We start from the raw sequence: 71,016 nt of genomic DNA on the forward strand, positions 1-71,016 counted from the left end.
GCCGGAGATGGTGCAGGTGCACCCGCAGGACGCGACTGCCTTACAAGATACAACGACCGTGTAAAGTCATTATACCTCGCAAGAAGAACCTTCCCCACCCCTCACCGCAAGTTAAACAGAGCACAGGCAACCACCCTTCACCTGTTACAGACCAATACATACCCCTCCCTCACACGCTATCACACCATATACCCCGACATCTACCCGAGCCAGACGTGCAAGGTCTGTAAAACTCGATCAGCAGCACTCTGCCACATGCTGTGGGAGTGCAAACATCAATACCCAAACCTTAATCCTGTGACCCTCTCATCGAGATGGCACGCCGCCCTGCACAGCTCCCATCTTGACGACCAACTCTGGGCTACCCAGCAGGCCTACAAAGTGGCGAAGAGGCAAGACCTCGACGTCCCATCGTGGGAGGTCTAGACCCAACCAACTGAACTGCTGGTTCTCATTAAGGTTCACTCTCTCTCTCCCTCTTGAAAAGCAGGGTGAAATCTGTGTAAGATTGTGCCACTCCACTGAATGCACCAGAATGTATCTTACCCAATGTCAAAGTGAAAATATTTGCAGTGCCCAGCACCAATCCACATTTGATGGTTGTGTAGTAAGTGGTGTGTGTGATGTTCATAATTCACATGTGATGGCTCTCAAACACTTGGAGAGCAGTGTCCTTGTAGCCAGAGTGACAGAAATTTATAGTAGTAGACGATACTCGGAAATCTCCCATGACACCTCTGCTATCTTTTTTTATTTATTTATTTTATATATAATGCAGACCAACACTTTGATCCGAGTGGAAGGGGAAAATGAAACAATTAATCAATCAAAACATAAGAACGGTGTGATACCTTTAAAACATCAGAGATTAAATCTAAACATTTTCAGCGATGCCAAGAAAAGAAAGTATCCAATTCAATGACAATATAAAAAACAGTAAAATAGATTACAAGACTAAACACTGATGAAGTAATCCTCTAGGTTTTCTGCAAAGCTACTGGAAGTGAATAATGAATTCTATTCTGATGCTGTCGTGAGAAAAAAACTGTACTTATAGGTATCAGTTTGTGCAAACACAGGTGCTAATGGGTCATCTTGTTTATTTTGCATTCTTGCTGTATCTGGTTTAACACAATGTGATACACTTAGTATTATTTTCAATGAATGTGACCATCAAATGCAATAAATGTCACAATCAAAGTGACCCTATGTGTACTGGAAATGCAAGTTCGAGTTGAAGTTGTTCAAAAAAAGTTCAGTCAGCATGTACTAGGTCTTCTTTGACCTCTTGAAGGAGAGCACATCATGTACCAAGCTTTTTTTAATCCTTAGTAGTAAGCAGGCAAAGCTGAAAGGAATGTTCAGTGTTAATTAAACTCCAGATTTTTCTAGAGAACTTATTGTGAGTTGGGCACAGTTGAGTATTTTATCTTTTTAGATGCATGAAACCTTAATTTCTATGTTCATAATCACATTTTATGTAATAACTTGGCAAAACATGGTCCCTGAAGGTTTAGAGTCTGGTCCTTGAAATTCCTTGGAAACTGTTTCATATACATATTCGTCCTTCAAGGCAGCCTGAGCCCTGGACTCTTCGAGTAGTACTTGTATAAAATTGCATTTTGATTGAAGCACGCAAAGGTGTCTATACTGCACAAAACGTTACTTTACCAGCAGCTAGAGTAACCTATCAGCCCTGTTTTTGAATTGTCGGAAAGGTTCCCAAATTGCACTTGTGCCATTCTGTGATAGCAAACTTCGTAAACAGCACTATCAGATGACAGCATGTTTTATGTCAATAAATTTAGAACACTAGCTGTGCATTGCTCACTGTGCTGTACCACGGCAGTAATAAACTTGTTTGTATGAAATTGAACATGTGAACCCTTGAGCACTGTATGCCCAGTGACCAATTTAGACATTGCAAAAAGAACTAATCAAATAGCTCATCCTGTCATGAATTTCAGCATTCTAGAGACTGGCAGGACATGAAATGAACATGATTGAAAAACTTCTTTAATAGGAAATGAGTAAGGTCAAACAACACAGGAATACTGTGTACTTTTTAATGATAAAGCAGCTAGCCCAGCTATCTGTCGTTCTAGAATACTATAAAGACAGTTTACATTCATGCAAAATATCTATTCTGTCTACATAAACACAGGATACAACACTTGAAGTATGTCTCAGTTAACACAGTTAAACCTCGATATAACGAAGTATTTAACTTTTCAGATCCTTTTGGCTATAGAACACCATGTAATTAGAACCTCAATATAAGGAAGTGTCTTTGTGTGTGATTTCAATATAAACAAATTAAAGAAAGTTCGCTTCCGCAGCAAAGGAATGCCAAGACAATAAATGGAAACTTGCAAGGACGCAGAGGGTCAAATGATTGAATTACAAGCGGCTCCTTGCAAACGCACCTTCCAAATCGCACACGGTGCGACAAGAGCGACTACCAAAGGGGAGCCACATCATGTTTCGTATAAAGTCCAAGTGTGATAAGATCCTATTGCACCCCGGGCACTTTATGCTTTAGGTGCGAGTGAAAGTGTGCACGGGTCAGAAAGAAAGATGGTGGCTTCATGAGTGCTGTCTTCCCACGCAAGCAACACGTTTTTGTAGGCACTTAACTGCTCGCCAATGCCTTTTATACTTCCTCGACGAATGAAGCTAGCTGTCATTGATGATGCCATCGGAAATTAAATTATCGGGTTTTACGTTCCAAATCCACTTTCTGATTATGAGGCACGCCGTAGTGGGGGACTCTGGAAATTTCGACCACCTGGGGTGCGATCGGAGATGGTTGTTCGGCGCGTTCGTTCGGTTACCGGCGCGCGCGATTGGCCTACTCCGTGCCGACATCGCCAGCCGCGGGGCGCTGCCCCGTTTTTGGTGACGTCAAAATGACGACACGCTCCTGTCAATCATCCGCCCACCGAGCATTTCGTCCGAACGGGACAGGAGTTGAGAAGTTTAGAGCGATCATACGGCTTCGCATGGCGCGTCTGGTGGATTGGATTGGATCCAACAGGCGGCCTTTTCGGCTGCGGTATGGCACGTTTGAATCCAATTCATAGTTTAATTCTAGAAAATGGCGCTTCCGTTGGAAACTTCGGTTGTTGCGCTGGCGTTTCTAGAGGAAGGAGGAGAGCGGGTGGCGGTGCGAAACCCGTTTGAAGAAATGGCAGAAAGTGAATTCCGGCGTCGTTTTTGTTTCTCGAAACAAATAATTCGTTGATTGTACAGAGAAATCGACAACATCATCGGTGCCAGCGAGCCACTGGGATGTTGTCGCTGCCTCTTGAAAAGTGCGCCACTCTTCCCGTCGTTTTTTTTTTCTTTTTCCTTTTCGCTCTGCGCGACACCACCTAGGGACGACGCAAAGAACCTAATAGTTATAAATTGCAGTAGTCACACGTGCTACTATTTGAAAACGTGTTTGGGTTGAGAAGAAAAAATACATTTTTTTAGATAAAGATTTCATTCAATTGAAAGACGAGAAATATTTGGCTTTGTAGTATACTGTTTGCAAGCAGACGACAATCGACGGAGGTAAACTTCTGGGGAGGTCACCGCTTCCTGATTGGCTGCTCTCTCCGCCCCGCTGTCACATATTTTACATACTGCAACTTTGTGACGTTGCAATAACTGAACAGAATGCGTATCGAACAAAATATCTCCGATCGCGCCCCTGGGGTTCTTTAACGTGCACCTAAATCTAAGTACACGGGTGTTTTCGCATTTCGCCCCATCGAAATGCGGCTGCCGTGGCCGGGATTCGATCCCGCGACCTCGTGCTCAGCAGCCCAATACCATGGCCACTGAGCAACCTTGGCGAGTCATCGAAAATTCTATTGCGGCCATTAACATAGAAAAAGCTCAAAACACTTGACCTTTTGGGAATGCAGTTGTTCCTACGAGTCGCAGAGTCTGAGCATGGTTAGTAAGAACCTACGGTAACACGAGCAATAAAAATTGTTTTAGCTATTGGAAAGACACGCTTCTTTGTTTGACTTGTGCGGAAAGGAGAAGCAACCATCTTTACCCTGTTCTCGAGCTCAGCACAGGATCGATACAAACTCTGCTCATCTGGCCCGGCAAAAACCCTACCAAGTGTCAGCATAGGAGCGGAAAGTTATTGCTGAACAAGTTCAGGATATGCTGAAGAAGGGCACTATTGAAGAATTGTGCAGCTCTCAGGCAGCACCTGTCATTTTGGTTCAGAAGAATGTTTGTTCTTGGAGGTTTTGTGTTAATTATAGACGATTAAACACCCTCACCAAAAGAAAGATGTATATCCATTGCCTCGGACAGATGATGTCATTGACTGCCTGCATTCGGCTTCCTACTTCACTAAATCTACGATCTGGGTATTTGGCAGATCCCCATGCACCCTGCTGACAAGGAGAAGACTGCATTCGTGACGCCCGATGGACTGTGCCAATTTAATGTTACGCCGTTTGGGCTCCGCAATGCTCGCGCTACTTTCGAAAGATTTATGGATTCGATTATTGGTGGTCTGAAATAGGAGCTATGTTTGTGCTATCTAGATTAAGTAAAAGCTCGTTAATTCGAACTTCAGTAATTCGAATTTCGGGATAATTCGAACCGTACTACTTGGTCCGGCCTAGCTCCATAGAAGTCCATGTATAAAAAAGCCCGTTAATTCGAACGTGAGTTGGTTCTGCCACGGTTAATTCGAACTACGCGCCGCCGCGCCTGGGCGGCGTGCCGCCTGGCACATGGCCAGGCCAGAGCAGGCCTTGTCGCGAGGCTGCAGCGGCTGAGTTGCCTCCAAAATGGGGAGAGAAGGAAAAAGCGGGTAAAACCGGTGCCAGCACCCGGCGCAGAGGCTGGAGGGCAAGGGGTGACAGCTGTGGCAACAGCTACGCCCTCTCTCTACCTCCGAGAACTGCGGTTTCCGGTTTTGAGCCGCCGATCTCAGAGGCCTAAGAATCTTGTCGTATAGCTGCAGTTGTTAACCGATGGATGGCGCAACCAGCACAAAAAATACAGCGAATCCAGTACATCGCAGCGCCGCTAGCGCTCGAGAATTGAACGAATAGGAGGAGCCTTCGTCAACGTCTTTGTCCTGAACTCGCGGTGGTCTCGGTCGCTTTCGGCAGCCTCGAGTTTTCTGGTTTTCGGCGCGCTTACGACCTTTGTTGTGCGGATCGCTTGAAAAGTTAGGCCTCGGTGGTGTGCTTCGCCGTGCTGACGTGCGGTTTCAGAATGGCGTGCGCCCGCGGTAAATACTACTGCGCCAAAACACTGAAGGATAAATGCGACATCTTACGGGAAGTGGACGCCGGAGTCTTGTCGAAACAAGAAATCGCCAAGAAGCATGGGATAACGAAGAGCACGCTGTCCACTTATATAAAAAATAAGAGGGCGATTGAAGACGCCTTAGAGGCAGAAGTTGCCAGGGAAAGGAAGAGGATGCGGCTGGCAAAGTACCCCGACCTCGAAAAAGCGCTTCTCCTCTGGATTAAGGAGATGCGTGCTCAGGACATACCGCTGAGTGGCCCCGTCATATTGGCGAAGGCAGCGGACTTCGCCCTGCGGCTGGGCTACGACGACTTCGCAGCTTCAGATGGGTGGCTGCACCGCTTCCGTGAAAGGTACGACCTTGTGTTTCGTGCGGTGTCAGGGGAGATGAAGGCTGTTAACTTGGAAACATGTGAAAGTTGGCGCTCCGAGGTCCTACAAGGCTACCTACGGAAGTACTCTTCCTTTGCCGACTACGTAGACGTGGATGCGAGCGCAGTTGTCTGTGGTGTGACCACAGACGAGGACATCATTTCCCAAGTTAAAAACATAGAGCTTGTCGCTGCCAGTGACGACGACGAGGAAGACGACGAGGCACCGGTGCGGCCCTCCGCTGCGGAAGTCATGGCCGGACTTAAAGGGACACTAAAGGTTACCAGAAACTCAAGTTAAAGTGGTAGAGCAATGTTCTAGAACGTCTAAGGCGTCAATATAATCGCGAACAGAGCTTTAGTAACCGAGAAATTGAGGTAAATGCATGACACGATTTGAGACCCCCCAGAGACATTCCGGTACTAGCCCGATGACGAAAGGTCTCCTCATAATTTGTGTTACTAATACTCAACTACTCGTATTAAAAATATCATTTCATTCGATTATAAGCCGGAAAAAATGCTACTTGTCTACGTCTATTCGATTCTAGGAAAAAATAACATTTTGACGTTACCCTTCAGTAATATGGGTGTTCGAAAGGTTTCGTTTTCGCTCGACTCTGCGCCGCGCACGCTTTGGAGTTTCAGTAGTTTCGTTATCGCGTCGTGCTGTGAGGGTTCTGCTCGCGAAACTTTCATTTGGAACAAGCAGCGAGAATGCCACGTCCATGTGATGTCGTGGGAAGCCCTCGTTGCTTTCCCGCTCCGGAGAGCCGGTGTCGAGGCCGCCGTCGTAGTACGCAACGACGCCGGCAGTGCGAGCCCTCAGAAGCAGGTCGCGCTCGTCGGTGCTCAAATCGCTTAAGTTGAGCCCACCATCGCGAGCCAATCTGTCGGTGTCAGGGTCCATTGCGACGAGCGTCGAAGTTAGCGTCATAGAATGAAGTACCAGCTTATGGGCGTCTTGCGCTGGAGTGTGAGGTATAGTAGCGGCGCCTGGTGGCGGTGCGGGAAACGACATCTGGCTCGTGCCAGCTTGGGTCGTATTGAGCCCTGGCTGTGGCGAAGCACGTTTCTAGGCCGAGTTTTGCGTCGATTCGCACATTTTTATGCCCTGTTGCGAGTGCGAAAAGGCTCGTCGCTTCTCATAGACCACGCCGACCACGCTGCGAGCTCGCTGCAGCCTATAGTTTAACGAAAACGGACTCTCCGTGTGCCGTGGGACGTAACGTGGGACGTAATTCGTTTCTCCTTCGGCTAGCCACCATACCCCCGCTTTCGCTCTGCTGTCGGCTCTGTTTCTGGCCGCGCGTTCGCGTTTTGCGCAGAAAAGCCGTAGCGCCGTCTGCGGACGCCGTTCTACTCACCGATGGCGAAACGTCACTATGAGACTATGATGTCAGTTCTCGATCGGAGGGCGGGCGATTTGAACTGCGCTAGAGGTACGCGGACGCTTCAGAACGCATTTTCTCTTAAAATAAGTCTCTCCTTGGCACGAAACAAGCGTTTCGAGGTTTCTGGGATGGTATTTCAACAGTCCACGTTGACTTAATAGTAACCTTTAGTGTCCCTTTAATGCCGCCCGCCTGTTCTTCAGTTTTGAAGAAAGCGAAGAGGAAGCCTTCCGCAACATTCGCTCTTTAGAGCAGAAAGTGCTTGCTGTTGCCTTAAAAAAAAAAAGCAGACCACAATTACGGATTTTTTCAAACATTAAATTCATTTTTCAAACTGGCGCCATGCCCTGCTGCTTCCTGGTCGCGGTGTCCTGTTTTTCTTCATTGCTTTCGTTAGTTCGAACTTCGTTTAATTCGAACTGAGATGGCGTCCCCTTGCGGTTCGAATTAACGAGCTTTTACTGTAATGTTCCCTTTGTACTTTAATATATCATGATTTATACCATGCAGTTAATGACACACACTTCTAATTGCCGTGAATACCAGGATACACAAATTTTTATTGAGGAGGCTCTACATTATTTGCAAACTATTCGAAAAGATATTTGATTTGATTCACTTCTGGCACTATTCAATTCATATTTAATTCAGTCTAAAGAACTGCTATTTGCACACCCATGTTCATGCGTTTTCTTCATTCCTACATTCATTCAACTTTTGTACTAATAGTTTTTGAGCCGTTGGCTTGACAGTTCTCTCAAACATTGGTCTCTGCAGGTTCTTGAGTGCCTTGAACACCCTTTAATTTGAAAACCACATATTCAAAGTCTTGAAAGTCTTGGGAGTTTTTATGGTTCCTAGAAGAATGTTACATTTTCATTTTATGAAGTACAGCTGCTAACTGAATATTCAGGCTTGAATAATGTCGATAAAACGTAATCGAAGAGGCCAAATGAAGAATTCAATAATTAACAAGTGGCTACCCTTATTCTGTAAGCAGTGGGAAAAACTTGTCAGTGCATTGCTGTGTGCAACTATTCTTGTGCACTACCAGTAGCCATGTATTTAGGCTGATGTCGTGATGAATTTACTGTCAGTGGCTCTGCAAAAGCCAAATTTTACAGCTTTGGTGGGGACAGCATGATGTGCTCACAATCCACATGCACCAGCTTTCAAGCACCTGGCAAATGGTCTCCTTGTTATATGACGAATTGAAATTTGTAACAGCAGAATATGCACAAAAGTGTCCCATAACTGCCTCATTTTAATGCATCAGAAATGACTACAAAGGACCTTGGGCTTGCAGAATGCATAGAGCTGCGTCGAAAATGCAAGTTTAAGGTGAAATTATTTATTTAAAAGGAGTTCAGACAACTTGGACCAATGTTTCTGTTACCTCTTGAAGAACAACACGTAACACACTGAGCTTTCATTGGTTCTTAATCATGAGCAGGCAAGTGTGAAAGGAGTATTCATTGCTACTCTATTTACTCGTGTAAGGCCCATACCCTCACTTTGGAGTTCAAAAATTTGGAGAAAAAGTTTCACTAACTGTCACATGCATGCTCGTGAGCTGGTTAACCTCCGCAAGCTGCTACTAGATGGCACTAGTTGTCCTTTCAACGATAGCATTATGATCACCACATCTCACACTCTGCACCAAACTGCAACTTTGATGGTCACCAACTCCAATGTTAGGCCTAGCGGGCAGATGTGGTGACTGGCAAGCCATTGCGGCAAGTACGCTTTTAAAATATTTGTACCATTTGACCAGATTGGCAATTGTACATGAGCTTGCATGTATGGGCTAGACATACAGCCACATGGATGAGGTTGGAGTTTGGGAAAATCAAGTGTGGGTACTTGCTGGACAGAAAGCTCATGTGTCTGTATAAAGGCCATGAAATTACAAGCTGATCTTGTACATCACAACCTAAACTGACGTGATGTTAAGGTTGTGTGTGTGGCATCTTCAAGTCATGAAAACCTGCAAAGCACATCATGTGTGCAGTAGGTGAATGTGAAATGTGCCCCCGAGCTCTGCCGTCACGGAATTTTAAGTGCATTTAATTTTAATAAAGAACAACACCGAAAAACTCTGTAAACAAATTTTACTCTGTGCTGGCATTCTAAGAAAAAATGAAATCTAACATCACAGTTAGATTTTTCGGACTGCCCCATTATTCTGACATTTTCATGACATTGTCCATGTCTGATAAAACTACAAAAAATGTAAATGTGTGCATAGTCAGTCACCACTGGTGGCCTTATTCTATACTATTCTATGCTATAGTTTTTAAGGCTATTATTCACTCAGGTTGGCTATAGTAGTTATGAAAGGTCAAGTGGGCAACATTATATAAACAACTGCAACAGAAGTAGTAAGATTACGTTGACATGAATCCCTCATTGTTGACGCATATTTGTTGGTATGTTACAAAGCAGCAACATTTAAGTTGAAGAAGCAGAAGAAAAAATGGAGATGCAAGTTATCCTGGCATTTGTTAACACTGTTAATCACAACATTAGTGTGAACAGCCCAAGTTAAGTTAGTTGTAATAGAACCACCACTATATATGTAATAGTTTACACATTTTAAGGTCCTGTTATTTATATACTATACGGCACTGTGAGACAATTGCACTTTGAATGTGTTCTATATTTGTTAGCCACACTTTTTACAGTTTGAAATATTAGTGAGATCAATCTGCCAGTTTAGATTCCCGAGAGCAGTTATGGCCATTAGCATTACCAGACTGAGTTATACTCAAAAAACACTCAACAGGTTTTAAGAGGTTAGGGTCACTGTTAAGTTGGATTAGTTTGTTTTGCTTAATTTCTTTAATTATTGCTTTATAGCCTGTGGTGAAGGGCGTGAAATTGTATCAAAGCATTGACACTGTCGTGATGCATAGCACTTGCTAAGATGGCTTACAAAAATCTGTTGTATCCAGTTTTCTACAGAAGTTCTAGCACTACTGTTTTTAGGAGCTCCAAGCAAGATGTTTCAACCAGCTTGGGAATGGTGGACAGTATTTACCTAAACTTCATCCTTCTGGGTTCAAATAATTTACGACTCTTCAAATTGAACAGTTTCAAGAAAATATTGCTTCATATGTACACTGTGGTATAAAGTTTGTAAACAGGGATAAGGTGCCTCAGAAAGGCTGGCCAATGTTTCAATAGGAGGACCTATCTTCGTCAAAGGCGGCCTCGTCATCCTCGGCATGTTAGTTTGAAAGGGTTAGTGCAGTGACGTCACGTGCGGGTGTTGTCACTGGCGGCTGGTTTTAAAGGGAGAGATTTCAGAGGAAACGAGCGCTGTCGTCCGACGTCTGGGAGTTTCGTTCCCAAGACGAGGGGACAAGAGCGGGAGAGTGGGAACACGGGGGAAAAAGAAAAGAAAGAAAAGCAGAAAAAAAATAAGAGAGAAAGAACAAGAAAGAGAAAAAAATTTTAAGAAAGACGGGGGCGTGGGAGCGTGTTGGGGAGGCAAGAGGTTAGGAAGCATTCAGAGGTGTCGTTGGCGGCATGTGCTTGTGGCATTAGAAGAGCTGGTTAGGCGGTCAGTACGCGAGTAACACAAAAGACAATAAAAAAAATAACCATGAGTTGAAAGAGTGAGTTGAGTAGCATAGCAGCAATACGTCGAGTAATTTTAAAGTAGTTAAGATGGTGAGGAGGAGTCTGCGGTGCAATGTATGGGGTGACTGAAAGGCAGCGGCATGGTTTTTCAACGGGCATTACCCCAGTCGCTCAACGTATGTGTCGTTACGGTGGCATCCAGAAATGGCGATACCTTGGGTTGAGGTGCCAACAAAGGGCATATTGAGTTCGGAATGTGTTGGTGAGGGTGTTTCAAAATATATTAAAAGAAAAAAAAGGGGGAAAGAGAGGGGGGGGGACCAAAACCAGAATAACAAACAGGAGGGTGACGTGCAGAAGCGGGCGGAGCAAGTGTACATGGGAGAAGGGGGTCGTACAGTTGATATAGACGTAAAAACCTGAAAGAGTATATTAAATTGAGTAGTAGGCAGGAAAAAATTTTCGAAATGGAAGAGTAGGTGAGGTTAAAAATTAAGGTTAGCTGGTGGCATAATGTGTTTTGTGTCTTGGTTGATATGAGAATTTCAGATTTAAGTTACCGCTTTTAAAGATTCTAAGTCGCCACGTGCCAAATTAATTTCCGCCGGGTGTATTTGCGGAACGTAGCTCACAGACGTCGAGCAACAGCGCTCATTTCCTCTGAAGTCTCTCCCTTTAAAATCAGCCACCAGCAGCAACACCTGCACATGACGTCACTGCACTAACCCTTTAAAACTAACATGCCAAGGATGACGAGGCCGCCTTTGACGAAGATGGGTCCTCCTATCGAAACGTTGGCCAGCCTTTCTGAGGCACCTTATCCCTGTTTACAAACTTTATACCACAGTGTGCTATTCAATCTGTCAGCCCCTTTCCTTCTTGATTTTGGACTTCATATATACAGCAACTCTCAACGATTATACATATGTACTGAGACTTACTGCTGTGTGATGTTTAGAAAACATATTGCTGGAAAATTTAGATATAGCATAAAGCACAGGTAATGCAACAAAAACTTGTGAAGCTACAAGCCCAAACGTTAGACAAATCCATGTTCTACTTATAGTTCCCTTAGTATCTAATGACCGCAGTGCCGAAGTTCCCTCTAGTAAATATTGTAGGAAACTCTATGGTAGTTGGACCTAGTTTAATGTAAAATTAATAATCTGGCTCACAGTAACACAGATGTTTGTCTTGCAGTCTATTACATCTGTGGTTCTCAGATGAAATATATTGAGGATCTCGTAAAAACATTACTAATGGTATAGCTATCAGACTTGGCTCTAGTGGCAGCAAGAGATAGCACAACACTTCACTTCCTCTGACTTTAATTCTTACACAATTAAGAGGAAGCTTTAGCTCGGGCCCAACTCCAACGCGGCCTATTCAAATACATGTAAAACGCAAAAACGTTTTTATGAGATAACCCCTGGACCGATTTTCATAAAATTTGTTGCACTTTTGCGAGAAAGTCAAATTCTAGTGACTCTTGGAAGCAAAATTTTGATTTAGGTCCTGGATTTTGTTAAAAGAATTTTCAAAAATTCTGATGCTCGAAAAGAATAGAAGAACGAAGTTTACAAATTCATAACTCTGCATCAAAAACAGATATCGCAGTTCTGTAAACGGCATCCATTAGACCGTTGAAAGCGGACAAATTTGATTTGTCATTTTATATCTTACGTGAATTTGTTACGCTGTTTACAAAGGTTATGCAAAAGCTGTATTTACATATTACTAAATTTTTTTAGATTCATGTATAGCATATCAATTTTGTCCGCTTTAAATTTACTATTATATGCAATTCACAGAATTGTATTATCGTTTTTCGTTTCTGAGTTACAGAGTTGTAAACTTGATAGTTCCTTTTTTTGAAAATTTGCGATTTTTGCCAGTTTTTAATAAAAAATTAGAGACCTAACTCAAAAATTGGAAACCAACAGTCACTAGGTTTTAAGTTTTTCTTTTAAAGGCAACAAACCTCGTCAAATTTGTTGCTGTGGTTGCCGAGAAAAACAAATTCTCCTTTTACATGTATTTAGATAGGAGCACCCGAGCTAAAGCTTCCTCTTAAATGTTTTTTACATGAGGAAAATATGAGAATTTCCTGAAACCTGTCATTGTACTTGCATTTATGAAAATAAGCAAATCAAAAACATCGGATCACCCTTGTATTACTCAATATCATATGAAGTCGCCATCAAAACCTCCATGAATGTATAAAAACCTCATCATTAGCACAATCATCTGCATTCCTTCATTTCATTGGTATTTCATAATGAGCATTGTTTTAAAATTAAAGATTACATTCGGGTAAACCATTTTGTTTTCTGTGTGCAGCATTGAGGCATTCCAGCTGTCCAGCAACGCTCGAGGGTGAAAAGTCAGCGCAGGGACGCCTCCACTGCTGTCAGTTCTGCGACTACGAGACTGAAAGACTGTCTGATCTGAAAGTACACAACATGGTCCACACAGGCGAGCGACCTTTTCAATGCCAGTTATGTTCTCAGAGCTTCTCGCGAAGCTTCCAACTTAAAGAACATCAGCGTATCCACACAGGCGAGCGGCCATATCAATGCCCGTCATGCCGTTACAGCTTCTCGCACAAGTCCACGCTGTCCAAACACCTGCGCACCCACACAGGTGAGAAGCCATTTCAATGCCCCTCGTGCCCTCAGAGCTTCTCACGGACTACGAACCTACACACACACATGCGTGTACACACAGGCGAGCGGCCATTTCAGTGTCCCTCATGCTTTCAGAGCTTTTCCCAAATGGCCAACCTAAATGCTCACCTGCGCACTCATACAGGTGAGCGACCGTACCACTGCACTGTTTGCTCCAAGTCATTTGGACGAAACCCCGACTTGACGAGACACATGAAAACGCACCAGCGAGATTCCACAGATTAGCTTACCATTTACTTTCAGTAGGAATTTGCATGATAAATTTTAGACTGCTGTATATGTAAATGTGTTTAATGAATGTGTTGTTAGTTCTTGTTTATATTTGGGTGCTTTCACTTGTAGCATGGGATCTTTGTAATTTTGTGTAAATAAACTTGATCTCTATCATTCCTTCTGTTGATGTTATTGGCATTGTATTCTTGCAAGACATGTTCAGTAGTGCACTTGGAAGTTTTTTTGTTGTTGCCATTCGGTGGATTTCTTGTGACATTTATTCATTGGCAATATAAATTTTGGCCAAGGGTTAAGCTCCATTTGCTTATTTCACTACTACATTGGCTTAGCTGCAACTCTGGCAGTACTGTGGGCACTGGTGGGCTGTACATATCTCTTTCTAAAATATGCGCAAAATTTCATTTGGAGTGAAGCCTGCAATTATATCTGCACTGCACAAAATTTTATTGTACAAGCAGCTGGCGAACCTGGTAATCTGGTTTTTTAGTTGTCAAAATAGTTATCGAATTGCACTTGTACCATGCTCCAATAGCAAACTTCCTGAAAAGCAAAATTAACCCTTTATGGTCATGCACAATTACCCAATTTGTGGCTGTTCAAGTCGCAAGCCTTTTTGCTCATTTACATGCTATACAGGAAAAGTGCTCAGGTAGATGAACTCATGTGCGTTAAGTGATTTATTTATGAAAATTTACTTTTTCTCGAGGCTCTCAACAGTACTTGAGCAATGTGTGGTAGTGCTCGAATCACTGTCCTGGGTGGAGGTCAAGATTTGCACTACAGGTATGTAGGGTCCTCATAGTCAGTGTCTTCTGAAGTGCTCTCATTGAAGGACATTTGCTGGCCATCTGAAGGGGAAATAGATTCATAACAGCTCTAAAATTATCAGCTGATTCACTGAACTTATGTGAATTTCATCCATAAAATGTATGCACAGTAAACACTATCATTCTGTCGGCACTTCACACCATGAATCGTGCGAAATCCGTTCACACATTAAGGAAAGGAAAAGGTTCCTGCCTTCATCTTGAGACATTGCGAAGGGGACTTATTACTTGAATAAGTTATCGAAAGCTGGTCCTACCAACCCAACTAATCCAAGAATGCGAACAAGCGAGTCAGGCACTACCCGACATCTGACTGGAACGGATGTTTTCGCATCCCTGGTGGGACTCGGCACATGACTGCTAAGGGTTAATAAAAAACGTGTTTTGTGTTCGTAACCTCCAGGAACTAGATGTAGATTGCTCGCTGTCCTTATGCCAGGGCAGTAATAAAGAAGTTTGTACGAAGTTTGGAACATTTGGAACACCATTATCCCAGTGACACATTTCGACATTGTAGAGGGAACTAAAATAGCATTTAGAACAGTGATGAATTGGGTTAATTGGTGAGCATTCATTTTCCTAGTGCTATGTACTAGAAGATGCCAACAGGGATGAAATGAACGCTGGTTGCAAAGAGGAGTGACGTAGGGGAGCACAAAACTACAGTTTGTGCTCTTCATAGCCAGTGTTCGTTTTGTCCCTGTTAGCATCTTCCAGTACATAGCACTAGGAAAATGAACTAAATAACTTGCGAGTGATTTACTTTATGTCAATGTCATTCATTTCAATCTTTTCTGTGGTAATAGCATTACTGCATTACGATGTTGCTTGCTTCTTTTCATTAAGGGCATAGTGCACTGCTTCTATACACAGTTAAGCCTCAATGTAACAAAGTGGTAAAATTTGGAATTTGCTTCGTTATGTCAAAATTTCATTGTATTGAAATTAGACCTTTTATGCAAATAAGTACAATCGCCAATTGATTTTTCTTACATGGGAAGGATCCGCAGAATTTTACGAATTATCGGGTAATTGAAAAAAGCAAATTTGAATGAGAAAACAATTTCTTTTGTTGAATTTGGGAGTCAGCCACGAATGATTCGGTTTCGTGGCATGCCAGCGATATCTTCACATAGGCGGTACGAATTAAGCGAAGCCAGCCATGCTTTCGTGTGCACTCTGCCCCCGCGGCTAACAGCATCGCCCGCACTGGGACGACACAATCATGAAAAGTGCCGACAGCAGGAAGCAAATGCTTTGTCTGCCTCTCGCTCCAACAGGTCACTGAAACTCGAGATTATGCAACCTTCAATACTAAACGTGTGGGAAGACAGCTTACATGATGCTATCCCTTCTCGGCACGCCGACTGTTTGCACACACGGCAGATAGCCTCTAAAGCAGGGTTCGTGGCTGCGTATGTGCCCAGCCACACGTACAGCCATACGCAGCCACAGCCGAGGCGTGCACCAGGAATCACAATGTGCGTCAACTAACCACCTCCCCGACCCTCGCACGCACATTTAATTAATTTAATTTATTATACCCTCAAGACCACAAGGTATTACAGAGGGGAGTGGGGTAAAAAAAAAAGTTACATAACAAAGAAAACAAAGAAGGCAGCAAGTGATGTAGTCATAGACATGTGAAGCCCGAAGCAATGGTGTTGATTATGGCCGTACGAAATTGTGCCTGGTCTTCAATAGCAATCAACGTGGCGGTAAGGTGGTTCCATTCTTGACACATTCTAGGAAGAAAAGACTCATGACAAGCTCTAGTGCGACACTTCTTTGTAAGACACTTCTTCTTTGATCGCTTGCTTGCTTTCCCACCCCCTCTTTTCCTTTGCTCGTGCGGGGAGGCGGCACTCGTGCCTGAAGCCACCATTTTTCTTTCTCACCCTCGCGCACTTTCACTCGCACCTAAAGCTCGATGTGCTATGGGCACGATAGGATCTTATCGCACTTTGACTTTATACTATGGAAAGAAGAATTATAGGTCTAACATTAAGGGATAAGAAAAGAGCAGATTGGGTGAGGGAACAAATGCGAGTTAATGACATCTTGGTTGAAATCAGGAAAAATAAATGGGCATGGGCAGGACATGTAATGAGGAGGGAAGATAACTGATGGTCATTAAGGGTTACGGACTGGATTACAAGGGAAGGGAAGCTTAGCAGGAGGCAGCAGAAAGTTAGGTGGGCAGATGAGATTAAGAAGTTTACAGGGACAACATGGCCAGAATTAGTACATGAGCGGGGTAGTTGGAGAAGTATGGGAGAGGCCTTTGCCCTGCAATGGGCGTAACCAGGCTGATGATGATGATGGTGGTGATGATGATGATGATGACGACGATGATAAAACTAGCTGTGACACTGCAGGGCATCATATCTGAGCTAGCTGCTTTGTGATGTAAGCATCACCTTTTTCTTCATTGTGCAAGTATTGGTTCAGTTTTTCTACTTTGTTTATGCATACTGTCATTTTGTGACTCAGTAAAACAGCTCAAAGGATGAAAGTGAAAACAGTGCTGTAGCAACATTTGACCATAGTTACTGGCCATGGAGAATTGCTTGGTGTTCTAGATGCTACGCACAAATGTCTGTCACAAACTGTACAACCCACTTAATGACAGTGAGTGTGTAACAAGCTCAATCAGGGTTTGTAACTTGGCTGTGGTGGCGCTTTCTTTAATGTAGACCTCTTGTAACTCGTACCTCACCTTTAGCAAACATCCCATACAATATTTGGTCTCATGGTCAGTTTTCAGTAGACTTCCATTAATTTGAGTCCGGTTAACGCAATCCTGATCGAAAGTTTCAGACAGTGCCCATGCATTTCTATGGGCCCCAAGTTTCATTACATCGATCCTAAATTAGCCTTCACCAGATAATTCAGGTCTTGGCCAGTCAGCATACATGCACCTTATCCCTATGGTGACCCCTTTACTGGTAGTGCCTGTTTTGGCAGAGCTTAGGGGACAGTGAATGCGTTAGACACGCGTCACCTTGCATTGAAAATGCCAATTGTCGGCCTGCTGTAGGAAGATTTTCAAGCAATAACAGTAGCTCACAATGTCCGATTACAGTATTGACGAGATTCTAACACGAGCGATTTTTTTTACCCCAGAAAAACTGTGTGCGGTTTGTACTCTGTTCAGGAACATTAATGTTACCTCCACTTTAGTTTACGCATTTGGACACATGAGAAGCAGGCATGTATTACTGTGGAGCCGCGTTATAATCTGAAAAATACAAATTCATCCGGTGTGTTTTGATGTTTTTTCTGCGTTTTGTTTCATTTGAACCACCACATAATTCGATCAATTTTGTTGCCCCCATCAAGGTTGAATTAATGGAAGTCGGCTGTGCAACGTATTTACTTGCATAATGCTTGCACCCCCACTTTCGAGGGCAAACATTTGGGGAAAAGAAGTTACACTATTTGTCACGTACATATCCGCATGCTTTCTCATTTCTACAAGCCACTACTAGATGGCCCTGGTTCTCCTGCTAACAATGGCATCATCACTGTATCTCGCACTCAGCGCCAAACCACAACTTTGGTTGCCAACTCTGACGATGTGGCGCTGGTTAGCTTATTCAGCAGTCAGCAAGCCATTGTAGAAAGATTGCTCTTGAAATGTTTGTACTACCAGTAGACCACACCAAGGACTAGGCATGTGATCATATGCATGGGCTGGACTGACATGCACGTGCATGAAGCGGAGTTTGGGTCTGTGGGCAGTCAGCCGGCAACCTCGAACACCGACTAAGTTCATGTGTGCACATACTGGACAGAATGGCATATACTCTCATTTGGGCTTAACTGCTTTTGTTCCTTGGACTAGCAGGGTTCATCTGTACGTTTCTGATAAAAATGGCCAGGTAAGAGCTCAGCTCATCAGTGGTACTTCGCATTTTCTAGCAATGCCATCAACAAGTCTAGTTTTTTGTCAGTGCTTAGTTCTTTTGGTAGGCAGCAGCACATAATACATGGAACAGAACAAGCATAAGCAAATTTATTGTTTCTGAGCGCATAAAACTTGGTGGCAACTGTGTTCTTTAAAGATAGCTTGGCCATTTTTGGTTGGAACTTGGGGTAATAGTGGCCAATAAAAATCGAGACTGATTTCTTGCAGCACAGCCTAATCTGACCATGGTGGGAAGCAAGATCATGTTTGCAGTATCTGCATTTTGTGACAACCCGTGACACGCATCGGGCTGCGTGATGGGTGAACACAACAGGCACCTGCAACTTCATCCATCACAAAATTTCAGGTGAAGTTTATTTTAGCGAAGCATAACACAGCAAAAGCCTGTAAACAAATTTTCTGCTGAACTGACACTCTAAAAAAAAAGATAATGAAATCAATTTTACTGCCACAATTCAATTCTCAGACTGCCCGATTAATTCAAATATATTTGTGGCCTTGTCCATGACCAAAACATCAATCGGTGACTGTTAACGTGTTCAGATGGGCCACCAGTGGTTGCATTATTTTGTATAGTAGTCTGAGCTCAGTTCGAGGCTTCAGTGGCTTAGCAACAAAATCCTACAGATGAGAATTATATACATCATCAACTTGAAAGAAACTCGTGTTTCTCTTAGCGGTGCCACAGCTAGCAATCATGTTTGTGTTGCAGTATGACACAGTTCTCTCTTGTTTATCACTGTGTGGTCCTTAACTTCTTCTCTACTGAGGATGAGCCACGCTAGTCGTTCAAATACGTACCGCTCCTTCCAAGGACAAGCTGGGCTTGTCCATACTAAAACCTACAAACACAAGTTTGGTTTCACCACACATAAGTTAGTTCGGGCATAAGTTATACAGGCATTCATCATAGCGATAGCACCGCTCTATTTTAATGCAAAGAACATGCCTTCTCAGCGAGCCTTAGATTTTTGAAGCTCTGTAGTGATTTTTCTATTAATACTGGGGTTAAACAAACTCGCAGTGTACAGGGTCTGTCCTGAAAGTAATGTCAGTAAGGCCATTAAGAATCATTTATTGAATTTATCGTTACAAGTGTTTAAAAATCTTCAAAATACTGACCTTTTACATCGAAACATCGGCTTCAGCGAGACTTCCAGGTCTCGAATGTGTTACGGTAGGCCTCCTCCGGAATGGTCTTTAATGCTGCGGCACACGCTGCTTTGACCCCGTCCACTGTCCCAAAATGCTTGCCCTCCAGGGGCGTCTTGAGGCGTGGAAACAGAAAAAAGTCGGGGGGAGCCAAGTACGGGCTGTACAGAGGCTGGGGGATCATTGGCACCCCTGCTTTAACTAGGTAGTCGGTGACGACGAAGGCACTGTAGGCCAGCGCGTTATCGTGGTGCAACTTCCAGTTGTCTGCGATGTCCGGTCGGATGCGTTGAACCCTGCGTTTCAGTCTTTTGAAGACTTCCACATAAAATTTGGAGTTCGCAGTGGTTCCAGGTTCTACAAACTCGTGATGAACCAGTTCCTGGATGTAAAAAAAAAACGATGAGCATTATCTTGATCTTTGATTTGCTCATCCTGGCTTTCTTCCGGCGGGGGAATGAGTGCGTGTGCCACTCCGATGATTGCCTTTTGGTCTTCGGGTCAAATACCCAAGTCTTCACATACCCAAGTCTCGTCACCTGTAATGACGTTGTCCAAAAATTCTCGATCACGTTTGCACATGTCGAGGTTTTCTTGGCACGTTTTGACACAGCGTGACTTTTCGTCGCCAGTGAGCACTTTTGGGACCATTTTTGCGCACACCTTCCGCATGCCGATATCGTTTGTAACGATTTTATGAACTTGAGTTTTCTGAATGTTTAACATGTCGGCCATTAATTAAACACTTAATCGTTGGTCTGAGTTCAGCAGTTCCCTCACTCACTTCACATTGTCCGCCGTGGTGGTCGTGTTTGGCCGTGCAGTGCGGTCCTCGTTGTCGACCTCTTCTCAGCCTTCCAAAAAAACCTTGTGCGACCGAAACACTTGCGGATCTGACAGGGCATGTTTTTTGTAAGCAGTCTTGAGCATAGTGACAGTTTCCGCAGCAGTCTTGCCATTTGCAGCTTTACAGTTTTGCGCAAAGCTTGATCGCAAATCTTTGTTCTAGCGAGCGCTGCATTTTCACTTGCACAAGAATAAAAAACAACTCTCATAGACAGGCCCGTCTTACACTCTCCGGTGCTTGCAGCACACTGAGCGACAGAGCGCTGCTTAGCTGGGTTCCCCCACTACAAGGTTCAACCGGTTAGACCATGCTCCGACGTACAGTCGCGTCGCAATAAATTTACTGACATTACTTTCAGGACAGACCCTGTATTATTTCCTTTAGTATATCTTTTAAAGCCCTGTTCTGAAATAAAGATATTCAATCGTATTTCTTTTACTCTTTCTCTGCATGTACATTTGCTCGAACCAATAACAACACTCAGCAAATTTGGGTCGTTCTTGCAGAAAATGTTTGGTAGCAAAAGGCTTAGCCCCACACGGAATGGCTGTGCCTCATAAGAACCCACAAGTTTGATTGTGCAAGAGTTCAGCAAAATGCAGAGTAAAAGGGCAGCTCACAAGGTCATGACACTTGGTATCAGGCGTCCTAAACTATAAGTATGCTATTCCTAAAATAATTTAATGCACTTCTTTTTATTTATTGTCTTTGTATTCCTTCACAGCTGCAATGAAATTTCATTATGCATTTAAGCCTCAATATAACGAAGTTGGTAAAATCAGTATTTGATTACTGAAATACAGTACTGAAATCAGTATTTGAAGCGCTATGACTTCAATTGATCAGTATTTTAGTTTGTTATATCGAAAATTGACCTTTAGTGTAGATATGCAGTCGCTGATGTAATTTTCTTAAATGGAGAGGCCGTAAAATTTTCCGAGTCATACAATCGGAAAAAATCTATTTTAATGAGAAAAATTATCATTTTGCTTAATTTAAGAGTCTGCAACCAAAGATATGGTTTATTCCATGTCGCTTATATGTTCACATCGACCGTAAGAAGCAAAGCCTACAACACATTTACATTTACTCCATGTGCCACCGCTGTGGGTTGCGCTCTCATGAAGAATGCGGGCAAAAGGGAGGGAACACTTCATCTGCGTCTCGCTTGGCGTCGTGACACATCATATTGGAAGCAACAACAATTCGTCCTCTGCGTTAACTTCTAGCGGAGTTGTCACTTGTATGCTGCAGGAATGCCCTGCACAGCCACACAGGGAGAATAACTGCCATGACCCACCCTTGACCCACGCCACAGCGAATATGTTAACACGTTCAATGCAGCGATTACATTTATGTGAGTGCAAAACAAAAGTACTCATCCATCTACCATGCCTGCAACAGACTTGTGTGCGCTGTAAAATTCTGGGTCATGATAAATTCTGACCATTAGATGTTTCACTAGGACATGTTGGTATACTCCAAATACACTGTTGCCTATTTGAACATTCTGACAGTTAAGCAAAGTGTATGCATTCACAATTAAAGCTGATGGCACATTGCTTTTCTAGCCTGTCAATGCCCTGAAAAGCAGAAAAGTCGCATTTGTTGACTTACAGTGAGTATAGGGATGCCCTGTTGCGTTTGAGCTAGAGTATTTTAAACCCATCCACTACTGCCTGCTGCACATACGTGTGTGAGCTTTCCATATCACAAATCCTTTAACCAAAAGCAGCAGTATGCTATATATGCACTTTTTGTTCCTCCTTGAGCACCTAGAACAAACAGTTACTAGGAAAATTATGAAAAATACTTTTATTTACTTTCTAATATTTTTCACATATCTCTCTACAGTTTTTCAAGCCATGAGTTCTTTGTGCAAAAAAAAAAGTTTTGGCATTCCAGCATGTGCAGAGCCGCACCACACTTTCTTCAATTTCCATGAGCTCTTGCTCTCCTTCTTTTTAATTTTACACACTTGGCATCTCCTTGAGGGGTTCCATTTCAAAAGATTTGGAGGGATCTGGTGGATTCTTTCGCAAGAAATGAGCCCATTCTGCCAGCTCAAGGCACATTGGTGATGAACCAAAGTCATGCGTACCTCATCTTTGGCACCCCAGAAATGCTGTCTCTTCAATTATTCCTTCTGCATTTGGGGCCTCCAGAGGTGAGCTATTCCCAGCCGGGATTGCACTAATTTATCTTTTCAATCCCAGTGACCCAGGAAACAAATTTCTGCTCACTTTTTCAATAGCATCACCTGCATTTTGTGTCCATTTATCCGTTTTCAATCTCTTTGACGTGGGAATGCATGGGTCATCCTGTGGTGATTCTAAATCAGAGCTGCCATCAGATTCACTTTTGTCTTCAGATGAAGGCTCCAAGAAACTGCTGTTATACTGCTGTCGTCATGACGCTTCTCATTGCTGTCACTATTGGAGAATATAGAGAGCTTTAGTTTAGGGGACTCAAGCGGCTTGCATACACAAGAACTAGGGGCCACTGTACTGCGCATGTGCAAACCCAGATGTAGGGGTCCGCGCGTGCGCAGTACTGTGGCTTGTAGTTCTTGCGTATGCAAGCAGCTTGCGTCCCCTAAACTAAAACTCTCTATTGTCAAATATCTCATGCTCAGAAAGGCAGTGCTGGTCACCGGACGTGGCCATTTTTTCAACTAATCGAGACCATCAAAAAACAAACAGTAAAAACATACAAAAGTCGGTTCAAGTAAGACATGTCATTATTTCCATCTATCATTAACATATCTCGCCATACTGAAATGAACTGTCAAGTGCTGCCATCTATGGATAGCTTTGCTAAGTACAAAAAAAATGACTGCCTGGTAATGAAAAACAACTGCCTGATAATGAAAAACAGCTGCCTGGCGGCTTCAGCAATATTACCACTGCAGATACACCCGGCGATTTACCGTCTTTGGCACTCAATGGGTTAACTAGCCATGAACATGAATGGGGTAGGTGTACTCACAAAAGAACCTATTTCATTGTCAATTTCATTGCCTTGTTGGCAAATTGTTTATCTTGATCATTCTTTTTCTACCCAATGTTTTGGAAGCATACAGTGACTTCCAATTCTGTTCGTGTTTACATCATTTTGACCTTTATGAATGCTCTGTTCATTTTAAGACTTATTGGAACACTGAGTATCACTTCTGATCCACTTAGGATTTGGAATTTGGGTCCCTCTTGTAAGAAAAGTTCATTATCTAGGTATGTTTGCATCACTTTATTGAAAAAAATCTGGTTAAGCATGACTCTTATGAAAACTTGAGTACGAATTGCCATCAGAATTAATACCATTTTGCGCCTTGTTCATAAAAATGCTTATTTGCTGATTGATTATTTAATAACAATGATACCAGAGCTTTCATCCAAGCCTTTAGCCATAAGCTTGTGTTTTCTTGACAACTTGGAGGCATTTTTAGGCACTCCTTCACTTTTATGAATGTCAGACATGAGATTAACTTTTTATGTCTTAAGATGTGACTGTTTCTGCACTTGGTTCTATTGCTTCTTTAAGTGCCTTTGTTCTTTAGAACGAGTGTACCCTAATCCATTTAGCTATTCTATCCTACTGTATTTATTTGCTAATTGATTATTTAATAACAATGATACCAGAGCTTTCATCCAAGCCTTTAGCCATGAGCTTGTGTTTTCTTGACAACTTGGAGGCATTTTTAGGCGCTCATTCACTTTTATGAATGTCAGACATGAAATTAACTTTTTACGTCTTAAAATGTGACTGTTTCTGCACTTGGTTCTGTTGCTTCTTTAAGTGCCTCTGTTCTTTAGAACGAGTGTACCCTAATCCATTCAGCTATTCTATCCTACTGTATTTTTCTCTATTTCCTTTCTTGTGGTAAAACAGGTCAGAGCATTGTGGTAGCACGTAGAACTTTACTGGATTAAAATATGCACAATTAGGTACAGTGTGCATGGCATTAGTCAAAAGAAACAAGGCCGGCAATAGCACACTCCGCAGGGGCGTCTGCAGTCTGCAGGCGTTTGGTGCGTTGCGACACCACGTACCTGAGCACTTATAGTCAAACTTTTCCATGCCTATATGTGCGTGGCTGAGCATTGTCCGAGTCAAAGGAATACTAATGGTTGAGTCAAAGCCTGTAGTCTTGTTGTAGTTTTTTGTGTTAAGCGAATTAGGGTGGCAAATTGTTACTTCTTTTCCCACAATCTCATTGCTCTGCTTGTATTGAGTTAAGCTACCTTTTGTGCTCTGAGACGACACATCTGCAGTGGACAGAATGCTGCACCACTTACGCCAATCTGTGCAATTCTGTTAAAGTAGCTGCATCCATGCTACAAATTGCGTAATCTGTGCCCGTCAATGTCAAATGTGTGGTGCCTACCAGCCTGTGCAAAGTATGCTGTCTTTGCATCTTTTGCCATTCATAAGCTATAGAATCCTATGTGAAATGTTTTTGAATGCACTTCTTGTCCATCCCGCTTTGTATTTGGTTGTTTATTTGTTACTTCAGTGATTATGGGGTCATATCATTTGTTGCTTATTATGCCTGCATCACAATTTGTAGTTTTTTACTACTGCAGCTACCAACTGATCCTTAAAACATCCTATTTTCTGGACCTGAGAGATTGTTTAGTGCAACGGTGATATAAATTTCTAATGCTATAGGGTGTTTCACTGAAGATTTAGAACATAATTCGTACTTGTGACATTGAAAAAATGGCATTCATGAACAAAGTTTGCACTATCCTTACCATCATTCTGGTGCAGCAATTTCTCATCCTTTCACATGCCATTTAGGTGCTGCAAAGAGATATTCGTCAACTCGGCAACAAACCTTTTTTTTTTTTTTTCACAGACTTCCCACGAAACAGCAGTGCTTAGGCATAGTGAAATGGGGGCCATCACAAAAATATACTGTCGGACATTGTGGTGCCAAGCGGCAAGGATTTGTGGGAAGCTGGTTGCTAATATATTTGCACTAGCTGTATTGATGGGCCAGTCAGTAACCAAGTCTGCCTTTGGACTTACTGAACAGAACAGCAAAAAATGATGAGCTGTGCAGAAAGCTTTAAATTGAATTCGTGCAGCTCTGGCAGGCTAAACTGCTAGAGTCACACAGGTAATGCTGAATATGGGACCTCTGCATTCGCAACAATGTGTTGTGTACAACAGGCTGCCACCTAATGAATGCAACTACTCATATGGCTTACCTGCAGTCATCACACACGCGCGTCACAAGCACAACTGCTCACAATGTATTTTGAACGTGGTGCTAGATCACTGGCTACTGTCAAAATACATTGCATAACATCAATTCCCACAATGCACAGGATTTGCATAACTTTTTTTTTTCCCAAACTGCCCGATTTTAGGACATTTTCACAGTGGCCATCATGTGTCATAAATTGTGCTTGTCAGTTTTTTTATTCTGCATTTGTCTGCCTTTATCTTCATTTCCTTGCTTCCCCTAAAATAAGTGTATTCATGTACTTTCAGTCACAGTGTTGAAGAAGTTGGAGTTCTTACGTTGGAGCATTTTTATTCCGATTTCTGTTCTGTTCTGTTCAGCATTACATGTATTTTGGTATTCTGCTTGTTTTATCAGACTTTTATTGTTTTTAACACTTGCTATGACAGCAAAATATTGTTCGATAACCAATTTACTTTTTGTATTACCTTTCGAGTGCTCAAGTTGCAATTGTGAGTTCTCTACCTATGCTGGTGCAAGAGACGGTCAATGTGGCAAAATTTTTGTAATCTTATTTTGTTGTTGTTTTGTGTTTCTTGTGTGGTGATTTCTTTTACTCTATGGTGGTTTGCTGCTCATCAAGAAGCATTTAATACCTGCCCATTTTCATTTTAACACATCTCAGATATTAATCTGGCATTTATTCATTCTGGGCAGCATTTAATGTTTTGTTTTTGTTATGCAGGTTGTTAAGGTTGCCCTCTCAGTGGCAATTTAAAAGGTTGAAATTTGTAATTATGATAGAGTAGGTGGCTCTTACTTCATAATCTTTTTTCGACCAGCTGCTATAAAAGAGGAAGCCGCTGCTACAAATTGCCAGTTTTTCCGCTACAATATAAGCTCGAAAACGCTTTTGGTCAGATCCACTATTCTATCTAGTTTGGCCCCTTCTCAAAGGTGCTGTTGCCTCTTTCTTCATAGTGCACTATTTATCTGTGTATTTGTTATACTTATCAACTTCTCTTATGCATGGCAAAACAAATAATGATGCATGAAAACGGTTTAGAGGAAGATCTGCAATAATGCTGCAGTAGCGCCTGACCACAGTGCATAGACATACTTGACCATTGAACATTGCTGTGTTTTCTAGATTTGATGCTCAAATGTGTACCATCTACTGCAGTACATCAGGGTGCAAATAATGCCCCCTAATGTTTTACTTCACGGACTGTTATGCAGTAAATACCTGTGACCATAAATAAGCAACATAACGGCACGAAATATGTATTAATGTAGCATGCTCGATCAAAACTAGGCAGTCTCACTTCAAAACTGCACAATAGTACAAGCATGCTTCCTGTCACCTCGGGAACAATATAACGTTGCATGTTGTAGGAGAAAATTGTTCATTCTTGTATGATCCACGTAGAAGGGAGAGCTCATGTTTGTATATCTATGGTGCCAACGACTTTGTGATTAAGGGGCTTGAGCTTGTGCTCCACAGTGCTTGTATTGATATTGTACTGAGAACACCACATATTTTGTGTCCATACTATTTAGATAATGTAAGCTGCACTTGGGTTGCTTTCATCACTGCTGCATAGGCTTTGCTGAAGGGCGTGAAACTTAATGAAACTGTCGACAGGGTCAGAGTGGATGACATTTTTTATAACGAGATACAAACGTTTGCTCTGCCAAATATGACAAAGAAAATCCTATTAAACTGACAGTAATATAATTTTTTTTCACTATGTTATGTTTCTTCAAAATATTGAAGACTTCATAAAAACATTACTTGCCTGCAGCATGTACAAATGCTGCATTCTATATTCTCTCACGTTTGGATTTTTCTCAAATCAAAATTTTTTTCTTTGTGAAAACATGTGTCAGCTTTGCAAACTTTATCGTTGAGCACTCATAGACACCCCGCAACATGGGTTCTGAGAAGGGCCATCTGCAACACAACTGCTGAAATCCGCCCGCAACATTGCAGCCATATTAGACAAGCAAGGCCAAGTTGACATGATCTTTTTAGACATTGAAAAAAGTTTTGACCACATGTCCCATTCAAAGCTTTTAATTAAACAGACGCCTACACTAGAAAACACTTTACTCAGGTAGATTGAAGCTTACCTTTCCTTTCTAAAACAAAGGGTTACTGTTGATGGTGCTAGCTCTGATTCACAGTAAGTGGTGTCAGGCATCTCGCAGGGATCAGTGACAGCGCCACTTTTTTTCGTAATTTTCATTAAGGACATTGCACTAAGCATTCCAGGAAGCATAAGGTCATTTACAGATGACTGCATCTTGAAGGTGTATCGTGAATTTCATAGTCGCCGTAACAAGGACCTCTTAAATTTGGCATTATTAAAAATATGTTCCTGTTGCACAACAATGCGAATGAAAGTAAATTATGAAAAATCAATGGGCTTTGACTATAATGCGGAAATGGCATCCCCTTTAATCTGTCTACGCATGACCATAAACTCTCTTTTGTAATGTCTTTTAAGTATTTAGGTGTCATATTCAGCTCAGATTTTAAATAGAACAAACATGTCTCCTACGTTGGAAAGAAAGCCTTACTGCAATTGGGCTTCTTAAGAAGGTCTCTGAGAAGGTCCACACCAGAAATAAGGTTACTTTTATACAAAACACTTATTTACCACATCCTCGAATTAGTTCAGTGGTTTGAGATTCCTGTAGTCAAAGTAACGTTAGAAAACTTGAAAGCATCCAAAGAAAGGCAATTATGTTTGTATACAATTTGCATAGCTGTCACATCTTACTGTGCACTTATTTAAAACAGGCAAATATCGAGTTATTACAGACACGACAATGTAATAACAGAGTCAAATAAATGTTTTTTTTATTTACCATGGGAAGCTAGGCATTGACAAAGGTGCTTTTCATCAATCACACAGTGCTCCACACGCTCCCAGCATTCAAAGGAACTGAGGGAATACACTGGTAAAAAGAATGCATTCAAAAACTCATTCTTCCCGGGCACTGTTACAGAATGGAATTGTCTGCCCGCAAAAACAGTTGCGTGTATAGACGTGCAGTCATTCATATCCACACTTAGGGGGCAATCTTAACAGCGCTCATTTTATTTTTTTGTACTATTATCTCATTTCAGGCATTGGCCACTATTTTCAGCCACAACTGATGGTGATTTTTCTTGCAGTTCACTGTTATTGCTCAAATGTACGCACAGTTATTTTTATTACTATATTTTTTAATTGTGTGTTTTTCCGTTGTTTCAGATGTATAGGATCCACTGTTTTCTGTCCACATGATACACTCTTTCATGCCTTATTTTACATTAAGTGTATTGTTTTACATTATTTTTGTTTTCTCACTGTAATGTGTTTGGCGCTCTTTGGCCAGAGGTGGCCCTTGCACCATAAAAACCCATTAATCAGTCTCCTGCTTATGGCCCTATCAGGGCTAGCAGTACTTCTGAAATAAATGAATAAATAAATAAATAAATAAGTAAATAAATAAATAAATAAGTAAATAAACAAATTAATCAGATTATTGACCAAATGACAAAAGTTGGTCAGCCATGCTTTTATTTATTATCTTACCTGAAATCTTCCTCAAGACCACTTGAAAAAAATAAAGAAATAATCCTTGGCATTATTATTTATCTTCTCTTATTTCTTTTGCATTTTGTAATTGTAGTTGGGTTTTTATTGTTTCATTGTGCAGGACCAAGTCATTATTCCTCTCCAACAACTGATGAGGATGAGTAGTCACAGAAAGGACACCTCCACCACTGTGAGTTCTTTGACTACACAACTGAAAAATTGTTATGTCTGAAAGCACACAGAAGGGTCCACACAGGCAAGAATCCATTTAAGTGTCATTTGTACCCTTAGAGCTTCTCGCGAAGGTCTAAGCTCAAAGAACAGCTACACATTAAAATAAAGCGAAGGGGGGGGGGGGGGGGTTATGAGGCAAAACCATGATCTAATTATGAGGCACATCATAGCAGAGGACTCGGATTAATTTTGACCATCTGGAGTTCTTTAACGTGAACCTAAATCTAAGTGCATGACCATTCTTGCATTTCGCCCCCATCAAAATGCAGCCGCCACGGCCGTGATTTGATTCCATGACCTCGTGCTTAGCAACACAGCACCATAACCACTAAGAAACCGCAGCAGGCCACATCAACAAAAGCAAGAACAAATTTCAGGGCACTTCATGCTTTCTGAGCTTCTTGCAAGAGTCTGTCTTAAAACTCTAATCTGGCTAAGATTACGCCATCCCATAGAATATGAACTAGTGAAGCTGGACTGATATGAAACAATCATTGAATTTCTGGTCCTCAGTATGTTCTATGGTGCATGGTATCCTTGATATCACCATGATATCTATGGTGCAGATATGATCTTTTTCTTGTAGGCTCATGTTTTTGTTGCATCTTGGTTTTTCTTTATTATATTCTGTTTGAGGAATTTAATTGTTTTCTTGCGCATAGGTGTTTTACAGCTATTGAGTATTTAACTTTGACTAAGAATTCGAATGAGTTCTGCAGTTTTGCATGCAAAAACCACAATTTGATTATGAGGTGCACCGTAGTGGCGTACTCCAGAATCATTTTGACCACAGGGGATCTTTAACGTGCCCCCAATGGACGGGACACAAGCGTTTTTGCATTTCGCCTCTTGACTAAGAATTCCATTCACATTGTGTTTCAGAGAGCTAAATAAATTACCATGTGAAATTAAGAATTCGATGTAATCTCGTCTGGTCAGGAAGTAATGGCATAATAGGCTTCCATGTGGAAAAGCGCTTCCTGAAGAAGGCTTCCGTGTGGAAGCCGAAACGTTAAACATTTTTTGACAACCCCATTTTGGTCGGCGTTCTGTATTTTTTCCTATTATGAAATTACCGTGTTTACTGAATGTGCATTGTTAATTCTTCTTGATATGTTAATTCTTCACTAACAGCATGTAATCATCTTTTCATGTACTTTTTTTTTACATTTTGTTGCGTTGGATGTTCCATGAGAAGTTAAGTAATGGCACTTGGAAGTGCATTTATTTTTGCCATTGAATGCACTTGTTATTAGATATTCATCAACAATTCAAACTTTTTGTGGAGTGTTACGATTCGTGTTCTTATTTCATTTCTTCATTGGTTCAACTACAGTCATGCTGTTACCAGTGTGGGATATTTCTCCACTTATATCTGCATGAGGTTGTATTTTGACTGAGCTATGCGGTGACATATACACTGTACACATTGCTATTGTACAAGAGGCAAGAGTATGTGCCAGTTTTTGATGAGTGTTTCTGAATACTAAAATCACTTCTCAGCATGTGTCTTTACATTTATAAACTCCAAAAATTAGCTGTGCATTGCTCACTGTGGTTACACAGTGCAGTAATGTACCATCTTGGATAAAACTAAACATATGAGCGCATGAGTGCTATAATCTCAGTGGCCCATTTCAGTATTGCATGGAGTACTAGACAATGCCTCATACAATTTATTTTATGCTGTTCAATGGCTATTGTGTTGTATTCCTTTGTCTGGTAACAACAATGGTGTACTATGGCACATTGTTTTATTCTTAACGCTGGATCTGGCCGTGGAGTGCATTTATGGTGAGCATTGCATGTTCTGAGTTATGCTAGCTCTTGCACAGCGAGACAACATACTTGGCTTACCTTTTTGTGACATGTGCATCATATTATTCTTCACTGTTCATTATTGACATGTGTAGCTTTTTTTTCCCCTTCCTGCTTAGCATTAAAAGGACTCAAATGATGGAAGTGAATGAACAATGCTGTAGCAGCATCTGACGGCACTATGCATACATACAGTCGAACCCGTTTATAACAATATTCAAGTGCCAAGAAAATGACATTGTTATAACTGGTGATTGTTATAACCTGGTTGCGCAAAAAAAAGTGCAGAAGGGACAAACATTGACTTTTGTTAGGAAGAAGTACAGTCGAACCCACTTATGGCATTACAGGTTTTAACAATACTCAGATGTAACAATGAGAAGTGTTGGCACTGTGAACTTTGGTGTGTTCTATGGTAAAACAAGCCACTTACTAGAATGTTCCCATGCTGCATTATGGGCTATAGTAGCAATAAAATCTGGTTACTGGGTGTCTCCCTCAAACAGAAAATTAATGTGAAATCAACAAAAAGAACAAAAAAGAGAAAAGTGAGCTGCTGCATTTGCATGCTCCACACCTGCCTTTGTGCCACACAACCCGCATGGCACGCCTGCATCGAATTGCCAGCCTCGAGCATCTCTCGCCTGTTTCTCCTCCGCCTTTCCAATGCACGAGTCGACATTGGAGGGGTGGAAAGGAGACAGGAGAGGGGTTGCACAAGGCCAGCAATGCATTGAAGGCGTGTCATGCGGGGTGCGCAGCACAAAGGTAGGTGTGGTGAAGCTGTGGGGCATTCCAGCAAATCCGGCGGCTTGCATCTTCTTTGTTTAAGGATATAGCATTTTTTTTTTCTTTCAGTGCACACACCTAGTAGGCAGACTTAATTGTTATGACCGATAACGAGGCATCGGGGCATTGTAGTGAGCAGTTTATTCACCATAGGACACATACAAAAACAGAGGGTACCTCGACTGCTCAATGTTATAGTTGACATATTGATAAAAGTGGTATTGTTATAAGTGGGTTTTGCTGTACTGATTATTCATCATTGCTGTGTTCTAGATGTGAAGCACAGATTCCTGCCATATACTTTGGAACCCATTTGCAAAATATTAGTTTAGACCAGGCATTACATCTGGGGCACATGTGTTGTGCAGAGAAAGTTATTTCACTGACTGTTTGCAGTAAATAGCGCGGAAGATGAATCAGCCTGAAACCACAAGATGCTTGTAAGAATGAAGCATGCTTGACCAAGAGCATCCGGTCTCCATTCATGGCCTACTTGTGCAAGTGTGCTTGTTGTCGCCTAAGGGACCGGATAATGGTTCATCCCTTAGAAGAAAAGGGGGATTTCTTTCTTTTTATGGTCAGTGTAAAAGGGAGACCCCACATTTATAAGTTTGCATTGCTATCAACATTGTGATTGAGGAGGTTATGCTTGTCCAAGAAAGTGATTATTTTGGCATCCCAGTGGGAACACCAGATGCTTAGGACTTCTATTATTTTGATAGTGGCACATTCACTTATATAGCTTTCATCATATAAGCATTGGCTGCGACTTAGGGTGCAAAACTAAATGAGAAAGTTCACATTAACACAATGGGTAACATATGCGAATATTGTGTATGGTTGTGTGTGTATCAAGCTTGAAATTTGGGAAGTTGGAAAGAATGTATCCTAAATAGCTGAAAGTGACTTTAGTATTTTTTACGCACTGTGGTGTGCATATTGTTTTTATGTGAATGTTATTAAGCATATCACGAAAGCTTTTGCTGCACCATGACAGCTTAGCATGAAAACATAGTTGTTGTATTTGGCGGAAGAACTGACAGCACATGCTAGTGCCACAGTCCACCTCTCCCACTTTAATCAATATTACAACACAAAACTTTTTTTCACTGAAAGTATGTTTGGATTTCACAAATGTGGTCATTTAGTAATGACATAAGTATTGAGCAAATGAGGAAAGTCAACAAGCTGTGCTTTGTTTGATCTTTCGTGGGGTCATCGTCAAGACCTACTGGATGAACAAAAACTCATGATTAGCACTAGCATCTGTGCGTTTGGATTGTGGCATTTTGTGAGTGGTTTTCTTTTCATTGTGCAGGATCAAGTCATTCTTCCTCTCTAACAACTGCCGAGGATGACAAGTCGCAGCAAGGACTCTTCCACCACTGTGATTTCTGTGACTATGAAACTAAAAGTCTGTTTGATCTGAAAAAACATAACAGGGTCCACACAGGTGAGCGTCCATTTCAATGCTATTTGTGCCCTCAGAGTTGCTCACAAAGGTCCAAGCTGAAGGAACACCTGCGCATCCACACAGGCGAGAAGCCATTTCAGTGCCCTTCATGCCCTCTGAGCTTCTCACAAAGGCACATCCTGAATGATCATTTGTGCATCCACTCAGGTGAACGGCAATATCGGTGCCCTTTGTGCCCTCTGACTTTTGTGAATAACAGCCACCTGAAGAGGCACACACGCACCCACACGGGTGAACGACCATACTGCTGCACAGTCTGCTTCAAGTCATTTGTGCAGTCTTTTGACTTAAACAGACACATAAAGAAACACCACCACCACACCAGTCAATAGGCCACCAATCATGTATGTGCGCATTATGTATTAGAGTCTAATTATGAATCTACCTTCCTGCATAATATGCTGCATGGCATTCTAGTGCATCAGGAAGCGAGTGTTGCACCGTGTTCTCATATGTTGAACTGCTAGGCAACTTCACAGGATGTTCCGTCATAGTCTAACAAGTTGTAGGGACATTTATTGTAGTGACATTGCTTGCATTACAGTAGCCATATTCTTATGGTATGCCTTCATGTGAAGGCACAGAAAAATTAGCGTCAGTTGTCTGTAAACTACACCTTCCATGCATTTGTGTGTTCAGTAAAATATTCATGATAAATTACAAATGTTAGGCCAGTGATCAATATTTGTTGTGCCCTCCAAGTATACTACTACCTAAGCGAATACTTCCAAGTTAAAAAGCCCCTCACCAGGTTTGGGCATTGCCAACAGACAAATTTGATGCATAGGTCATGCGATGACATTTATCCAGCTATGAAGCCGTTCCACGGCGTAAAAACATTTGAACACCCTTCTTCTTGAGGGATCCCCACCTCCTGCCCGAGAATCAAGGTCACATGTATAAACGCTTGTGCATAAAACACACTCGATATAGCATCACCAGTTACGGCATTGACTTGAGTAAACCATCAAATGCAGAATGCACTAAACCTATTTCTAGCATCACAAGCTCATGACACAGGCTTGCACTTTATTTATTCTTTAAATTTTTAGGTACGTAGTTCTCTGCTGTGTGACCACCATGAGTCATGGTCATGTGGCTTCCACTCACACCACAATAATGTGAATAGACAATTCACTGCTGTGGTAAAAAAGAGAGAAGTTAAAAAAGAACTTTAAAACTGCAATCAGTTTGTTCGAAACTCTTACAGCGATTACCACTATTGCTCGTGCGTATCAAACGAGCATGGTTGGTGCGAATCATGGCTCCGGTCCGGAGGAGTTCATTTAGCAGTTTTACTTCACATTTGATTGGGGTAACACTCTGTAAGCACAAAGTTGCCATTTATCGTTGCTACAACAGCCACCTTGGCAGTACATGCATGCTCCCTTGCATCGTCAATGCGATCCCCACATTAGGCCGACGTCGAAGAGCGATAACAGTGAGAGTCCGCAGCCACATCAGCCGGGGCAGCCCGTCCGTGACACCCTCGGCACTCCTTTTGTGCCAAGAATGAAGTAAAACGTTCACTTAGGCGGCATCGAGCACGAGGGGCTCAACAGTGCACACAACGTGTGGTACTGCGCGAGTCTCTACACTAGGTATTCGATTCGCAAATCGAATTGTTCAAATGTCCACGATTCGATTCGATTCTGTAATATTCAATATTCTCACTCCCCTAATGTTGAGCGCTGGCAACGATGCATGACATATATATGACAGTGCTGTTGGCGGATGTGGCAAATTAGAGCAGTAAAAATTGTACCATTGTCACCATTTGCCCTGCCCATCCTACATGTTGTGACCCTTGTGACAAACAGCAATGGCTGTGAAATATGGACACTGTAGTTTCACTAGCGACATGCTTTTTTGTATAATACTTCAATAATGACCTGCTCATTCGGACAGAAATTGAGACAGAAATTGTTCATTGAGTAAGTCATGGTTGTTTGATTTGTTTCTCAAAATAAAATCTATCATAAAAAGCCTGTGCACTTGAGGAGTCCCGTCGCAGGGACTGACAAGCAGTGAGCTGTCGTTTCAGTGCATGGAAGTCCAAGCTGCGTCTATATGCAGACATTTGCTGCATCTCTGTGTGGGCAGTGGCTCAATTGAGGCTCAACAAAATAGTGGCAATGGGCCTAGTGTTACACTGCTGCTTGCATCATGCCTCACTGCATAGCAGTTGTTCAAACTACTACAGCCATGTTCATTGCAAACTAATTTAGGGGGGACACAGCAGCAACAAGCTCTTGACAAAGTATAAACTCCACTTTAGTGATAAAATGTGGAACGTTCTGGAGTGTGCAAGACATAGTGGAAGATATTCAGCACTGTGTACGAATCACACACCTCAGCATTTTTTTTTTTTTTGATAATGTCACTATACTCTTAATTGACCAATTAGAGCCCATTAAGCAACCTGTGGTGTCTCTTGCAGCCACTGCTGCTGCTCGTCTTTGTTAGAAAAAGTGACTTGCAGTGACCTGTGGCCAGTTAAACAGGGATTTTTGTATTTAGGGGTTGAGAAACTAGTAATTTGCTGAAACCTCACATTTTTCAAAAGGAGTTTGTTTCCTTTTAAGCAATATGGCTGCTCTCACAGAACAGCCTATTTCAACATCTTGTTGGGACCTTTTTCTCTGCACTCACCACTCCTTTGCTGCATACAATAATTTGAAAGTGAAAGATAACCAGCAGTCCTGTCTCATCTTTAAGTAATTTTGCCATCTACATATTGTCTCAACAAAAGACACCTTGAAACATTCAATTATCACTTCTGGCTTAACTATGTACTTGTCTTTCTTCCTCTCTTGAAACATAGGGTAATGTATACGATTGCGCCATGCCATAGTGTTCAACTTAGTGGCAATGGACTGATAGAACAATTGAAATTGGGGTACTCAGAACCAGTACCATGTGGCTCCTTGTCCATAGCAATGCTTATTACGTACTTAATTCCAGATAACACCTGTACTGTGGCTTCCACCCTATATTTATCTGTAAAATTGTATTGGCTTCTAACTCTGAAAGCTTATTGTGAGTACCTATTCTCCGCATTACTTAGGGCTAAGGTGAACTTCTTTACTGTGTCACTTTTTCTGCAGGTGCTTCTATGAATCTGCTGTTTAGCTTGAGGGTACATTTATCCATTTAGATATACCGTCATGCTACCTTGTCCTGTCACTTTTTTTTGCTGCTGATTCTATCAGTACATTGTGGTAGCATGTGGAACTTTATTGGGTCATATGAGTGGTGCTATGCAAAGTTTTATAAGGTATTGTATGTACAGCCTTGTCAAAGGAAGTGAAGCCAATAGGAGCACAAGTGCTCCTTTGTCTTTGAGGAATTATTAGTTTTGTAAAGCTGTGATCAAAGGAAGTGAAGCCAATAGGAACACAAATGTTCCTTCATCCTTGAGGAATCCTTAGTGCTGTAAAACTGTGAGGAGTAAATACTCTCTGATGCTTTGACTGATGCCAACACAGCACGAGGCCAACAAGACATTTTATGTTCCGCTGCCGTCAATAACATGGTGATTCTGTTTCTTTCAGCAAGGGCTGTGCATAAGGTATTTTGCCTTGTGGCTGGCATGAGGAGTTTATTCTCGGCCATGCTGTTGTTGTCCACTTTCTCTACCTGCATGTGTATCACCAATAGGTTAACAATGCTATATTCACACTTCCACTATGTAGCAGCATTTAGAATGTGCGATGGCCTTTGTTCGTTGCTGTGTCTTTGTGAATTTTTCTTCATCACTGACTGTGGTTTCAGTACTTTTTCTGGGCATTTGATAATATGTGATCTTTTATATTCATCTCATATTTTTATTGCCTGTTGCCTTTAAGATGTGTACTCTTTCTTGGTGCTTTGTTTCATATTACTCTGTCTGAACCATGTCACATTATTCTTGGATGTAAGCCTTTCTTTACAGTAATTGAAATAATTTGTGTTTAATTAGAATTCATCTCACAGTCTTTTTTTGGAGCATTACAAGATCAGTGTGCTTTGTGAATGCATTGTTAAACATTGTTTATATGTTGTTATTTTTTTACTTGCACCTATGGAAGTGATCTTTGCAATTGTCTGTTTATAAACTTAATTTTTCACTTTCTTACTTCCACTATCCTTAGCATTTTATGCTGTTGGATGCTCCAAGAGAATTTCAGTGCCGACATTAGGAAGTTTAATTTGTTATTGCAATTAAAAACACTTGCTATGGGAGATATTTGTCAGAAAGTTAAATTGTATGCCAGTTTTTAAGACCCATCTGCTTTTTTTATTCCTACATGTTCATGTAAGACATCGACAATTCTGAAGGCACTGGTGTTACATTTTTCTCTAGTGCATAGTTCATACAGATTCTTAAGAAGTTTGAAGATTTTTTAAATTGAAAATCACATCTGCAATGCCTTCAATGGGCTGGAATATTTATGGGTCCTTAAAAAAAAAATTATTAAATTTTATTTTAACAGTAACAGTTGTTGAATGAATGATCAGACTTGCAGAGGGTCACCAAAATTTCAAGAACCAGAAGTCCAGAAAACAATTAGATACTTTATTCTGCAAGTTGGTGGGAAAAATTGTCAGTGCATTATCATATGCACCTGCCCTAATGCATGACACATCAGAATGTATTTTGCCCAATGTCAAGATAAAAATACTTGCAGTTCATGGCAGCAAATTCATAGTCGATGGCAGCGTTTTAAGTGGCATGGCATGCTCACAGCTTGCATGTGATAGCTCTCAAACACTTTGTGGGCAGTCTCCTCGTTGCCAGAGGGGAAAAATTTACAACCGCCAATGATACTCGGCAATCATTCATGACACTCTCACTATTGAATGCATTAAATGTGATCACCAAAGGAACCCTTGGAATAATTAATATGCAGAGTTCTTTTGGAAGTGCAAGTTCAAGGTGGAGTTGTTTGAAAAGAGTTCAGTCAGCGTGGGCTTTTGAAGAACAACACATCATGAACTGAGCTTCTTTCTTTATCCTTAGTAAAGAGCAAACATGCATGAGAGAACTGTTCAATGTTGAGCTCATATTACTATAGAGAACTTGAAAAAGTGTGCTGTGTCTTTGCCACAGTCGAATATTTTGCCCGAATGCTAGCCTGAGAGGTTCATTGTTGATAACACCTTATTTATTTTCATAATATTGTGGACATAAGTCCAAGCATGAGAGAGTTACAACATTGCCAACTCTCCCATATCTTCAAATCTTTCATAAACTTTATGAATTTGGGGTCATTTTAAGACTGTTGCGCCAATTTTTACAAAAATTGCTGTTTGCAAAAACGTTTCCCTTGTCAGTTCCTGAATCTCCGGTTGGGAACTTTTCCATAATAAAGAAGTGCAAGATGGGTGCATGCTTCAATCAAGTACAGTAGCACCTCGTTAATATGATTCTATTAGTATGATTTCCCAGCACCAACGTTCACGATTGAGAACACAAAAATGACCTAATACAGTTACGGTTATTTTTTACTGGTTCATATGTTCCTTAAAAACGCAATCTTGTGGCACCAACGTTCAGTAGATCGCCAAACTGCGATTGTATGATACATCTTCCAGCTGCTATATCTTATGTAAACAGGAAAAGTCGCAAGGCACGTGTGATCGAGAATACTAAGTCACCCACTGCAACAGCTTCTCTACAATACTTGCCCACCCGTCTCATGTGAAAACGCTGGTGGGCAATAATCCCCGTATTCAGAAAGGCATCTTAACTTGAAGGCCATGCTCGACTTGATCTAAATGAAGCCTGTCGTGAACCGGGAAAGAAACACAGTAAGCGTGAAATGCATCTTAACTTGAAGCTTATGCTTGACTTGATTTAAATGACACCTGGTGTGAACATGCCCAAGACGCTCGCTGTGTTTTTTTCTGGGTTCACGACAGGTGTCATTTAGATAAAATCGAGCATGGTCTTCAAGTTAAGATGCATTTCTGAATACGGGGGTAATTTTCTTATTCCAGTATGAGCAAATCTCCACATGGGTCGTTGCACACCAAATTCACAGCTATCACACCCAATCCTATTGCAATAAACATGTTCACTTATATGTCTCGCAGCACATAGGCCATAGTGCCATCTGAAGCGTACTGTACACTTCTAGCAGGTAATACAGTGAAAGCTCGTTAATTCGAACTTCAATAATTTGAATTTATGAATAAGTCGAACTGTGCGATTTCATCTGGCCTAGCTCCACAGAAGTCTATGTATAAAGAAAGCCCGTTAATTCGAACGCAAGAAGGCTCCGCCACAGATAATTCGAACTATGCGCCACCGTGCCGGCGGCTTGGCGCCTGGCACACAGCTAGAGATACACGCCTACTGCGTACACACAAGGCTGCGTCACCTCCGGAACGGAGAGAACGGCGAGAGAAGGCAAAATCGGGAAAAATCTAACTGGCACGGGATCGGCCAGAAGGCAGCAGCTGCCTTCTCTTTGTTCTCCATGACCTCCGAGACTTCTTGCCCATCGTGAATCTCTGAGGCTTTGCAAATCTTGTGTAGGTGCTAATGTTGTGCGGCAAATGACGCGGCAACCACCAAAACACAGTGAATCAAGTGCGTCGCAGGTGCGCTTGCAATCAAGAACCGACGATTCGGGGCCTTCGCCACCTTCACATGTTCAGCGTCTTTGTCTCGGCAGTCTTCATCGGTTGTGCACGTCTCTTTTCAGCTTAGGAAGTACTGGCCGCCGCAATTCTTTTTGATGGCTATCGTTCGTTTCGGTAGACATCGGTGGTGTGGCCCAGTCGGACCCAGAGCTGCAACTTGAAATGGCGTGTGCCCGAGGCACGCGCCATCACTTTGTGATACACCAAATTTCTGACACGCCCTACTGCTTCCAAATCGCAGCATACTGTTGTTCTCCTTCACTTTCGTTAGTTTGAACTTTCGTTAATTCGAACTAAAGCGGCTTCCCCTTGCGGTTCGAATTAACAAGCTTTTACTGTAATCCGAATGCGCTGTGATTCCGTGCTGCATGTAGCACAAAGGGAACATCACATATCGCTCTGGCAGCATCATAGGCATCGTATTTCAGTGTTGCTCACCAGCTCGATTTCGTTTACATTTTCCAGTTTCACTCTCAAAACACTATGCAATAGGAAAACAACAGTGCGCGTCTCGGGTTGCTAGGTCCTACCAACTTGATGCCTGTCCGCGTCTTGTGCCACAACAATTCACGCTGAGTGGGCATGTTAAAGCTTTCCACCAAAATGTCCTGCTCGAAGAAGCTGCTGACCCAGGATGAATTTGAGGAGTACATACTTAAGCTCACCAAAACTGTAAAAAAATATTAACATTTCGGGGCCACTCGAGCCCCACCAGTTTGGATTGCATTTTCGTCTCATGCTGCAACAATTCACACAATGCTTCGCATTATGTAGATGTCAACTATAGTTGAGTCTGCCAATTTTTTAGTGACTTCTGGTTGTACGTTTTCGCGATTAGTAAGTTTTTTTCTCACTTTTTTTTTCTAAAATGTAAGAATGGAGGTTCTGCTGTATATACAGACAAGTTTCTGAACCAGGCAATATCTGCAACAGCAAAGTTCCGGAAAGACTCACTGTCACAAAAAGACAATGTTTATCTTGTCACTCTCAGCTGTTCTAAGATTGCTGCCACTGCTGGTGGTGGTGGTGGGGGCAGGTAGTGGTTGCTCTTGGCCATTGTCTCTTATTTGGTTTCTCCGTGTTCATCTGATTGGCCTAGTCGATCCTTAAGGATTGCTGTGCAATCGAGGTATGCTTTCAGTTTCTTGTGACACTAGGTCTTATGAATTCCAGCTATTATTTCTTGCATATTTTTAAACTGTTCTTGGAATTTTTCTGTTACTTCACGTCGAAGGGTGTGAAGACCTGCCACCAGTCATGGCACACTGCATTCTAGCGCACTGATTTGTCTGTCCTGCCGTTTGAATCTCTGCGCGAGCATCTTCACTCCGCATGTCCTCCTCCAAGCTAGCATCGCTGGTTGGCAACGTGTTTTGGCATGCTCCAGGAGCTGACACTACCATCGCTTGCATCGCATGTTGGTTCACTACTTGAGAGAGTGTTACTGTCGGTTGCACATCTGTCCGGGACGACTGACTTTTTGCAAAACATTCTCTAAGCTCTCCATTTTCTGCTGCGAGCTGCTGTATTAAGGCTTGTTTCATCTGTTTCTGAAATTGTTAGCTGCATTTGCTGTTGTCCTTGCAGTTGTGATTGCTGCTCGGGGTTTTGGTTGTTGCTATGTGTATCTGGTAGTGTGCATGGCAGGTGGTTGTTGAAAAGCTTTGCTGCCCAGCTCACCTGAGGTATTCTCGTTTTTGGGGCCTTCTGGCTGCTCACTGGTAATGGTGGCCAGGAGTCCTGACCTGGGCCCATTTTGGGTGTTGAGCATGACCACGATCTTGATGATAATCTGGGTCTCAATCGCTGCCTTCCCGGGGTGGGTGTCCACCACACCCTGGAGCTGGATCTTCAGTAGGCATACTGTCCACGAATTCAGCTCCTTTTCCTGGATCTATGAGCCAATGCACCCACCACGAACACTCCTTGCTTACCATCAAGTGCGGACCCCACACAGCTGCCACATGGGTGTACAGGTGTGCTCTGATCTTGGGCCCCATTTGCCATAGGCTTGGCGCACTGATTAGTCCAGGTTGGAGAAGATGTCCACGCAGTGCCTCATTAGGCCGCAAGTGTTAGATTTGTGCAGAACGTCTGTAGGGCTTGCATCGCATCTCTCCTACTATTAGACTTTTAGCGCGTCCGCTATACTGGCAAACCGGGGCAGTTTGGGCGGATTACCGGATGGTCGGGGGCATAAACGTGAGCGGCCGGAGCGATGCAGCCGCCTGGTGTTGTAGAGCTCAATCAGACAAACACAGAGCTAAAATTGCAGTAACCTACTTTATTCTGCTTCGCTGCTGGTGCAAACTTTCGGCAGCGGCGTAATTGTGTTCACAATTATGCCACTGTCGAAAACTCACACCTCAGCTAAGAAGAATATAGTAATTGGCTCTGTGTTTAGGTGGTTGAGCTTTGCACCACCAGCTGGCGCCACCAATCTGGCTGCTCAAGTTTACACCCCCGACCGTCCGGTAATCCGCCCAAACCGCCCCAGTTTGCCGGTATAGCGGACACGCTAAAAGTCTCTAGTATCCCGATGTGAAAAGATATTATTTTGCCTTTAAAAGTCGCAATTGCTGATTAAGATTTCCCCATGGTCCTTGCGTGTGGCCATCCAATGCTAAGATTAAGATGCTCATGAGTCTTTTTCTCAGTGATGCCGGTGGGAACCCCGAGAACAACTCCTTTGACTGAGTTAGAGGGTGCCGAAAAGTACATGGTGACCTCGTATCTTTCCGCGCCGAGTTGCAGGGATCTTTCGAAACTGCAGGGCTAAGTCTTTTTTTGTTGTGCTGGCGATGATGATGTTCTGTGACCAGTAGGAGCAGGTAATGACTATTTTTCCGATGACTTCTCCCTTGAGGCTGCATGCTGCAGCAAGCTCTTGCACAATTTGCATGACCGTGAACTTACATATGTTGAGCCCTTGTTGGGGTCGAAATATTATTTTCGAAGCGCTCTCAGGAAGAGGTGGGGTCAGTACTTGAGTGGTTCGAGTTTTGGCCTGGGTGGCAGCTTTGTTGAGTGCCAGCTTGGCAGCGTTACAGCATCTGCGGCATTGTGTTATGGAGCCATTCATTCAGACAATCACTCTCAGACAATGAAAGGTCTGACGGGTAGCCATATTCCATGCTTCCTTTTTTGTAGGTTTTATGGATAGAAGGTGCCCATTCAGGCTGCCCAGCCCCTCGGGGAAGCCAACTGCCATCACACCTCAGCATGGATTAAGTACAACCAAAAATGGCACAGGCCATACTCCTGGTTGGCCTAGCTGGGCAGCCGCTGCTTTTCAACTTTCAGAATGAATAATTACGTGAAAAAAACACTCACGGACTGGCGGGTGGTCTCTTCTCTAGCTGCGACGAATGATATAAATTCTGTGGGATATTGGAGTGAAAATCAGCAGAAATTTAACATTGAAATGGGAGCCTATGTGGAGAACTTCCATTCCTGTCGGCTTCGTTGGCTCCAACCAGATATGAAATTACCTAGTTATTGTAGAGATATTCCGAGAATATTCATTTTAGGTGTTGTCTTCAAAGGGAAATAGCATCAACCTAACCGCCCCTGTTGGTCACTGAAGTGCGCTCATGGGCTGTGAGTACTAACTATGTAGTTATGGAGTACCCCCTCTAAAGCAGCTGTGTGGCACTAAGTATATTGTTTCATCCTAAGAAATCATTAAGTGACTAAGATGTGCTCTAACACTTTGCAACAGCAACTGGTGAATGATATTGACCAGTAATTACTTACAGTTCATCAAAGACTTCTTTTAAATACTGGGGTTACTTGTACCAAGTGCCAGTCATTGGGGACACCATACCTTTGTCTAAAAATTTAGTAAAAATAATAACCGTGAATCAAGGTACTACTTCTGAAGATCTTTTAAGAAATGCCAAGGGAATGTTACCTGGCCCTGAGGCTTTGACCACGTCCTGCCGCAAAGGAAGCTCAATCACATTTTCAGCAGTTGCGCTGATTAAATTTGTACTGCCAAATATGAAAAATTTCATGTTTTCACTGCCACTACATACAACATTTTTACAATTCCAGATATTTTTGTTAGTGGCTGTAGCATTGTAAATTTTCTGGCACCTACATGACTTTTTTTTTTCAGTGTTGTGTGGTGCATGACATGAGGTGATCTTTTTGTGTTTCATGTATTCTTTTTCCCTCTAGGTTCTAGTACTGGTGCTAATTCTTGAAGCTTTCTTGTTATTATTTTGCTATTTTGTATTATATTTAGTACTCATATTGTACTGACGATTGCAGAACTGCCAAAGAAAATTGAGGAGCTAGAAGTAAAGATTAGCAACATGGCTGTAAGTAAACATGAACTTGTCTTTGGTAAGATGTTGCTGAGAATGATATTCTGGGATCGATATTGTACAGCTGAAGAAAGAGGTTGATTCTTTTGATTCAAGTGCTTTTCACTTGAATGGGCTTGTTGAAAAACTACATAGCCAAAATGCTATGCTAATCACTGAAAACAAGCAACTGAAATCCCAGAACCACTCATTGACTCGCAAGGTTGAGGAGCTTCAACAGCACTCTCACCTTAGCAATGTCAAGATCAAAGGCAATCCCTGTTCTCAAAGGGAGGACTGTGTTGCAATCATGAAAATAGTAGGGGAGAGAATTGGCTGTCTTGTATTGCCTGGCAAGCTCAACATTGTTCCTCGTGTACTCACCAGATCGAATGACAAGAAAAACATCATTGCCCGGTTCTGTTCTAGAGCTAACAAAGCTGACTTTGTTAGCAAAGCACATAAAGTCATACTCCGTTTTAGTGACATTGGATTCTCTGGCTGTTCCAGTGCTCTAGTTGTTGTTGCTGAGCATCAGTCTCCATGTAGCAAGGCTCATTTTTCCAAAGGACTTATGTTGAGGAAAGAAAAAAAAAAACTGAATGTTCCTTGTACTGACAACTACCAAATTAAAGCTAGGAAGAATCATAACAGCAAAATTTTGCACATTTGAAACAAATCTGACCTAATCAGAGTAGACTAAACCGTTTTGTGTCACCACTTATGAATCATGGCTTCTCTACTGAAACCCAATCAAGTGAATTCGTTCTTAAGCAAATTAAGTTCCATTATTCATTTCAGTGTGAGGAGCGATCATAAACACTTCAATGAAATTGATCATTTCCTCACATGGCTAACTAGTTTGTTTTGCTATAACTGAAACTTGACTAACGTATAACAAAAATAATTTGTATTCCTTCTCTAACTTTAAATCAGAATACTGCAATAGATTAACCAACAGTCGTGCTTATGCAGCCATATATGTTTCTTCTAATCTTGCTTATCGAAGAAGACATTACCTATGCTTAATCATTACTAATTGCAGATCTGTTCAGTTTGAATTCAATAAGAGGTTCCTTCCTCAAGGGGACAGGAATTTCATATTTGGCTACATTTATTATTCTCCTTCATTCTCAGTCAATAAATTCTGTACTATTCCTGATCATATTTTACATACTGCATCACTAAAAAATAAAAAGGTTTATAGTGGATGATATAAACATTAATTTCACTGCAATTAACATAAACATCATTCATCTGTATTAACTATACTAATTTATTTTATTCCTACAGATATGATTGCTTAATTGACTTTCTCACACGCTAAGTCTCTAATGGCACAAGTACACTAATTGATCATGCTTTTTCTAACTTCCTTTTTGCCTCTGGTGAACAAAGCAAGTTAGGAAGTTAGAAACACTAGCTGACATCAGTGATCATTATCTCCTTCTCTTGCACATTCTATTAAGACCTTGCCCACCTTTACATACTATGTTCTGGACAACAATGGCTTCATAACTGCTGTTGATAATACAGACTTGTCTGAAATTAAATCACTAAACAATTCACAAAAAGCCATTTCCACATTTTTTTCTGAAGAGGAGGAGGATGTTATAATCTGTAGGCGGACCTAGTCATTGTTAGATACGGACCCTTTTCCTGGCATCACTCGAGTTCACCAGACCACATCGAGTCGCCGTCGCACCCAATTAAGGTGTGCAGTAGTGCGTCTAACATGTTCCCGGACCTGTCAGACAAGTTGGCGACCCCCACCCAAGGCTCCGCATGTCCAGACAAGTGGGCGACCCCCACCTTATGCGCCGCATGTGGAGCTATTGTCCCACTGCTTGACTCTTCCCGAAAGTGCAATGGGAGCCTGGCACGGTTCCAGGTAGTTGATCCTGGTCCCGAGCAAAGCTGCTTTGCAGCTCTGAAAGCTCGTTCGAAAACAACCCGTCTCCTCCAGCTGAGTGCTTTCAGACGGGGATGCAACACCAAGGCAATGCGGGCTGTAAGTCACCGTGAAGCCCTCGGAGCCACACCATCTGCCGATTGTGACGGCAGTTGCAGATCAGGAGGCAATACCAGTGGCAAGTCATCCCTCAAACAGTGGAGCCCTTGGAGCGACACCATTGGCCGAATGTGACGGCACTTGCACGGTCGCCTACCATTGGAGGAAAATGACGACACCTGAGCGGGCTCGACGATTGGCCGAAAAAGATGTGACCCCAAGACACCGAACGGGTTAAAAGCAAGAGACAGGGAGCAGAAAAGCATGCCTTCATTCATTCAATTTCTTTCGTGCTTCTTGCCATGGGCCGCAGTGTCCAATTTGCTGCTGGCCATCAATGACTTTATTACTGTTAATTTCTTTGTGTTCTTACTGTAAATAATGTAAATAAACCTCCAGTTTCAGCTGAAAATCCTCCTCAATGTCGGCCAACTCCCGCACTCAACGGCAAGATCCAATACCATGCAAGGCATTTTAAAGCGAAAGATTTACTGGCTGCGAACTTGCGATTTCGTCGTGGCAGTGCTCCCAGGAGGCACATAACGTCACAATGCGCGCCTCGCCGCAGATATTTCTTTCTCTCTCGCACCCTAGTCACTACTGCGCATGCTCCACTAGTAGCGCCGAGCCACAGGTGTTCCGCCGCTGAGCGGTGCTGCGCCTTTCCACCGCTGCCGTTTGGTATGATGTCACACCGCGTTCCTTGTCGTTGCGCTCGCCTCCGCTCGCTTCACCAACTGGGTCGCATGCCTGACAACATGTCGGAGGATTGAAAAGGAGAGCTCTCCTGCGCCGCAACCACAGTTGAGGCAGCAGTATAGACGGCGACAGTTGTGATAAGCAGGAGGAGGTCTGGAATCGACATCGGAACGAGATGAAAAGGAAACAAATTGCCCAGGAAACAGATGAACAGCGCGCCGAATGACTGGCTAAACGCCACAACACAGCTAGACAACCAGACTAACGTGGGCTTGCAATCAAGATTAACCAAGGCTAACCATGCTATGTCTTAGCTTTCGCTACGTATATCCTGGCATAGCCGTGCTAAGCCACTGCCAATTTTTTTACACTAATCATTTCATACTTACGAAAGTTCCTCCAAAAAGAAATGTAAACAAACTGTGGCATTCTCTTGCAATCCATGGACCTCGCAGTAGTTGGTAACATTGGGAAAACGGGATAAGTTATATAGTGACACGTGTGCTTTTTTATCTTTCTCCTGTGACAGCTGTCCACTGGCTAACAAATGTTAAACATTATCACTCAGTGCAATACGCACCTGCATGATTTAGAACTTACGTGAATGTTATCATTCATTCTATCTATTGTGTGTGTCCTCGCCGAACCTTGTACTGTCTGATTGTGTGCGCGGCACGACTTATGTAATAGTTTCTGGAAACAACGAGGGCACGATTACACTAGAACCTTCCACAAGTGATGTATAGAAGCCAACGCACCTGACCCGTTGATCAGATTTCGATGATCGCCAACTGTATTCGCTACTATCGTTGTGCTTCGAGTGTAACTTGCTTTTGTGGGCACAGGTTCGCACAACGAAAAATCACTTTCATCATTCACAGTTTTGCAACTGTTTTCTTCACCATCATTACTATGTGACAATAGGAGAACTAAAAAGCAGATGTTTAACATGAAGTTACATGCCCGATATAAAAGCTTCTGTAATACTCTGAACTGTCAGCTAAGTTGAGCTAAACAATTGTATTTCAAGCAAGGAACTTTAAAGGCCGGTAATAACACTAAAAAAAATGGGAGATTGTCAACTTCTTTTAAACAGGATCACATGACAAGACCGGGTGTCCAGAATTTTAAATGATAGAGTTGAGTACAATTCTGCTCCTGATATAGCTGAGGCTTTCAGTAGCTTTTTCTTTCTTTCGTAACGATTTGCCTTCTCCTACACAGATTATTAAGATGAACTGTCTGCCCCATTCATTCTTCCTATTTCCGACAATGCTGGAAGAAATATTTAATATTATGTATAGCTTAAAGGTGACGAGTGCTGAAATTGATTAAGTCCACCCTGATAACATTAGATTAATTAATTAATTTTTAATTAAATATGAATTTAGGTATAGAAAAGTCATCCCAGTTCTAAAAAAAGGTGACAGCTCATTATTACATGACTACCAATCTATATGCATTCTACAGGTCTTTGTGAAAATTGTTGAGAAACTAATTGAAATATGGCTAACAGAGTACCTTTCTAAATTTGTTATCCTCTCTTCATTCCAGTTTGGTTTTCATCACGGATATTCCACAGAGCTGGCCTTGATCCATCTTCATCATCATCAGCAGCAGTCTGTTTTATGTCCACTGCAGGACGAAGACTTACTGACCAAATAAAAAAATTAATTGACAAAGGATTTCTTACGGGCTCAGCTTTTATTGGTCTAACACAGGTATTTGATAGCATAAATGATAATATCCTATTTGGTATTTGGTATTTGTGGTCCGGCCTTTTGCTACTAAAAAGCTACATATATTTAAGAGTTCAAGTTGTTTCTGTTTATAATTTTTACTGTCAACAGAAAACTGCTAACATTGGAGTGCCTCAAGGCTGCATCTCAGGGCATCTCTCGTTTTTGGTTTACCTGACTGTCTTACTTCCACAAAATTCATTCTGTACGCTGATGATCCTACTATATTTACCTTTCATAAAAGCATCTCATCTCTCGTTAATGAACTAAGTGCTGATTTAGAAAATGTACTAATGCAGTGTAATGCCAACATGTTGTATATTGATGTCACCAAGACTAAAGTTGTATTCTCTTCACATCAGCGAAACTTAGCATCTATTCCACCTATCATTTTTGTCCCCACCATCTTCCTCTAAGTTCGTATTCATCTTTCCTTGGCATTGTACTTGACTGTAATTGGAAATATCAGAATCGTATTGCCCACGTAAAAAATAAAGCAGCTTGTGGTATATACACCTTAATTAAAACATGCCCTTACTTTACACGAGCCACCGTTACACTCACTTTACCACTATTTTGTTCGCTCCCATATTACTTATGGTATAATAAGTAATGAAACACCTATAACACTGACATTGCATCTCTCCAGGTAGTTCAGTTCCAAGCCTTAAGGATTATTACTTGCAGTTCATGCTTCACTAATGTCAAATCCCTACTAGACGAGGATAACATCCTTACCCTTTCTGGACTCGCTGAATACAACTTAGGTATATTGTTCTGCAGATTTGTGAATAATGAGCTACTACCGATAACATTTTCGCCATCTAACTTGGTGATTTATAGTACCACCAGATTCATGTTAAATAGCAATTTTCTTTTACCAAGAGTCCACACTAACCCTGGTAAACAGACTGTACAATTCACTTCCATACCCATATCAAACACACTACCACTCATTATGAAAAGTGCAAGATCCTTAGACCAATTTAAAAGATAACTAAAAATGCACTTTTTATGAGCAGACTAACGAAAAGGTTTATTGTATCCATTTTCTTTTCTTTTAATGAGTGCTCTTTAACTATGCGAATAAACTTTTTTTTTTTTGTATCCATACAATTTTTCTGTTATGCTATGATTTGCCTTGCTACCATGAGATATGCTAAAGCCTTGTTATTCTTTGTTATCAATTCTGTATTTTCTTATGGTAATGTTCTCTTTTATTTCCTGTGTACTACCTTATTGATGTGCGGCTGCTCCTTTAAGATAACTATTCTAATTGTTTTTTAGAGGACGGCCTGATACAGTCTGACTATGAGCTCTCCTTCTGTGCAGTAAATACCTACCTCTAACATGACCAAACTCCTAATAATAAATTTTTATTTGAACGTTTTTGTCTCCTGGCACATAGGGGTTCCTTTGCAAGAATTGTGTACTTAACTTTGAATAATAATTCAGTTAGCACTGTTTCACAGTGCTAAATAAAGTGTTGTTTAGTGAATGTACACTATTTCTTGCCATTTTAATGCTTGCACTAGTAGCAATTTTCTTTTGGTATCGCTAACATATTATTGTGCTGGATGCTCCAAGAAAAGTTGAGCGATAGCACTTCAAAGCTGTTTCATAATTGGCATTGAATGCATCTGTAATGAGATATTCATAAGCAATTAAAATTTTGAGCAGACTATTATGATTGATGTTCTCATTGCGCTTCTCCATTGGTTCAACTACAGTACCAGCAGCCCTGCAGCCACTGGTGTGGTGTAGTTATTCTCGAATTATATTTGTTTCGGGTAGGTCATATTTTGACTGAGCCATGATATGATATATATATAGTGTACACAATGCCATTATTGTGCTAGTGGCTAGAGTTTGTGCTATTCCTGTTTTCTATCTGTCAGAACGATTCTTCCAGAATCGCATTTGTGCCAGTCTCTGATAGCAGAGTTCCTCAACACTAAGATCACTTCAGGGCATGTGTTTCTATGTTCAATAATTCCAACATTAAGCTGTTCCTTGTTTACTATGTTTATACTGTGCAATAATGCACCTGTTTGGGTAAACTAAACACGTGAACGGCACTACAATCTCGGCAGCCCATCTATATATTGCACGGAATATTAGACTGATACCGCTCACAATTTTTTTATGCTGTGCAATGCTTGTCGTGTTTTATTCTTTTCTGTGGTAAGATCAATGGCATACAATGGCATGGCATGTTGTTTGTTCTATTCTCCACTCCGGACATGACCATGGAGTGCATTGATAGAGTGCATTGCTTGATCTGAGTTAAGCCAGATCTTGCATTACAGAATGACCTACCTGGTTTATCTTTTTGTAAAGTGTGCATCGCCTTATTTTTCAGTGTTTATTATTGATCTAAGTACTTGTTAAGTTAATTGATGTCTTTCGTGCTTAGTGGAACAAACAATGACACATTAAAACAGCTGAAGTGATGTAAATAAACAGGAGGAAATGCTGAAGTAGCATGTAGCCACACCATGCAGACATACTGATCATTGAGCACGGTGGTGTATTCTAGGCGTTATGTCTTAGGCACATATGTTGTGCACAGAAGCTTTATTTCTCTGATTGCTATGTATATTAAATAGCTCAGATAACAAATTATCAGCATAAAACCAGAAAATAATTGCAATAACAGTGTGGGCTCGATCGAGGGCACTTGGTCTCCATTCAAGGCACAAACATGCTTCTTGCCACCTCAAGTGGAGAGTCTTGTTTAAAAAAACGGGGACTTGCTTTTGTGTGGTCAGTGGAAAAAGGAGTTACCTTACGTTTGTAAGACTGCATTGTGAATAACTGTGCGATTGAAGAGGTTATGCTTGTTCAGGAGAGTGCTTATTTTTGCATTCCACTGGGAACAGTACATGCTCTACACTTCTACTATATTGATCATGGCACCTTCACATTATTGCTGTTGTTACTGGTGCATAGGCTGTTGTGAAGGGCACAAAACTCGGTAAGAATGTCGACATGGTCACAATGTGTAACATGTACCAAGCTAGTGTACAAATTTCGGTGCACCAAGTTTGACATTTAGACAGAAAATATCCTAAATTGCTGACAGCAAAAAAATTTTTTGAAGCTTTGTAGCTTGTGAATTGTTTTTATGTGATTATTGTCTTGGGTATCATGAAAACATCGCCATTTTATTTGGCTGAGGTGGATGCACACGCAAGTGCTACACTCCACATCCTCTGCTTTTAATAAATTTTACAATACTATACTGCTGCCTATACTGCTTTTTTTGTGCAAAAGTAGGGTCACACTTCTCAAAACATATAACTTTTGAGCAAATCAGAAAGGTTTACCAGCCCTTGACTTTCTTACATTTACTACAACAAACTCTGGTGCGATGGTTCAGTCACCATGGGAATGATGGGTTGTACATGAATTAGTCTGATATTTGTGCTTGGGGCTTCAGCCGTTCTTGTGACTTCGTTTATTATGCTTTATCTGAGTGTAAGTTGAACTAAATTTCAGAGAAATATATACTTTTTTTTTAGTGCAGGACGTAATAAGACTCTGCAAGCACGCATAATCGCTACTAAGTACAGTGGTTCCACTTGTCCATGCATCCTTGGCATAATGGTTTCAATATCTGGCTTCTTTGCCAGAGGTCCTGAGCTCGAATCCTGCTGTTGGATAACTTTAACAACATTTATTTAATTATTTATAATGCAGTACTTTCTTAAAAATTATCACTTTGCAGTCTTGAAGCCATTTAAAGCCAGAAGGACAAAGTTTAGGCAAATCCATGTACTACCCATCATTTCCATGCTGGCTGAACTGGCCTGCTTGAATCTCCCATAAACACTAGCGCCACAGTTTCCTCTAGTAAATATATGAAACTGTGTGGTCCAGCTGTGCTATGTTTGATCATTTCTGAGATCACCCGCAAGGCTTATTGAATGAACAAAAGACTCATCATTAGCACAAACATCTTTGTTCTCTGATTGTGGTACTCCGTAAACGCAGTTTTGTTTTGTTTGTGCAGGATCAAGGCTTTCTATCTCTCCAACAACTGTCAAGGATGAGAAGTCTCAGCAGTCACGCCTCCACCGTTGTAACTTCTGTGACTATGAAACTGGAAGGCTCTTCCATCTGCAAGCACACATCAGGGTCCATACAGGGGAGCGTCCCTTTCAATGCCATTTGTGCCCTCAGAGCTTCACACTGAATGCCACTCTGAAGACACACCTACGCACCCATACAGGCGAGAGGCCATATCACTGCCCTTCATGCCTTCGGAGCTTCTCGCGAAAAGACACCCTCAATGACCACCTGCGCATCCACACAGGCGAGCGTCCATTTAAATGCCCTGTATGCGGGGAGACCTTTGCCGCAAAGTTCACCCTCAAGACTCATTTGTACGTCCACTCAGGCAAGCGGCCATATCAGTGTCCTTCATGCTCTAAGACTTTTGTGAATAGCAGTGCGCTCAAGAGGCACTTGCGCACTCACACGGGCAAGCGACCATAGCGCTTCACCGATGGTTTCAAGTTCTTTCTGCCTTTGACTTGAACAAATGAAAACACACCACGATAACATCAGTGAGTAGGCCACCAGCCTTGTAGGTGTGCAGAGCACATTAGCTACATTCTAAAAACAGTTACACCCTTTGGGGTGTATATGTGCCACATAACAATAATCGTCATTTGTGTTACCCACATTTCCTTTCTTTAAGGCTGTGAGCCCGGTACTTCCAAGTCACGAACGACATGCGCATTATCAGTATGACAGAGCATTCTTGACAGGAAAGTAGCAAGCATAGTGTTTTCAAGAAAGGAAACGCAAGCAAGACAGATGACGATTGTTGTTGTGTGGCAGATATACACCCCGAAGAGTGCAACTGTCTTTAGAGTGTTGAGCCTGAATTATGAAATTATATATCTGCGCATTATAGCATTCTAGTGCCATATTCCTTATGTGTTGCTATGCATTCTTATATGTTGTCTTATATGTTGAACAGCCAAGTTACTTCGCAGGATGTTTCAGCATAACCTAACAAGTTACAAAGACATTTGTTGTAGCAACATTGCTATACATCACACTAACCACATTCATGTGGCATACCTTCATGTGAAGGCACAAGAAAGCTTGAAGTGAGCATCCAACATCAATGCCTTCAAAACACTTGTGTGCGCAGTAACATAGTCGTAGCAAATTCTGAATGTTAGCTTACTCATTGGGACTTGTTGGTACTCTCCAAATATACTGCTGCCTAAATGAACATTCTTGTGAGTTAAACTGCCCCTCACCGGGTCTGGGCATTACCAACAGACAAAGCAAGGTGCATAGGTTGTGCTATGAAAATTATGTCAACAAAATATGGAATCATTCCACGGCGTTAAAACAGCTAAAGATTTATAGGAGAACCCATGCACCTTTCCTCTCAAGGGAGCCCCGCTTCTTGCCAGAGACTGAAGGCCACATGCCTCTGTGTAAAACACACTGTCCCCAACATCCCCAATTATGACATATGACTTCAGTAAAGCACCTAATGCAGAATGCACTATACCACCACTGGAAGTGTGTCATGGTGTGAAAAATGAAGAAGAATAAGAAGGAGGAGAAAAAAAAAAAAGGCGGGGTTTCTGATGTATACATGACGCAATTTCTCTGCTTGGGTATCAAAGAAACCAGGGAAGGAACGTCACTTCAGGGTGCTAGTCAAGGTAAAGGGGATGTTTATGTTGGCAGTGAAGCTCTCCTCCTGGCAGCATGGTAACACGACAATTCAATTCCTCCTATCTGCTTTAATTAACAATGAACTAATTCAAAAAACTTTTGCAATAAGATGCTCTCTTGGTGGCACTTTACAAGTTCCAATGTATAGCCAAAATTTCTGATGGGGTCTCATGAGAGGTCCTTCAAGATGTTTACATACACACCAGAAAAGCTAACTGCATACTGCTTTTCTTAAGTGTTAATTCTCTCAGCATTTATAGGAAAGGCCTATGGACTGAGGTTCAACTAGTACTATGTATGTGCCTTGTTCTTCTGGAGCCAAACGGTGTTTCCATGTTGTCAAGAACTTAAGCAGTATGGCTGCAAGTAGAAGAACCTATTTAATCGTCTTGTCGCAGCACTTTATTCTGCATTCACCCTTTCTTTGCTGCACACAATAATTTGAAAGTCAGGAGCAAACCACTAATCCTGTCTCATGTTTACATCAGTTCATGATTTAAAAAACTTCTCAGTAAAAGCACTCATTTGTTGCTTCAGCTTGGCTATATTTGTGTGTTTTTTATTTGTCTGTTTCACCATGCCATAGGATTTAACCTAGTAAAGATGGACTGATATGAAAACATTGACTGAAATTGTGGTTCTCTGCATATATACCATGTGGCACTTTGTTTATTGCAATGCTTGTTGCACACTTATATTTCGAATATCACCCATATAATTGCTTCCGTCCAATATTTATTGATACTATTGTATTTTTTTTTTAACTCGAAAGGCTTTTTGTAGGCACCTATTTCCTGCGCTGCTTTAAGGCTAAGGTGAACTTCTTTACTGTATCACGTTCGCCATAGAGTTTCATACAATAATTACTAGAGGAAACTCTGGCGCACAATCGTTCAGCCATCATGGAAATGATGGGAAGTACATAGATTTGTCTAATCCTCGTACTTGCGGATTCAGACATTCTTGTGGCTTTAATTATTACACTTTATCTGTCTTCCTTGTCCTAAATTTCAAAGTGATCTATACTCTTCAAAGTTCAGAAGACACTGCAAACATGCACAAGCGCTACTAATTGCAATGGTCCAGCTTGTCGAGGTGGCCAAATCAAAAACGCGGCAAGCGTCTCAAGGCTTGCCCACAATAAATTCATAAGGGCATTATATGTCGCTTATCAATGCATGGGTTCGTGGCATAATGGTTTCAATATCGGGCTTCTCTGCTAGAGGCTCTGTGTTCGAATCCTGCCATCTGACAATTTTAATGATGTTTGTTTAATTATTCATTATGGAGCACCTTGTTGAAAATGACAAATTTACAAAGTTGCAGAGTCGTTTGAAGCCAGAAGGACGAAGTTTAGGCAAATCCATGTACTTCCCATAATTCCCATGCTGGCTGAACCACCCCCATTGCAGCTCCCATAAGCACTAACGTCAGCATTTCCTCTAGTAATTACTGTAATAAACTCTGTGACATTACTGCAGGTGCTTCTTTAAAATACACTGTTCTTCAGCTTGAGGGTACATTAACCCATTTAGATATATTGTCATGCTATCTTGTGATTTTGCTTTATTAAGCATGAAATGCTTTTAGCTACCATTGCTGGCGACCTTCAAGAGACCTTGAGCCAAAATCCAGAGCTGTTATCCAGGCACTCAAGATGAGGACGGAGCGAGAATGAAACGAGAACATCCGGGCGTCGTTGCAAGAACAAAACATGATCATCCGGGTAACCAGTCAAGACTTAAGAAAATGCAGTCTTGTGCAGGATTACATTGTATATGCTAGTTACTGCCCAAACAAGTTACAAAAAAAATATATTGCTTCCGATTTCTTCCTGTTTGTTCACAATAGCACTCAAGCTGTAACTTTTATTACGCTGAAGTTGAATTTGTCATTTCTAATAGAGACGTTAAAAAGGCAGATACGTGGCACCACACTCTTGATTGTGATCTTTTGGTGCTGAGACAGAGTTGCCTGTGCTCTTTTCAGCATCAGCGGTCCGTGAGTTTTGCGGCGCTGGTTTGGCGCTGTCTTAAAAGATGGAGCCATGCTGTGTGACCAAGCCGGCAGCGTTCGGCGCACAATGGGTAGTTGTTTGGCCGAGGCGCGACTTGCAATGAGGTTCAGTTCAAAACAGATTCATTTTGGCTCAGTAAGCTCTCAGGCCTGTGTCACATCATGGCTGCATTTGCTTCTGCATCATTCTTCATATCAATGAGGTTGCTGTCACAAATGCTTGCAGGAATGCAGCACAATGAAAGAAAAGGTAGGAAGCGTTTTCTGAAACCAATCGCTTAGTGAGTTATACACCAGAGCAGAAGACTGCTCAACTGTGCCGACAGTGACAGGATTATGCAGCCGTCCATCACCACGCACTGTGGCCACCTACCTAAGGCTGCACATTTTCAGCCAACTACTTCGACGTGACAAGAAGAAAAAGTAGCGACAAACGCTGAGTGTGTTGCACTGTTGGAAGAAGAAAAACGGTTGTAACGAGGCTGTTTGCTGTCACTTTCTGTGACAGGAAACAGTTGCATCCATATGGACCACATGACAGGAAACAATTGCGTTCATATGGACCGAGTGACAGGAAACGATTGCATCCATATGGACCAGTGCAAAGTGTGGCGTGGAGTGCTGTGGTGGGGTGTGCCATTGAGAACATGTACTACACCTATTTTAAGATTGTGGCTAGTATCCTCTCCAACCAATCTGCTTTGCCGGTAGCCATTTCATGCTTACATTTACTCTCTATTACGGGAGTGGAATATGGAAAGACATTGTGGTATCGTGTGGACCTTTATTGAGTCATGCTGTACAAAGTTTTGTAAGGTATCTTATGTACAACCTTTGGTGAAAGAAGTGAAGCCAATAAAAGCACAAATGATGCATTGTCATTGAAGAGCTCTCTATGCTAGAAAGCCGTGAAGCTCTGAAGAGTCAGTACTGGGGTTCATGTATGTCTCTGATGCTTTGAGTGACACCAATGCGGCAGGGGACAAACAAAACATTTTTTATTAACTTGCCATCAATAACATAGCAACTCTGCTTCTTTTGACAACAGCTGTGCATTTAGTATTTTAGTGACCTGCGGGAAACAATTTACAAGGGTAAAGTCTTCTTTCACTGTTTTTATTCATTATGTGATAAAAGTTCTTGTAAATAATTCAAGAAATAAATACCAAACTTTCTCTGCTAAATTCCTCATCGAAACCTGTTTCTGTGCATGTCACTCACATATAAAAAATTTTTAATCTCAGGTTTGGTCCATTTTGGCTTTAGACAAGTCAAAACTTACTGTTCGATTGAGCCTTTTCCTTCCAAGTCTCCTTTTCATTTTTTGCCATTCATGATATAATTATTGTGCTAACAAAGCTTAGTTAAACTTTTTTTGTACCTGTATAAATAAAATTATCTGCTTAATATATAAAATCTATTTAATAAAATTGTGTGTGGCAACAAACATTCTTTTTTTTATTTAGAAGTAGAAAACATCATCGAAGTCTTGCTCTAGAACTGTGTAAATTCAAGTAGTGCAGTCAGACGGCCCGCTGTGGGAAGATGACTACATCAAGGCTTACATTAATATTGGACACCGAGCCAAACAAGGACCTTTTGTAGGCACTTTCCTTGTTAGAATGAGAATACAACCAAGCCACGTCATTCCTTTGCGTAGAACATCTACTGGCACAATAATTTTTTAAATATACAGGAGGGGTGAGAGGTGTGCTTTTTGTGCCACTAAGATGAAAACTTGGATGGAAATACTGTGATGGTGCACTTGCTTTATAGCCTAGAAAAACAAATGCAGACTAGCTACTCAAGAATGCCGTACAGAATTGCTAATCTTTCGGCTCACATGCTCTCTAGCACTAAGTTGACACAACAGCAAATTCGGTTGCGCATACCAACTGAGACATCCATGGGCAGACTATGCAAAAAATCCAAGATGCTTTCACAGAGGTTCCCTACTGAAAAAAAAAAAGATATTGAATGCTGTCCTGAGGTCGAGCTCAAGCCGTAAAAATGAACTTGATTGGTATGTTTTGACACTCATGCAGGGACGTCCTAAGGATGTCCTAACATTCTCGTGTACATCCCGAGGATTTCTTTAGGAGTTTATGGTGGTGTTCTGGATGGATCATTGTGAATAGGAGCATTATCAGGGTTGTCCTCCCTGTTGTTTTTCAACCATAGAAGGTCTGATCTAGTGTCCCATGATAAATGATGCATGTAGCAACAAATGATGGAGATGCAGCACACCACCATGATCAAATAATTCACACAAATTGGATGAAATAATATCTCACCAGAATGTCTGTACTCGCAAAGTTACACCAACATAAAATTCACATAATTTACATTAACGAACTCAATTTTTTTAGGTAAATTTGAACCATTTGCTTTTTTTCTGCTTTTTATGCCTGGGAAAGAAGAAGCGGAAAACTTTTTCCCAAGATTCTGTTTTTATTAGTTTTTTTTCTCCAAGCCCTCACATTTTAACAGTGCCACTCAGCTCCAGGTGGCAGATGGATTCCAGAAAACAGTGCACCTCATAATGGGATGTAGCACAGAATCTCTGGCCATTGCAGCCTCAAGCACACCGGCTGACAACACATCAGGGTTAGCATTCTCAAGCACGAAGGCTTCCTGTATTCTTGGTTCACCAAGGGAAGTGATCCAGAGAGGCACATACTCAGATTGTCAGAATTACCCAAACTGGCTCCCAGCCAGTAAGTCAACCTGTAGTTTTACCTGCTAAATATTAACTCCCAACACAACACACTTGGTGAGCTTTGTGCAATAATTAAGCATTCGTGTTCAAGCTGACCCAAAAATGGTTTGTAATATGTGAATATTTCAGACTGGGGAAACTTCATTATGCCAAACACCACAGCCAAGGCTTCTTTGTCCAACCGACTCTAGTTCTCAGCTTCCGTTAAGTGTCCTGATGCAAATCACACAAGCTTTCCTACCCGAGATTTAAGTCGGTGTGCCAGAACTACTCCTATGCCATAAGGAGATGCATCACAGCGAAGCTACTATAGCGCCCAACTCGCTTAGGAAGATATTGTCTCTAATCGACTTCAACTAGACCTCGACTAGGCATAGACTAGAACTAGACATTCAGCTAGACCAGTGTTCTTTCTGTGCTGTCGCTCTCTATCCTTCTGTCTTTCTTATTTCTACTAAGTGCTGAAACTGTGGTCATATCACAAGGATGTCTGAAGAAGTTAGCACTCTCTTGCTTTCCTGAAACCTAGCTTGTTTCTGTAGTCCTCAGTGCCACGGTGCCTTTCTTTAATAGCTGGTGCAAGAGTTGTAGTACAGAAAACAAACTTGGCAACAACGTTCTATAGAAATTGAGCAGTCCCAGAAAACTCTGTAGCTCACATACAATTTGTGGCTTCGGGGCCTTGAATTGCTCCACTCATTCAAGCACTGAGTGCACAATCCTCTAATCAATGACATAGCCCAGGTACTCCGCCCTATGTGCTCCAAAAACGCATTTCTTCATTTTAAACTTCAAACCTATGTCACTCAGTCAGTTCAATACCTTCTCTAAATTGTGGCAGTAATCTTCATCTCATAGCCCAGTTATCATATCGTCAAAATAGACAACCACTCAATGACAACCTTGCAGCAGGTTTTTCATTAGGGCTGGAAAATTGCCAGTGCTGGGCACCACCCCAAATGACAGATGACTGTACTTGAAGAGCCCTTGGGAAGTTTTAATTGTCGCATGCTTTTTTTATGCATCATCAAGCTCTACCTGTTGATAAGTGTCTCGAAGGTATAGCTTCGAGAACAGAGCACCTACCCCCAATTTTGCCCAAATGTCATCCATGTATGGTACTAGGTATGTCTCAATGTCTGCCACCTTGTTCACTGTCAGCTTGAAGTTACCACCTAGTCAGATGTTCACATCCTTTATGAGCACCGGCACTAGGAGTGCTGCCCATTCTAACATCCGCACCGGGTTCGAAGTGCCTTCACGTTGGAGTCTGAATTTCCTGATCTTGAAGGTGCCAAAGGACAAGAGGTACTGTCCTACGCTGAAAAAATCTCACCTGCACGAGCCTCAGGCACTCTTATCTTGGCCTTGACACCATGCCGTGTACCTAGTCCATCAGAAAACAATTCGGGAAGCTTGATTTCCCAGTCGTCACTCTTGTCTGTGCAATGCGCATTCAAGGGGCCATGCAATGCGGTGTACCAAAAGCTCTTGCCCAGTTTCTTCCAAGCAGGGCACGAGAACTGTTTCTAAGGACAAATAATGGCAGCTTGGCCTGCCTTCTTCTGAACAGAGTGAGTACAGTTACCTTACTATCGACAACTCACTATCGGCGGCTGAAGTATCCCTTCAACTGAATTTATGAGGTACCTTCGAATGGCAACATTAAAAAATCCCTCAAGAATTCTGCTCTGTCCATGTCAGAGTACAAGGCACTAGTGCCAGCTAGCCTTGCATCAGCACACATGCGTGAATGCACGGCTCCCATAACCTTTTATGGTCTTTTTTTACTGATGGACCCATTCAGCAATCCCAGCTCCGCAGCTGCATGGCTGTTATTGTCCAGCGATTCAGTTTCACCGTCAGTACCATCCTCCAGCATTTCATTCATTGCCGACACAGTGCGTCAAGCCTGTGTTCTAGACAGAGGCGCACTAGGCCTACGGATCAAACTGGCCACCTTCCCCAGGTCATCTGCTGGCACTGCAAGTACATATCACCTATCTGGAGCATCCAGATTTCTTGCCACCTACCATGCAACTAGGTGCCTCTTTACTATGCAGCCTTTTTTTTTTAACACTAAAACAACTGTTACGCATTACGTATTCACTGCATTACCCACCACAGCAATGCCACGAGCCTAGAGCATCTACCTCTCATGGCAGCTGGTGCATATCCACCGGTGATGCATGGCTGGTCAGCTGTCGTGCCCTTGGTGGTGGTGGTGGCCTTCATGCCAGTGATGATTTCCATGGCCCGCTCCAAGGGAAGGCCTTCCTCTTCCGGTAAATGCCTCCTCATTGAATCATCTCAAATACTGTGGATGAGCCACTCTCTCAGATCCAGTTCTTCTCCAAACGTGCATGGTTCCACCAATTTCTGCAGTTCAGCGACGAAGTCCTTTGCTGCTTCACTCTCTCTTTGCGCCCTACAGTATAACCGGTAGCACAGAACAATTGCAAAAGTCTTTAGCACATAGTATGTCGTCAGCAGTGGTAGGCTTTCTCTAAGCATGATGTCACCAGGTCTCTTGGAGGCCAGTAGCCCCCATAGTAACAAGCATGTTGGCCATCCACAGGGACTTTGGAAAACTTGTCGTTTCTTGTCATCGGAAATGCTGTTGGCAATGAAGTATTATTCCAGGACTTCGACGTATTCCTCCCACTCTTGGGATTCACCAGAGAACGCTTCTAACTTCACGATTACAGCTTTTGGCCTGAGCTGCCGACAAAATTAGAACAAAATAACTTAACAAAACAAAGTTACTCCAGGTACCTTTATTGGCAATTGTTACTGGTTAATAAATATGTTCGTTAGAAAGTGGCCAGCCTCCTTGGCTGGCCAGAACTGGACTCTTGACATCACACCTGTGCTGCTTGATACAGGTGGGTCAACCATACACATCCTGGTTGCTCTGCAGATGCAGCACCGCCTATGATCACTACGCACTGTTTCTACAATTGCTTCCTTTTGTTTTTAAGAGTCAATTGCTTTAGATCGATAGTGAGTTAATCTATTTAGATATTCTGCCCTACTATCATGTTCTCTCTTTTCTTTCTTGCAGGGCAATGTTTATCGGTTTAAAGTGTGCACAGTTATGTTAGCTATGGAGTGTACAGCATTAGTCAAAAGAAACAAGGGCAGTGGTAGCATAGTTCGCAGGGGCTTCTGCAGTCTACAGGGGTTCAGAGTGTTTCAATACCATGGACCCAAGCACTTGTTGTTGGACCCTCTCATGCTTAGCTGGTCTCGACTGAGCATTGTTCGAGGAAAAGGGAATCATAGTGGTCAAGTCAATGTGTAGTGTTTGGACCTTAAAAGAAGCAACTTGCCACTTGAACTTCTTGCAGATGGCACCTCTGGGCTAACCCTACCAGGGCAGAACTGCATGCAGTCGCCTTTTCTTGTCATCCTCTTCATACTTGTTTTTATTAAGGCAAAGCTTTCTCTGCCTCTTGTCTCCAATTTTTGGGTGCTTGCTGCTGTCTTGCATGATGGGTGAGTACCGGACATATTGCAAACGAAATTCACATGTAGTGTAAATTTAAGGCGAATTGTGGCAGCAGGTAATGTGCATAAGGGGGGGATGTCGGCTCCAGCAAGTAAAAAGAAAGAACAAAAACAAGATGACCGGTCACAACGAATAAAGCAAAACAAGGGTTAAGCACAACATACACCAGAAGGAACAAAAAAGATCACTTATGGTCAAACTAAATATAAAAATATTTAAAAATTTAAATACTAAAGTGAAATTATGTGAAAAGAAAAACACAGCTGATTTCTGGGAAACAATCGAGCATCCATAATACAATATCATCGAGGTGTCCATGACGAGGAGCAGACATGATAGAGTCACAGTTCGTTCACCGCAAGCAGAGCAACTCCACCATCTGTGGAGTGTGTGCAGTACCCATAGTCTTCCGAGGGTTAAACTGACTTCACCTCAGTTTAATGTGAAAGGTGGCCACCAAAAGTTAGTGCATGCCGAAATCAGCTGTGTAGCTAGTTTGAGAGGAATCATATCGCCCTCTGGATATCCTCGAGGCAACTAAAACAGCATATACTGATAAATTTGGTGGCAGAGTTTCTTTCCTTCCTCCATGGGCTACATGTCCAGGCTATGTCTTTATTTCTTTTAGTGCGAAGCGTTCTCTGCGAACTTCAGGCACTTTGTGTATTTGTTTAGCCTCCTATGCTGTGGGGCTGGCGGTGCCTTCCAACTTGAGCCGCTGGGTATATGCCGATGTTCACATTGCTGGCATAGTCGTGGCATTGTCATTTGAGCTCCGCCATCCAACTCTTGCCTCTGATTCTCACATACTAGATGCACAGAGCCAGGTGGCATGCGTAAGAAGATCCGGGCATGTTAGCTGTGAAATACTGGTTGGTGGTTGCCTCCGTACTAACAGCGATTCAAAAGCAAGTTTTTTGCCCCCTGCACTCCAACTGGTTCCTGACGCTCACAAAGAACCTCTTGGAAGACCACGACTACATTGCAAAGTGCGTCAACTCGGACATTGTGTTCCTCAGAGCTTTACTTGAGCAGCTGGAGGATGGTGTACTACTGGGGTACTACTGGACGCAGAGGAAGGGGAACATGTTCCCAATGATCGAGCAGCTAGGCAACCCCATGTTGTTTCTGACCCTCAGCATGTCCGTACTCCACAATGAGTGTTTGCTCGAAGTCATCGAGAGAGTGAAAGAGTCGGTCAAGGTGCATCGCTGCAGGGTTGATGCTGTAGCCAGCTACCAGCAAAATGCTTCGCATAACTTCGATTCCCACAGCACGTGGGATCTGCTTAAATCTTTTTTGGTGCCAATTTGCTGATTTGCTGGTTTAGTATTGCTGGTTTATGAGTCTGTAAACGAAATAATTGCATGTTTGCAGGAGAGCCATGCAGGTAAGCATCTCACACTAATGCTCTAAGTGATAGGAAATGTAACAGAAATCAGTTTTCCCAGCATTTGTAACTCGAAATTACGTGCACAAAAGTGCGAGTAACAAAGTGCACATGTGTGGGCATGAAAAAGTGAACTGAAAAATCAGTCTTGCCAGAAGCCGAAGGGTGGCAGCACAATAAGAATTCTTTCTATAAGCCACGAAATATTTCAGCATCTCTCGAGCGACACTTGGCTGCGCTTTGTTTTAAAAAGGCGCATTTTTCAAATGTTCAGTCTCTGCTGTACATGTATGGCCGTGACCACTTGGGATTTGTTTCCGTCACCCTACCAGTTCGGCAGTGACCCTCAAAGGGTTAACCTTGTTAAAATTGCATCATGCCATGGGATTCAGGCTTATGAAGCTAGACTGATTCACAAGCATCAAAGGGAATGCTGATTTCCAGAATCAACATCATATGCCACCTTGTTCATAACAATACGTACTTCACACTGCATCCTCGTTGTCATAGCCTATCATTTATCCATCTACCTGTGTGACCAATGTAGGATCGTCCACACCTGAGAGGAATGCAGTATATCACACCTGCGATGCAATCAATTAATTTGCTCTTATGCTCCTTTTTGCATGCGGTACCTGTGATTCTTCCTGGCCTTGTGTTTCTACACAGGCTCACCAATTTATTAGGTGCCGAAAAAACAATGTTGATGCCGCTCCTTCCAGCAATCTTTTTTAATCTATGGAAGAACCTATGTATGTAGGGGATGACAGCAAGCTTTCTTGTGTTTGTTTATGTCAGTGCTTGTAGCATCCACCTGCTCCGAACTGCTTTCCTGTGCCTTCTTAAACAGTCCTTCTGCAACTGACACAAGCATGTGGCTCAGGTAACCAGCACCGCTTAAATGTGAGGGTTGCCGTCCGAAGCTATCGGGCATTAGGTGCTGGCATGACTTCTTCAGTGCTTCACTGAAACACATCTTCGCGATTCCCCTCTCGCTGTATTTCGTCATTCGATGCTTTATTTCGTCATTCCCTTAGATGGCTGCTATTGGCCAATAACTGAAATCAAGCTGCGGTCGGCTACATGGCAGAGATACCGCGGCCATCACAGGGTGCCACCACAAGTCCACTGGCTAACCACACTGCGGCTCGATGAGGACAATTGTGTTTGACTTGTGTTTAGCGCGTCGTGGGGTGCCTTCATTTTATTTTCATTGTCATACCATTAGGTTTCTGTTCATTCAATAGTACATTCAAGTTAGCAAATTGTACTGTGTTTTTCACATCACACTGTTAATTTATTAGTTGTCAACAAGCAAATGTTACAGTGCTTTTCTTTCATGACATTTACGCACATGTAATTCTTCAGTCATGCTATTAATACTAAAACCTGTAATTCTTCCATGTTAACAATTTGTTGAAACTGATGTAATTTGTGTTTTATTACGTTTACTTTGTAAAGGAGGTCCCATTGCACTCTGACTTCGGGCCTCCTTCTGTACATTAACATCTTGTAATCTTTCTGATCATCTCAATAAAAACTGATTCTGATTCTGAAAGGCGGAGGCCACGATGTCTTCGTTAACATCCAAAATCACATTTGAACTGCACACAACAGTGACATTTAGAAGGCGGAGTGTTGTGGGCACGCCCCACTGTGCCCGTAGCCCTCCCAGTGCAAGGTATTGAAGAAGGAATGGGAGAACAGCAGAGGCCGTGTTTGATTTCCATTAACTCCACTTCTGCTGAACTAATTTAAGTACTTTTCGCAGCAATGTATTTCTAAATAGCCTATTTTCACTTCAAATGCCTTTCTCTGCTGCGATAAAAAGCGGTTCAGGGCCCCTTTAAACGATCATCATCATCATCAGCCTGGTTACGCCCACTGCAGGGCAAAGGCCTCTCCCATACTTCTCCAACAACCCCGGTCATGTACTAATTGTGGCCATGCCGTCCCTGCAAACTTCTTAATCTCATCCGCCCACCTAACTTTCTGCCGCCCCCTGCTACGCTTCCCTTCCCTTGGGATCCAGTCCGTAACCCTTAATGACCATCGGTTATCTTCCCTCCTCAGTACATGTCCTGCCCATGCCCATTTCTTTTTCTTGATTTCAACTAAGATGTCATTAACTCGCGTTTGTTCCCTCACCCAATCTGCTCTTTTCTTATCCCTTAATGTTACACCTATCATTCTTCTTTCCATAGCTCGTTGTGTCGTCCTCAATTTGAGTAGAACCCTTTTCATAAGCCTCCAGGTTTCTGCCCCGTAGGTGAGTACTGGTAAGACACAGCTATTATATACTTTTCTCTTGAGGGATAACGGCAACTTTCTGTTCATGATTTGGGACTGCCTGCCAAACGCACTCCAGCCCATTCTTATTCTTCTGATTATTTCCGTCTCATGATCCGGATCCGCCGTCACTACCTGCCCTAATTTAAGTAGATGTATTCCCTTACGACTTCCAGTGCCTCGCTGCCTATTGTAAATTGCTGTTCTCTCCCGAGACTGTTAAGCATTACTTTAGTTTTCTGCATATTAATCTTTAGACCCACTCTTCTGCTTTGCCTCTCCAGGTCAGTGAGCATGCATTGCAATTGGTCCCCTGAGTTACTAAGCAAGGCAATATCATCAGCGAATCGCAAGTTACTAAGGTATTCTCCATTAACTTTTATCCCCAATTCTTCCCAATCCAGGTCTCTGAATACCTCCTGTAAACACGCTGTGAATAGCATTGGAGATATCGTATCTCCCTGCCTGACGCCTTTCTTTATTGGGATTTTGTTGCTTGCTTTATGGAGGACTACGGTGGCTGTGGAGCCGCTATAGATATCTTCCAGTATTTTTACATATGGCTCATCTACACCCTGATTCCGTGATGCCTCCATGACTGCTGAGGTTTCGACTGAATCAAACGCTTTCTCGTAATCAATGAAAGCTATATATAAGGGTTGGTTATATTCTGCACATTTCTCTATCACTTGATTGATAGTGTGAATATGGTCTATTGTTGAGTAGCCTTTACGGAATCCTGCCTGGTCCTTTGGTTGACAGAAATCTAAGGTGTTCCTGATTCTATTTGCAATTACCTTAGTAAATACTTTGTAGGCAACGGACAGTAAGCTGATCGGTCTATAATTTTTCAAGTCTTTGGCGTCCCCTTTCTTATGGATTAGGATTATGTTAGCGTTCTTCCAAGATTCCGGTACGCTCGAGGTCATGAGGCATTGCGTATACAGGGTGGCCAGTTTCTCTAGAACAATCTGTCCACCATCCTTCAACAAATCTGCTGTTACCTGATCCTCCCCAGCTGCTTTCCCCCTTTGCATATCTCCTAAGGCTTTCTTTACTTCTTCCGGCGTTACCTTACCTTCGGGATTTCGAATTCCTCTAGACTATTTTCTCTTCCATTATCGTCGTAGGTGCCACTGGTACTGTATAAATCTCTATAGAACTCCTCAGCCACTTGAACTATCTCATCCATATTAGTAATGATATTGCCGGCTTTGTCTCTTAACGCATACATCTGATTCTTGCCAATTCCTAGTTTCTTCTTCACTGTTTTAGGCTTCCTCCACTCCTGAGAGCATGTTCAATTCTATCCATATTATACTTCCTTATGTCAGCTGTCTTACGCTTGTTGATTAACTTCGAAAGTTCTGCCAGTTCTATTCTAGCTGTAGGGTTAGATGCTTTCATACATTGGCGTTTCTTGATCAGATCTTTCGTCTCCTGCGATAGTTTACTGGTATCCTGCCTAACGGAGTTACCACCGACTTCCATTGCACACTCCTTAATGATGCCCACAAGATTGTCGTTCATTGCTTCAACACTAAGGTCCTCTTCCTGAGTTAAAGCTGAATACCTGTTCTGTAGCTTGATCTGGAATTCCTCTATTTTCCCTCTTACCGCTAACTCATTGATCGGCTTCTTATGTACCAGTTTCTTCCGTTCCCTCCTCAGGTCTAGGCTAATTCGAGTTCTTACCATCCTGTGGTCACTGCAGCGCACCTTGCCGAGCACGTCCACATCTTGTATGATGCCAGGGTTAGCGCAGTGTATGAAGTCTATTTCATTTCTAGTCTCGCCGTTTGGGCTCCTCCACGTCCACTTTCGGCTATCCCGCTTGCAGAAGAAGGTATTCATTATCCTCATATTATTCTGTTCCGCAAACTCTACTAATAACTCTCCCCTACTATTCCTAGTGCCTATGCCATATTCCCCCACTGCCTTGTCTCCAGCCTGCTTCTTGCCTACCTTGGCATTAAAATCGCCCATTAGTATAGTGTATTTAGTTTTCACTCTACCCACCGCCGATTCCACGTCTTCATAGAAGCTTTCGACTTCCTGGTCATCATGACTGGATGTAGGGGCGTAGACCTGTACAATCTTCATTTTGTACCTCTTATTAAGTTTCACAACAAGACCTGCCACCCTCTCGTTAATGCTATAGAATTCCTGTATGTTACCAGCTATATTCTTATTAACCAGGAATCCGACTCCTAGTTCTCTTTTATCCGCTAAGCCCCGGTAGCACAGGACGTGCCCGCTATTTAGCACTGTATATGCTTCTTTTGGCCTCCTAACTTCACTGTTATATTACTTCACTATTATATCCCATTTACTGCCCTCTAATTCCTCCAATAGCACTGCTAGACTCGCCTCACTTGATAACGTTCTAGCGTTAAACGTTGCTAGGTTCATATTCCAATGGCGGCCTGTCCGGTGTCAATGGCGGTGTCCGGTGTAAACGATGTCACCTCACAAATCTCCTGCCATGCAAATTTTTGAAATCCTTCAAGTAAAGAGATAGTTATCACATTGTTCGCTTGGCACGAGGCGGACACTCAGGCTGTGCCTCACGCCACCGTGCCCCTGGAGGCATAGAGTTACTATACTACTAACTCTATGCCTGGAGGTATGTCACCCACACGGACCGATCGGAGCACATGGTTGTCAGCAGCCAGAGGGTTTGTCGCGACATCTCGTGGTGGCCGCGGTATCTACAGTGAACTAGAAGCAATATTTTCTAGTGCACTGTATACACTACGCAGCACACCAGTGCAATCTCCGAGGCCATGTGCAGCAGATGCAGCCAAGCTGCGGTTGTATCTACACAGGAAATGCAAACGTGAAACACTTTTTTGGTGATTTTGAGATAGCGGACATGTACAAGTCGAACCCACTTATAACGACACCGGTTTTAACAATATATTGGTTATAACGATGAGAATTACGCAACTGCATCGTCAACTTCTGTATGTTTTCTATGGTGAAACCCGCTTACTGCAATGTCCCTATGCCGCATTATAAGTTAAAACGATGAAGTCTTACTACTGGGTGTCCGTGCCGAAAGCTAATGTAATGCGGAATCCTTGAAAAGAAAAAAAAATTCGAGCCGTTGCACGCCACCGTGCGGGATATCCCGCCGTTGCTTCTTTATTCTGTGTCCCGCCTTTTCCGCTTCGCCAGCCTCGCGCGCCTCTCTCCCGCCTCCCTTCCATCCCTCCGAACATGAATGGGCTGCGCCCATAGCTTTACGCCGCGCCACCCTGCCAAACACGAATGGACCGTGCCCGCGCCAACTTCGCTGGCAGATATGGCCGATAGTGCTTGGTGTCTGGCTATGCGGCCTATGTGTGGTGCGGCCATGGTGCGGCGGCTGCTGCTCTTGCTAGCTGCTTATGCTGCGCGGTCATATGGCGCAGTTCTGCCAGCGGATTAGACCACTCGTGCTCGTCTTTGTTGGTTGCGTCGAAGTCGTTCCTGGCCACATGGTTTCTCAGCCTCGTTCAACACGCCGCCGATCATCGGCAATGCGCGACGTTGACGGTGGAAAGGAAGCGCGCTGCTATAGATTTGGAAATGAAGTGCTTTTAACCGATGAGGCGATCGTCGCGAACGTGCTTGCATCGGATAGCGACGACGGCAGAATGACGCGGCAGGGCAGGCTAAAGCCCCTGCATCTACGCGCCACCGCCGCTTTTATGGAGGGGCTTTAGGGCAGGCTGGCGCAGCGTTGTCCTCGGAGGAGGCCCTGCTAATGATTCACTCAGCCCGGGGCTTCGTTTTCGCGAAGGACCTTCCGCTGCACTACGTGGAGCACCTGGATGCCTTGGAGAAGGATGTCGGCAAGCGTCACGTAAAGCAAGCAAAGCTGGTGGACGTGGGGTTTTCCCGTGCAATGCCAGGGAGGAATACGTGGCGAAGTGCTTGTGGCGATCTCGCCCCAGCGTTTCTTCTGGATTTCTCAAGCCGAGAGGCTGCCGCGGCAACCGTCTTGTTTTTTTTTTTTTTTAAGACTCCTTTTGAAGCCACCCAAGCGATATGCCTCGGCGCAGTTCGCATGTCACTTGCCGCTCGTGACCCCGCTTTGAAGTTGTAGCAGTGCCATTCTTGTCCACCCACAGATGCTCCTTGTTGCACGAGATCGGAGCGCTCAGAAAGCAGAGTTTACAGCAGTTGCGAGTCAACACAATTAGACCAATAGAGGAAGGTGGTGGGGAGGGGCACTGGCCTCCTCGCCAGTGTAAGTTTTCACACAACAGCTCTGCCCGGTTATAAAAACGGAATTTTCGTGGCACTTGAATATTCTTATATGTGGGTTCTATCCTTATTTCACCCAAAATTAGCAATAATAGTATTACTGAGAATGTTATCGCAATCACGAAATCCGCCAATATCGTTTGGTTGGCTGCTTACGAATTAGCTGCTGATGACATTGCAAAAAGCAAATCATTTCTACTGGACTTTTTTTTTTTTTTTTTAGGTACACGAGATTGTAAATTTCCTGCTACATGCACTGAAATCATATTTGTCTCGCATGTTTGCAGGAGCCTTCTTTACAGATAGCTAATGTTTTCTATGTTTTCTTACTGCATTCAAAA

The 71,016-nt window shown here is 42.5% G+C and overlaps 1 protein-coding gene across 6 annotated transcripts; it reads left to right on the plus strand.

Annotated features, from left to right (window-relative positions):
* Positions 1 to 18,174: 18,174 nt before the first annotated feature.
* On the plus strand, positions 18,175 to 60,382 carry LOC142579554 (uncharacterized). Of its 6 annotated transcripts, none has more exons than XR_012827409.1 (5): positions 18,175 to 18,649; positions 29,205 to 29,273; positions 33,243 to 33,377; positions 36,363 to 44,353; positions 48,603 to 48,689. XR_012827409.1 is itself a non-coding variant. In XM_075689891.1 (5 exons), the coding sequence occupies exons 1-5, from the start codon at positions 31,882 to 31,884 to the stop codon at positions 52,983 to 52,985; spliced, it is 582 nt and encodes a 193-aa protein (XP_075546006.1). In that variant the 5' UTR covers positions 31,809 to 31,881; the 3' UTR covers positions 52,986 to 53,116. The 6 variants fall into 6 exon arrangements, 3 of the variants coding, with proteins under 3 accessions (XP_075546006.1, XP_075546007.1, XP_075546005.1); XM_075689891.1 differs by lacking the exons at positions 18,175 to 18,649; positions 29,205 to 29,273 and adding exons at positions 31,809 to 31,903; positions 52,803 to 53,116 and having other exon boundaries at positions 36,363 to 36,437; positions 48,603 to 48,769; XR_012827410.1 differs by lacking the exon at positions 29,205 to 29,273.
* Positions 60,383 to 71,016: the final 10,634 nt, after the last annotated feature.

This window comes from Dermacentor variabilis, chromosome 4 (assembly GCF_050947875.1).
Source record: "Dermacentor variabilis isolate Ectoservices chromosome 4, ASM5094787v1, whole genome shotgun sequence".
Taxonomy (NCBI): domain Eukaryota; kingdom Metazoa; phylum Arthropoda; class Arachnida; order Ixodida; family Ixodidae; genus Dermacentor; species Dermacentor variabilis.

What these genes read in the sequence shown, in the direction of transcription:
- LOC142579554 (XM_075689890.1), top strand. Translation starts at nt 31,882, where the DNA reads ATGCGGGGTGCGCAGCACAAAG. An exon ending in GCGGGGTGCGCAGCACAAAG is followed by an intron (nt 31,904 to 33,242) that starts GTAGGTGTGGTG and finishes TTCATTGTGCAG; the next exon opens with GATCAAGTCATTCTTCCTCT. An exon ending in ACATAACAGGGTCCACACAG is followed by an intron (nt 33,378 to 52,802) that starts GTGAGCGTCCAT and finishes TTGTTTGTGCAG; the next exon opens with GATCAAGGCTTTCTATCTCT.